Source organism: Heptranchias perlo, unplaced genomic scaffold (genome assembly GCF_035084215.1).
Source record: "Heptranchias perlo isolate sHepPer1 unplaced genomic scaffold, sHepPer1.hap1 HAP1_SCAFFOLD_94, whole genome shotgun sequence".
Lineage (NCBI taxonomy): Eukaryota > Metazoa > Chordata > Chondrichthyes > Hexanchiformes > Hexanchidae > Heptranchias > Heptranchias perlo.
In genome coordinates this window covers 113,897-178,924 of record NW_027139981.1, presented here as the reverse complement: position 1 = coordinate 178,924, position 65,028 = coordinate 113,897, and the positions used below count along the sequence as shown (strand labels likewise).

General features: G+C 58.5%; 2 protein-coding genes and 1 pseudogene across 2 annotated transcripts; all 3 read left to right on the top strand.

The window, feature by feature from the left end:
- Positions 1-9,742: 9,742 nt before the first annotated feature.
- On the top strand, positions 9,743-24,086 carry LOC137319939 (golgin subfamily A member 6-like protein 22). The gene is made up of 4 exons (XM_067981814.1): positions 9,743-10,213; positions 16,670-17,113; positions 22,087-22,530; positions 23,982-24,086. The coding sequence occupies exons 1-4, from the start codon at positions 9,743-9,745 to the stop codon at positions 24,084-24,086; spliced, it is 1,464 nt and encodes a 487-aa protein (XP_067837915.1).
- Positions 24,087-24,089: 3 nt separating this feature from the next.
- On the top strand, positions 24,090-37,828 carry LOC137319938 (golgin subfamily A member 6-like protein 7; the record flags this gene model as incomplete). Its single annotated transcript, XM_067981813.1, has 7 exons — positions 24,090-24,398; positions 31,660-31,698; positions 32,322-32,432; positions 35,020-35,235; positions 35,440-35,496; positions 36,639-36,734; positions 37,766-37,828. Coding segments are annotated over exons 1-7 (891 nt in total), but the record flags the coding sequence as incomplete, so codon positions are not given.
- A 4,865-nt stretch (positions 37,829-42,693) lies between these two features.
- LOC137319937 (golgin subfamily A member 6-like protein 6) lies at positions 42,694-47,564 on the top strand (annotated as a pseudogene).
- The last annotated feature ends 17,464 nt before the right edge of the window (positions 47,565-65,028 follow it).

The window sequence follows — 65,028 nt, the reverse complement described above, 5'->3', positions numbered from 1 at the left end:
AGCAGGTTGTGGAGAACGAGCTGGAGGAGGAGAAGGTGCTGGAGGAGGAGAAGGAGCAGGAGGAGGAGGAGCTGCAGGAGCAGAAGGAGCAGGACGAGGAGAAGGAGCAGAAGGTGGAGAAGGAGCAGGAGGAGGAGAAGGAGCCGGAGGTTGAGAAGGAGCAAGTGGTCGAGAAGCAGCTGGAGGAGGAGAAGGAGCAGGACGAGAAGGGGGAGCAGAAGGTGAAGGAGCAGGAGGTGTAGAAGGAGCAGGAGGAAGAGAAGGAGCAGGAGGAGGAGAAGGAGCAGTCGGAGTGGAAGGATCAGGAGGAGGAGAATGAGCCGGAGGTGGAGAAGGAGCAGGAGGAGGAGAAGGAGCAGGAGGAGGAGAAGGAGCAGGACGAGAAGGGGGAGCAGAAGGTGAAGGAGCAGGAGGTGTAGAAGGAGCAGCAGGTGTAGAAGGAGCAGGAACAGAAGGAGGAGGATGAGAAGGAGGATTAGGAGGAGCACGACGAGGAGAAGGAGCAGGAGGAGGGGGGAGCAGAAGGAGAAGGAGCAGGAGTTGTCGAAGGAGCAGGAGGAGAAGGAGCAGGAGGTGGAGAAGGAGCAGGAGCAGGAGGGGGAGCAGGAGATGGAGCGGAAGGGGGAGAAATAACAGGAGATGGAGAGGGAGCAGGATTTGGAAAAGGAGCAGGAGATGGAGAAGGATCAGGAGGTGGAGAAGGAGCAGGAGGTGGTGAAGGAGCAGGAGGAGGAGAAGTATCAGGAGGAGGAAAGTGAGCAGGAGGAGGAAAAGGATCCGGAGGTGGAGATTAGTAGTAGGTTGAGAAGGAGCAGGTAGTGGAGAACGAGATGGAGGAGGAGAAGAAGCAGGAGGAGGAGAAGGATTAAGAGGTGGAGCAGGAGCGGGAGGTGGAGAAGGAGCAGAAGGTGGAGAAGGAGTAGGAGGAGGAGGAGTAGGGGGAGCAGAAGAAGAAGGAGCAGGAGGTGGAGAAGGAGCAGAAGGAGGAAAGGGAGCAGTAGGAGGAAAAGGAGCGGGAGGAGGAGATGGAGCAGTAGTTGGGGATGGAGCAGTAGGTGGAGAAGGAGCTGGATGTGGAGACGGAGCAGGAGGAGGAAGATGCGTAGCAGGTTGTGGAGAACGAGCTGGAGGAGGAGAAGGTGCTGGAGGAGGAGAAGCACTAGGACGAGGAGAAGGAGCAGGAGGAGGAGAAGGAGCAGCAGGTGCAGAAGGAGCAGTACGAGGAGAAGGAGCAGAAGGTGGAGAGGGAGGTGGAGAAGGAGCAGGTGTAGGAGGGTGAGCAGGAGATTGAGCGGAAGGGGGAGAAGGAACAGGAGATGGAGAATGAGCAGGAGATGGAGAAGAAGCAGGAGGTGGAGAAGGAGCAGGAGGTGGAGAAGGAGCAGGAGGAGGAGAAGAATCAGCAGGAGGAGAAGGAGCAGGAGGAGGAAAAGGAGCAGGAGGACGAAAAGGAGCTGTAGTTGGAGAAGGAGAAGGAGATGGATAAGGAGCAGGAGGTGGAGATGGAGCAGGAGGAGGAGAAGGAGCATGATGCGGATATGGAGCAAAAGGAGGAAATGGAGCAGGAGGAGGAGAAGGAGGAGGAGGAGGAGAAGGAGCAGCAGGTGGAGAAGGAGCAGGAAGTGGAGAATGAGCAGGAGATGGAGAAGGAGCAGGATGAGGAGATGGAGCAGGAGGTGGAGAAGGAGCAGGAGGAGGAGAAGGAGAAGGAGCCGGAGGAGGAGAAGGAGCAGGAGGAGGAGAAGGAGCACGATGCGGATATGGAGCCAAAGGAGTAAATGGAGGAGGAGGAGGAGAAGGAGCAGGAGGAGGAGAAGGAGCAGCAGGTGGAGAAGGAGCAGGAAGTGGAGAATGAGCAGGAGATGGAGAAGGAGCAGGATGAAGAGACAGAGCAGGAGGAGGAGAAGGAGCAGGAGGAGGAGAAGGAGAAGGAGCCGGAAGAGGAGAAGGAACAGGGTGAGGAGAAGGAGCATAAGTAGGAGGGGGAGCAGGCGATGGAGCGGAAGGTGTAGTAGCAGCAGGAGGAGGATAAGGAGCCGGAGGCTGAGAAGGAGCAAGGCGTTGAGAAGCAGCACGAGGAGGAGGTTGAGCAGAAGGAGAAGGAGCAGGAGGTGGAGAATGAGCAGCAGGTGGAGAAGGAGCAGGAGCAGGAGGAGGAGGAGGAGTAGGAGGAGTAGAAGCAGCAGGAGGAGGAGAAGGAGCAGGAGGAGGAGAAGGAGGAGGAGGTGGAGAAGGAGCAGGATGAGGAGGGGGAGCAGAAGGAGAAGGAGCAGGAGGTGGAGAAGGAGCAGGAGAAGGAGAAGCAGCAGGGGGAGGAGAAGGAGCAGGAGGTGGAGCAGGAGCAGAAGGTGGAGATGGAGCAGGAGGAGTGGGGATCAGAAGAAGAAGGAGCAGGGGGTGGAGAAGGAGCAGAAGGAGAACAAGGAGCTGGAGGAGGAGAATGAGCAGGAGGAGGAGAAGGAGGAAGAGGAGGAAAAGGAGCAGGAGGTGGAGAAGGAGCAGTAGGTGGAGAAGGAGAAGGAGGAGGATAAGGAGAAGGAGCAGGAGGAGGAGAAGGAGCAGGAGGACGAGAAGGAGCAAGAGTAGGAGTGGGGTCAGGAGATGGTGCGGAAGGGGGATAAGGAGCAGGGGGTGGAGACCGAGGATGAGCAGGAGGAGGAGAAGGAGCAGGAGGAGGAGAATGAGCAGGAGGAGGATAAGGAGAAGGAGCAGGAGGAGGAGAAGGAGCAGGATGACGAAAAGGAGCAGGAGGAGGAGAAGGAGCAGGAGCAGGAGGAGGAGGAGGCGGAGGAGAAGGAGCAGTGGGACGAGAAGTAGCAGGAGGAGGAGGGTGAGCAGAAGGAGATGGAGCAGGAGGTTGAGAAGGAGCAGCAGGTGGAGAAGGAGCAGGAACAGGAGGAGGTGGATGAGAAGCAGGAGTAGAAGGAGCACGAAGAGGAGAAGGAGCAGGAGGTGGAGGGGGAGCAGAAGGAGAAGGAGCAGGAGGTATAGAAGCAGCAGGACGAGTAGAAGGAGCAGGAGGAGGAGAAGAAGCAGGAGGTGGAGAAGGAGCAGTAGTAGGCGTTTGAGCAGGAGATGGAGCGGAAGGGAGAGAAGGATCAGGAGATGCAGAGGGAGCAGGATTTGGAAAAGGAGCAGGTGATGGAGAAGGAGCAGGAGTTGGAGAAGGAGAAGGAGGTGGAGAAGGAGCAGGAGGTGGTGAAAGAGCAGCAGGAGGAGAAGGAGCAGGAGGAAGAAAACGAGCAGGAGGAGAAGGAGCCGGAATTGGAGAAGGAGTAGGAGGTTGAGAAGGAGCAAGTTGTGGATAGTGAGTTGGAGGAGGAGAAGGAGCAGGAGGAGGAGAAGGAGCAGGGGGAGGAGAAGGAGCAAGAGGTGGAGCAGGAGCAGAAGGTGGAGATGGAGCAGGAGGAGTGGGGAGCAGAAGAAGAAGGAGCAGGGGGTGGAGAAGGAGCAGAAGGAGAACAAGGAACTGGAGGAGGAGAATGAGCAGGAGGAGGAGAAGGAGGAAGAAGAGGAAAAGGAGCAGGAGGTGGAGAAGGAGCAGTAGGTGGAGAAGGAGAAGGTGGAGGATAAGGAGAAGGAGCAGGAGGAGGAGAGGGAGCAGGAGGACGAGAAGGAGCAAGAGTAGGAGGGGGAGCAGGAGATGGTGCAGAAGTGGGAGAAGGAGCAGGAGGAGGAGAATGAGCAGGAGGATGATAAGGAGAAGGAGCAGGAGGAGTAGAAGGAGCAGGAGGACGAAAAGGAGCAGGAGGACGAGAAGGAGCAGGAGTAGGAGGGGGAGCACGAGATGGAACGGAAGGGGTAGAAGGAGCAGGGGGTGGAGGCGGAGGATGAGCAGGAGGAGGAGAAGGAGCAGGAGGAGTTGGGGGAGCAGATGAAGAAGGAGCAGGAGGTTTAGAAGCAGCAGCAGGTGTAGACGGAGCAGGAGCAGGAGGAGGAGGAGGAGAAGGAGGTGGAGAAGGAGCAGGAGGTGGAGAGGGAGCAGAAGGAGATGGAGAAGGTGCAGGAGGAGGATAAGGAGCAGGAGTAGGAGAAGATGAAGGAGGTGGAGCAGGAGCAGAAGGTGGAGAAGGAGCAGAAGGTGGAGAAGGATCAGAAGTAGAAGGTTGAGCAGAAGAAGAAGGAGGAAGAGGTGGAAAAAGAGCAGGGGGTCGAGAAGTAGCAGGAGGAGGAGGGGGAGCAGATGGAGAAGGAGAAGGAGGTGGAGAAGGAGCAGGAGGAGGAAAGGGAGCAGAAGGAGATGGAGCAAGAGGTGGAGAAGGAGCAGGAGGAGGAGAGAGAGCAGGAGGAGATGGAGAAATTGCAGGAGGAGCAGAAGGAGCAGGAGGAGGAGAATGAGCAGGAGGAGGATGAGGAGAACGAACAGGAGGAGTAGAAGGAGCGGAGGACGAGAAGGAGCAGGAGTAGGAGGGGGAGCAGGAGATGGAGCGGAAGGGGGAGAAGGAGCAGGAGGAGGAGAAGGAGCAGAATGAGGAGAAGGAGCAGGAGGAGGAGAAGGAGCAGGAGGAGGAGAAGGAGCAGGAGGAGGTGGGGGAGCAGAAGGAGAAGGAGCAGGAGGAGTAGAAGGAGCAGCAGGTGTAGAAGGAGCTAGAACAGGAGGAGGAGGATGAGAAGGAGGAGTTGGAGGAGCACGACGAGGAGAAGGAGCAGGAGGGGGGAGCAGAAGGAGAAGGAGCAGGAGGGGGGAGCAGAAGGAGAAGGAGCAGGAGTAGCAGGAGGAGGAGAAGGAGCAGGAGGTGTAGAAGGAGCCGGAGTAGGAGGGGGAGCAGGAGATGGAGCGGAAGGGGGAGAAGTAACAGGAGATGGAGGGGGAGCAGGATTTGGAGAAGGATCAGGAGCTTGAAAAGGATCAGGAGGTGGAGAAGGGGCAGGAGGTGGTGAAGTAGCAGGAGGAGGAGAAGGATCAGAAGGAGGAAAGTGAGCAGGAGGAGGAGAAGGATCCGGAGGTGGAGATTAGTAGTAGGTTGAGAAGGAGCAGGTTGTGAAGAACGAGATGGAGGAGGAGAAGGAGCAGGATGAGGAGAGGGATCAAGAGGTGGAGCAGGATCAGGAGGTGGTGAAGGAGCAGAAGGTGGAGAAGGAGTAGGAGGAGGAGGAGGAGGGGGAGCAGAAGAAGAAGGAGCAGGAGGTGGAGAAGGAGCAGTAGGAGGAAAAGGAGCTGGAGGAGGAAATGGAGCGGGTGGAGGAGAAGGAGCAGTAGTTGGAGATGGAGCAGTAGGTGGGGAAGGAGCAGCAGGTGGAGAAGGAGCAGGAGGTGGAGACCGAGCAGGAGGAGGAGAAGGAGAAGGAGCAGGAGAAGGAGAAGGAACAGGATGAGGAGAAGGAGCATGAGTAGGAGGGGGAGCAGGCGATGGAGCGGAAGGTGGAGAAGGAGCAGGAGGAGGAGAAGGAGCCATAGGTTAAGACGGAGCAGGAGCAGAAGGAGGAGGAGGAGAAGGAGGAGTAGAAGCAGCAGGAGGAGGAGAAGGAGCAGGAGGAGGAGGGGAAGCAGAAGGAGAAGGAGCAGGATGTGGAGAAGGAGCAGCAGGTGGAGACGGAGCAGCAGGTGGAGAAGGACAAGGAGCAAGAGGTGGAGAAGGAGCAGGAGGAGGAGAAGGAGCAGGAGGAGGAGAAGGAGCAGGAGCAGGAGGAGGCGCAGGCGGAGGAGAAGGAGCAGTGGGACGAGAAGTAGCAGGAGGAGGAGGGGGATCAGAAGGAGATGGAGCAGGAGGTGGAGCAGGAGCAGCAGGTGGAGAAGGAGCAGGAACAGGAGGAGGTGGATGAGAAGGAGGAGTAGAAGGAGCACGAAGAGGAGAAGGAGCAGGAGGTGGAAGGGGAGCAGAAGGAGAAGGAGCAGGATATATAGAAGGAGCAGGACGAGTCGAAGGAGCAGGAGGAGGAGAAGAAGCAGGAGGTGGAGAAGAAGCAGTAGTAGGAGTGGGGGCAGGAGATGTAGCGGAAGGGAGAGAAGGAACAGGAGATGGAGAGGGAGCAGGAGTTGGAGAAGGAGTAGGAGGTTGAGAAGGAGCAGGTTGTGGAGAGCGAGATGGAGGAGGAGAAGGAGCAGGAGGTGGAGCAGGAGCAGGAGGTGGAGAAGGAGTAGGAGGTTGAGAAGGAGCAGGTTGTGGAGGGCGAGATGGAGGAGGAGAAGGAGCAGTAGGTGGAGCAGGAGCAGGAGGTGGAGAAGGAGCAGTAGGTGGAGATGGAGCAGGAGGAGGATAAGGAGAAGGAGCAGGAGGAGGAGAAGGAGCAGGAGGTGGAGATGGAGCTGGAGCATGAGAAGGAGCAGCTGGAGGAAAATGAGCAAGAGGAGGAGAAGGAGCAGGAGGTGGAGAAGGAGCAGGAGGAGGAGAAGGAGAAGGAGCAGGAGGTGGGGAAGGAGGCGGAGGTGGAGAAGGATCAGGAGGTGTGAAAGGAGCAGATTGTAGTGATCGAGCTGGAAGAGGAGAACGAGCTGGAGGAGGGGAAGGAGCAGGAGGAGGATAAGGAGCAGGAGGAGGAAAAGGAGCAGGAGGAGGAGAAAGAGCAGGAGGAGGAGAAGGAGCAGGAGTTGGAGAGGGAGCAGGAGGTGCAGAAGGAGCAGGAGCAGGAGAAGGAGCAGGAGGAGGAGAAGGAGCCGGAGGAGGAGAAGGAGCCCGAGGAGGAGAAGGGGCAGAACGAGCAGGAGGTGGAGGTGGAGCAGGACGTGGGGAAGTAGCAGGAGGAGGAGAAGGCGAAGGATCCTGAGTTGGAGAAGGAGCCGGAGGTGGAGAAGGAGCAGGATGTGGAGAACGAGCTGGAGGAGGACAAGGAGCAGCAGGAGGAGAATGAGCAGGAGTTGGATAAGGAGCAGGAGGTGGAAGTGGAGCACGAGGTGGAGAAGGAGCAGGAAGTGGAGAAGGAGCAGGAGGAGCAGACGGAGCAGAAGGAGAAGGAGCAGGCGCTGGAGAAGGACTAGGAGGAGGAAAACGAGCAGGAGGAGGGGATGGAGCAGGAGGTGGAGAAGGAGCAGGAGGTGGAGAAGGAGCAGGAGCAGGAGAAGAAGCAGGAGGAGGAGAACGAGCAGGAGGATGAGAAGAAGCTGGAGGAGGAGAAGGAGTCGGAGGAGGAGATGGAGCCGGAGGAGGAGAAGGGGCAGAAGGAGCAGGAGGTGGAGATGGAGCAGGACGTGGGGAAGTAGCAGGAGGAGGAGAAGGCGAAGGATCCTGAGTTGGAGAAGGAGACGGAGATGGAGAAGGAGCAGGATGTGGAGAACGAGCTGGAGGAGGAGAACGAGCTGGAGGAGGAGAAGGAGCAGCAGGAGGAGAAGGAGCAGGAGGTGGAGAAGGAGCAGGAGGTAGAGAAGGAGCACGAGGTGGAGAAGGAGCAGGAAGTGGAGAAGGAGCAGGAGGAGCAGACGGAGCAGAAGGAGAAGGAGCAGGCACTGGAGGACTAGGAGGAGGAAAACGAGCAGGAGGAGGGGATGGAGCATTAGGTGGAGAAGGAGCAGGAGGTGGAGAAGGAGCTGGAGCAGGAGAAGAAGCAGGAGGAGGAGAACGAGCAGCAGGAGCAGAAGGAGCAGGAGGTGGAGATGGAGCAGGACGTGGAGAAGGAGCAGGAGGAGGTGATGGAGTAGGACTTGGAGAAGGTGCAGGAGGAGGAGAGGAGCAGGAGGATGAGAAGGAGCAGGAGGAGGTGATGGATCAGGAGGAGGTGAAGGAGCAGGAGGAGGAGAAGGTGCAGGAGTAGGTGGCCGAGCAGGGGATGGAGAGGGAGCAGGAGGAGGAGAAGGTGGAGAGGGAGCAGGAGGTGGAGAAGGAGCAGGAGGAGGAAAAGGAGCAGGAGGAGGAGAAGGATCAGGAGGTGGAGAAGCAGCAGGAGCAGGAGCAGGAGGAGGAGACGGAGTCGGAGGTGGAGAAGGAGCAGGAGGAGGTGAAGGAGCATGAGGAGGAGAAGGTGCAGGAGAAGAAGGGGGTGCAGGAGATAGAGCGGGCGGGGGAGCAGGAGATGGAGAGGGAACAGATGGAGTAGGGTGAGCCGGTGGTGGATAACTAGCACGTGGTGGAGAAGGAGCAGGATGAGGTGAAGGAGCAGGACGAGGAGAAGGAGCAGGAGGAGGAGGAGGAGCAGAAACAGAAGGAGCAGGAGGTTCAGAACGAGCAGGTGGAGGAGAAGAAACAGGGAGTGGAGAAAGAGAAGGAGATGGAGAAGCAACAGGGGGAGGAGAAGGAGCAGGAGTACGAGGGTAGTAGGAGATGGAGAAGGGGCAGGAAGAGTAGTTGCAGAAGGGACAGGAGGAGGAGAAGGAGCAGCAGGAAGTAAATTGAGCGAGGAGGAGGAGAAGGAGCCGGAGGTGGAGAAGCAGCCGGAGGTGGGGAAGAAGTAGGAGGTGGAGAAGGAGCAGGAGCAGGAGGAGGAGAAGGAGCAGGAGGAGGAGATGGAGCAGGAGGAGGAGAAGGAGCCGGAAGTGGAGAAGGAACAGGAGCAGCAGAAGGAGCAGTAGGAGGAGAAGGAGTAGGGGTTCGAGAAGTAGCAGGAGGAGGAGGGGGAGCAGAAGGAGGAGGAGCAGGAGGTGGAGAAGGAGCAGGAGGTGGAGCAGGAGAAGGAGCAGGAGGAGCAGATGGAGCAAAAGATGGAGAAGGAGCAGGAGGAGGAGAAGGAGCAGGATGTGGAGAAGGAGCAGGATGTGGAGACGGAGAAGGAGCAGGAGGAGGAGAAGGAGCAGGAGGAGGAGAAGGAGCAGGAGCATGAGATGGAGCAGGAGGTGGAGAAGGTGAAGGAGGAGGTGAAGGAGCAGGAGGAGCAGAATGAGACGGAGGTGGAGAAGGATCCGGAGGTGGAGAAGGAGCAGGAGGATCAGAAGGAGCAGGAGGTGGAGAGCGAGCAGGAGGAGGAGAGTGAGCCGGGTGGATTGGAGCACGAGGTGAAGAAGGAGCAGTATGTGGAGAAGGAGCAGGAGGAGGAAAAGGAGCAGGAGGAGGAGAAGGACCAGGAGGAGGAGAAGGATCGGGAGGAGGTGAAGGAGCAGGAGGAGGAGAACGAGCAGGAGGGGGAGAAGGAGCAGGAGCCGAAGGGGGAGCAGAAGGAGAAGGAGCACGCGGTTGAGAAGAAGCAGGGGGAGGAGATGGAGCAGGAGGAGGTGACGGAGCAGGAGGAGGAGAAGGTGCAGGAGAAGAAGGGGGAGCAGGAGATGGAGCGGGAGGGGGAGCAGGAGATGGAAAGGGAGCAGGAGGAGAAGAGTGAGCCGGAGGTGGATAAGGAGCACGAGGTGGAGAAGGAGCAGGAGGTGGAGAAGGAGCAGGAGGAGGAGAAGGAGAAGGAGGAGGAGAAGGAAAAGGAGGAGGAGAACGAACAGGACGGGGAGGAGGAGCAGGAGGAGGAGGGGGAGCAGATGGAGAAGGAGCAGGAGTTTGAGAAGGAGCAGGAGGAGGAGAAGAAACAGAAGGTGGAGAAGGAACAGGAGGTGGAGAAGGAGCAGGGGGAGGAGAAGGAGCAGGAGTACGAGGGGGAGCAGGAGATGGAGAAGGAGCAGGAGTAGGAGGAGCAGAAGGAGCAGGAGGAGGAGAAGGAGCAGGAGGAGGAAAATGAGCAGGAGGAGAAGGAGCCGGAGGTGGGGATGGAGCAGGAGGAGGAGAAGGAGCAGGAGGAGGAGGAGATGGAGCAGGAGATGGAGAAGGAGGCGGAGGTGGAGAAGGAGTTGGAGGTGGGAATGGAGCAGGAGGAGGAGAAGAAGCAGGAGATGGAGAAGAAGCAGGATTCGGAGGGGGAGCAGGAGATGGAGCAGAAGGGGGAGAAGGAATAGTAGATGGAGAGGGAACAGGATTTGGAGAAGGAGCAGGAGATGGAGAAGGAGCAGGAGATGGAGAAGGAGACGGAGGTGGAGAAGGAGTTGAAGGTTCAGATGCAGCAAGTTGTGGAGAACGAGATGGAGGAGGAGAAGGAGCAGCAGGAGGTGAAGCAACAGGAGGTGGAGCAGGAGCAGGAGGTGGAGAAGGAGCAGGAGGTGGAGAAGGAGCAGGAGTTGGAGAAGGAGACGGAGGTGGAGAAGGAGTTGGAGGTTCAGATGGAGCAAGTTGTGGAGAACGAGATGGAGGAGGAGAAGGAGCAGCAGGAGGTGAAGCAACAGGAGGTGGAGCAGGAGCAGGAGGTGGAGAAGGAGCAGGAGATGGAGAAGGAGCAGGAGATGGAGAAGGAGACGGAGGTGGAGAAGGAGTTGGAGGTTCAGATGGAGCAAGTTGTGGAGAACGAGATGGAGGAGGAGAAGGAGCAGCAGGAGGTGAAGCAACAGGAGGTGGAGCAGGAGCAGGAGGTGGAGAAGGAGCAGGAGGTGGAGAAGGAGCAGAAGGTGGAGAAGGAGCAGGAGGAGGCGGGAGAGCAGATGAAGAAGGAGCAGGAGGTGGAGAAGGAGCGGGAGGATGAGGAGGGGCAGCAGGTTGTGGAGAACGAGCTGGAGGAGGAGAATGTGCTGGAGGAGGAGAAGGAGCCGGAGGAGGAGAAGGAGCAGTAGGAGGAGGAGGAGCAGGAGGAGGATAGGGACAAGGAGCAGCATAAGGAGATGGAGCAGGAGGAGGAGAAGGAGCAGGAGTAGGAGGGGATGCTGCAGATGGAGCGGAAGGGGGAGAAGGAGCAGGACGTGGAGCAGGAGGAGGAGCAAGACGAGGAGAAGGAGCAGGAACAGGAGTAGGAGCAGGAGCAGGAGGTCGAGAAGGAGCCGGAGGTGGAGAAGGAGCAGTAGGTTGAGAAGAGGCAGGATGTGGAGAAGGAGCAGGATGAGGCGGGGGAGCAGAAGAAGAAGTAGCAGGAGGTGGAGAAGGAGCAGGAGGCGGAAAAGGAGCAGGAGGAGGAGAAGGAACAGGAGGAGAAGGAGCAGGAGGAGGAAATGGAGCAGGAGGAGGAGAAGGAGCAGTTGGTGGAGAAGGAGCAGTAGTTGGCGAAGGAGCAGTAGGTGGAGAAGGAGCAGGATGTGGAGAAGGAGCAGGAGGAGGAAAAGTAGCAAGAGGTCGAGAAGTAGCAGGAGGAGGAGGGGGAGCAGAAGGAGAAGAAGCAGTAGGTGGAGAATGAGCTGGAGCAGTAGGAGGAGGTGGAGCAGGAGGAGGAGAATGAGCAGGAGGAGGAGGAGTAGGAGGAGGAGAAGGAGCAGGAGGAGGAGATGGAGCAGGAGGAGGAGAAGGAGCCGGAAGTGGAGAAGGAACAGGAGCAGCAGAAGGAGCAGTAGGAGGAGAAGGAGTAGGGGTTCGAGAAGTAGCAGGAGGAGGAGGGGGAGCAGAAGGAGGAGGAGCAGGAGGTGGAGAAGGAGCAGGAGGAGGAGAGAGAGCAGGAGGAGATGGAGAAATTGCAGGAGGAGCAGAAGGAGCAGGAGGAGGAGAATGAGCAGGAGGAGGATGAGGAGAACGAACAGGAGGAGTAGAAGGAGCGGAGGACGAGAAGGAGCAGGAGTAGGAGGGGGAGCAGGAGATGGAGCGGAAGGGGGAGAAGGAGCAGGAGGAGGAGAAGGAGCAGAATGAGGAGAAGGAGCAGGAGGAGGAGAAGGAGCAGGAGGAGGAGAAGGAGCAGGAGGAGGTGGGGGAGCAGAAGGAGAAGGAGCAGGAGGAGTAGAAGGAGCAGCAGGTGTAGAAGGAGCTAGAACAGGAGGAGGAGGATGAGAAGGAGGAGTTGGAGGATCACGACGAGGAGAAGGAGCAGGAGGGGGGAGCAGAAGGAGAAGGAGCAGGAGGGGGGAGCAGAAGGAGAAGGAGCAGGAGTAGCAGGAGGAGGAGAAGGAGCAGGAGGTGGAGAAGGAGCCGGAGTAGGAGGGGGAGCAGGAGATGGAGCGGAAGGGGGAGAAGTAACAGGAGATGGAGGGGGAGCAGGATTTGGAGAAGGATCAGGAGCTTGAGAAGGATCAGGAGGTGGAGAAGGGGCAGGAGGTGGTGAAGTAGCAGGAGGAGGAGAAGGATCAGGAGGAGGAAAGTGAGCAGGAGGAGGAGAAGGATCCGGAGGTGGAGATTAGTAGTAGGTTGAGAAGGAGCAGGTTGTGGAGAACGAGATGGAGGAGGAGAAGGAGCAGGAGGAGGAGAGGGATCAAGAGGTGGAGCAGGATCAGGAGGTGGTGAAGGAGCAGAAGTTGGAGAAGGAGTAGGAGGAGGAGGAGGAGGGGGAGCAGAAGAAGAAGGAGCAGGAGGTGGAGAAGGAGCAGTAGGAGGAAAAGGAGCTGGAGGAGGAAATGGAGCGGGTGGAGGAGAAGGAGCAGTAGTTGGAGATGGAGCAGTAGTTGGGGAAGGAGCAGCAGGTGGAGAAGGAGCAGGAGGTGGAGACCGAGCAGGAGGAGGAGAAGGAGAAGGAGCAGGAGAAGGAGAAGGAACAGGATGAGGAGAAGGAGCATGAGTAGGAGGGGGAGCAGGCGATGGAGCGGAAGGTGGAGAAGGAGCAGGAGGAGGAGAAGGAGCCATAGGTTAAGACGGAGCAGGAGCAGGAGGAGGAGGAGAAGGAGGAGTAGAAGCAGCAGGAGGAGGAGAAGGAGCAGGAGGAGGAGGGGAAGCAGAAGGACAAGGAGCAGGAGGTGGAGAAGGAGCAGGAGGAGGAGAAGGAGCAGGAGGAGGAGAAGGAGCAGGAGCAGGAGGAGGCGCAGGCGGAGGAGAAGGAGCAGTGGGACGAGAAGTAGCAGGAGGAGGAGGGGGATCAGAAGGAGATGAAGCAGGAGGTGGAGCAGGAGCAGCAGGTGGAGAAGGAGCAGGAACAGGAGGAGGTGGATGAGAAGGAGGAGTAGAAGGAGCACGAAGAGGAGAAGGAGCAGGAGGTGGAGGGGGAGCAGAAGGAGAAGGAGCAGGATATATAGAAGGAGCAGGACGAGTCGAAGGAGCAGGAGGAGGAGAAGAAGCAGGAGGTGGAGAAGAAGCAGTAGTAGGAGTGGGGGCAGGAGATGTAGCGGAAGGGAGAGAAGGAACAGGAGATGGAGAGGGAGCAGGAGTTGGAGAAGGAGTAGGAGGTTGAGAAGGAGCAGGTTGTGGAGAGCGAGATGGAGGAGGAGAAGGAGCAGGAGGTGGAGCAGGAGCAGGAGGTGGAGAAGGAGTAGGAGGTTGAGAAGGAGCAGGTTGTGGAGGGCGAGATGGAGGAGGAGAAGGAGCAGTAGGTGGAGCAGGAGCAGGAGGTGGAGAAGGAGCAGTAGGTGGAGATGGAGCAGGAGGAGGATAAGGAGAAGGAGCAGGAGGAGGAGAAGGAGCAGGAGGTGGAGATGGAGCTGGAGCATGAGAAGGAGCAGCTGGAGGAAAATGAGCAAGAGGAGGAGAAGGAGCAGGAGGTGGAGAAGGAGCAGGAGGAGGAGAAGGAGAAGGAGCAGGAGGTGGGGAAGGAGGCGGAGGTGGAGAAGGATCAGGAGGTGTGAAAGGAGCAGATTGTAGTGATCGAGCTGGAAGAGGAGAACGAGCTGGAGGAGGGGAAGGAGCAGGAGGAGGATAAGGAGCAGGAGGAGGAAAAGGAGCAGGAGGAGGAGAAAGAGCAGGAGGAGGAGAAGGAGCAGGAGTTGGAGAGGGAGCAGGAGGTGCAGAAGGAGCAGGAGAAGGAGCAGGAGGAGGAGAAGGAGCCGGAGGAGGAGAAGGAGCCCGAGGAGGAGAAGGGGCAGAACGAGCAGGAGGTGGAGATGGAGCAGGACGTGGGGAAGTAGCAGGAGGAGGAGAAGGCGAAGGATCCTGAGTTGGAGAAGGAGCCGGAGGTGGAGAAGGAGCAGGATGTGGAGAACGAGCTGGAGGAGGACAAGGAGCAGCAGGAGGAGAATGAGCAGGAGTTGGATAAGGAGCAGGAGGTGGAAGTGGAGCACGAGGTGGAGAAGGAGCAGGAAGTGGAGAAGGAGCAGGAGGAGCAGACGGAGCAGAAGGAGAAGGAGCAGGCGCTGGAGAAGGACTAGGAGGAGGAAAACGAGCAGGAGGAGGGGATGGAGCAGGAGGTGGAGAAGGAGCAGGAGGTGGAGAAGGAGCAGGAGCAGGAGAAGAAGCAGGAGGAGGAGAACGAGCAGGAGGATGAGAAGAAGCTGGAGGAGGAGAAGGAGTCGGAGGAGGAGATAGAGCCGGAGGAGGAGAAGGGGCAGAAGGAGCAGGAGGTGGAGATGGAGCAGGACGTGGGGAAGTAGCAGGAGGAGGAGAAGGCGAAGGATCCTGAGTTGGAGAAGGAGACGGAGATGGAGAAGGAGCAGGATGTGGAGAACGAGCTGGAGGAGGAGAACGAGCTGGAGGAGGAGAAGGAGCAGCAGGAGGAGAAGGAGCAGGAGGTGGAGAAGGAGCAGGAGGTAGAGAAGGAGCACGAGGTGGAGAAGGAGCAGGAAGTGGAGAAGGAGCAGGAGGAGCAGACGGAGCAGAAGGAGAAGGAGCAGGCACTGGAGGACTAGGAGGAGGAAAACGAGCAGGAGGAGGGGATGGAGCATTAGGTGGAGAAGGAGCAGGAGGTGGAGAAGGAGCTGGAGCAGGAGAAGAAGCAGGAGGAGGAGAACGAGCAGCAGGAGCAGAAGGAGCAGGAGGTGGAGATGGAGCAGGACGTGGAGAAGGAGCAGGAGGAGGTGATGGAGTAGGACTTGGAGAAGGTGCAGGAGGAGGAGAGGAGCAGGAGGATGAGAAGGAGCAGGAGGAGGTGATGGATCAGGAGGAGGTGAAGGAGCAGGAGGAGGAGAAGGTGCAGGAGTAGGTGGCCGAGCAGGGGATGGAGAGGGAGCAGGAGGAGGAGAAGGTGGAGAGGGAGCAGGAGGTGGAGAAGGAGCAGGAGGAGGAAAAGGAGCAGGAGGAGGAGAAGGATCAGGAGGTGGAGAAGCAGCAGGAGCAGGAGCAGGAGGAGGAGACGGAGTCGGAGGTGGAGAAGGAGCAGGAGGAGGTGAAGGAGCATGAGGAGGAGAAGGTGCAGGAGAAGAAGGGGGTGCAGGAGATGGAGCGGGCGGGGGAGCAGGAGATGGAGAGGGAACAGATGGAGTAGAGTGAACCGGTGGTGGATAAGTAGCACGTGGTGGAGAAGGAGCAGGATGAGGTGAAGGAGCAGGACGAGGAGAAGGAGCAGGAGGAGGAGGGGGAGCAGAAACAGAAGGAGCAGGAGGTTCAGAACGAGCAGGTGGAGGAGAAGAAACAGGGAGTGGAGAAAGAGAAGGAGATGGAGAAGCAACAGGGGGAGGAGAAGGAGCAGGAGTACGAGGGTAGTAGGAGATGGAGAAGGGGCAGGAAGAGTAGTTGCAGAAGGGACAGGAGGAGGAGAAGGAGCAGCAGGAAGTAAATTGAGCGAGGAGGAGGAGAAGGAGCCGGAGGTGGAGAAGCAGCCGGAGGTGGGGAAGAAGTAGGAGGTGGAGAAGGAGCAGGAGCAGGAGGAGGAGAAGGAGCAGGAGGAGGAGATGGAGCAGGAGGAGGAGAAGGAGCCGGAAGTGGAGAAGGAACAGGAGCAGCAGAAGGAGCAGTAGGAGGAGAAGGAGTAGGGGTTCGAGAAGTAGCAGGAGGAGGAGGGGGAGCAGAAGGAGGAGGAGCAGGAGGTGTAGAAGGAGCAGGAGGTGGAGCAGGAGAAGGAGCAGGAGGAGCAGATGGAGCAAAAGATGGAGAAGGAGCAGGAGGAGGAGAAGGAGCAGGATGTGGAGAAGGAGCAGGATGTGGAGACGGAGAAGGAGCAGGAGGAGGAGAAGGAGCAGGAGGAGGAGAAGGAGCAGGAGCATGAGATGGAGCAGGAGGTGGAGAAGGTGAAGGAGGAGGTGAAGGAGCAGGAGGAGCAGAATGAGCCGGAGGTGGAGAAGGATCCGGAGGTGGAGAAGGAGCAGGAGGATCAGAAGGAGCAGGAGGTGGAGAGCGAGCAGGAGGAGGAGAGTGAGCCGGGTGGATTGGAGCACGAGGTGAAGAAGGAGCAGTATGTGGAGAAGGAGCAGGAGGAGGAAAAGGAGCAGGAGGAGGAGAAGGACCAGGAGGAGGAGAAGGATCGGGAGGAGGTGAAGGAGCAGGAGGAGGAGAACGAGCAGGAGGGGGAGAAGGAGCAGGAGCCGAAGGGGGAGCAGAAGGAGAAGGAGCACGCGGTTGAGAAGAAGCAGGGGGAGGAGATGGAGCAGGAGGAGGTGACGGAGCAGGAGGAGGAGAAGGTGCAGGAGAAGAAGGGGGAGCAGGAGATGGAGCGGGAGGGGGAGCAGGAGATGGAAAGGGAGCAGGAGGAGAAGAGTGAGCCGGAGGTGGATAAGGAGCACGAGGTGGAGAAGGAGCAGGAGGTGGAGAAGGAGCAGGAGGAGGAGAAGGAGAAGGAGGAGGAGAAGGAAAAGGAGGAGGAGAACGAACAGGACGGGGAGGAGGAGCAGGAGGAGGAGGGGGAGCAGATGGAGAAGGAGCAGGAGTTTGAGAAGGAGCAGGAGGAGGAGAAGAAACAGAAGGTGGAGAAGGAACAGGAGGTGGAGAAGGAGCAGGGGGAGGAGAAGGAGCAGGAGTACGAGGGGGAGCAGGAGATGGAGAAGGAGCAGGAGTAGGAGGAGCAGAAGGAGCAGGAGGAGGAGAAGGAGCAGGAGGAGGAAAATGAGCAGGAGGAGAAGGAGCCGGTGGTGGGGATGGAGCAGGAGGAGGAGAAGGAGCAGGAGGAGGAGGAGATGGAGCAGGAGATGGAGAAGGAGGCGGAGGTGGAGAAGGAGTTGGAGGTGGGAATGGAGCAGGAGGAGGAGAAGAAGCAGGAGATGGAGAAGAAGCAGGATTCGGAGGGGGAGCAGGAGATGGAGCAGAAGGGGGAGAAGGAATAGTAGATGGAGAGGGAACAGGATTTGGAGAAGGAGCAGGAGATGGAGAAGGAGCAGGAGATGGAGAAGGAGACGGAGGTGGAGAAGGAGTTGAAGGTTCAGATGCAGCAAGTTGTGGAGAACGAGATGGAGGAGGAGAAGGAGCAGCAGGAGGTGAAGCAACAGGAGGTGGAGCAGGAGCAGGAGGTGGAGAAGGAGCAGGAGGTGGAGAAGGAGCAGGAGTTGGAGAAGGAGACGGAGGTGGAGAAGGAGTTGGAGGTTCAGATGGAGCAAGTTGTGGAGAACGAGATGGAGGAGGAGAAGGAGCAGCAGGAGGTGAAGCAACAGGAGGTGGAGCAGGAGCAGGAGGTGGAGAAGGAGCAGGAGATGGAGAAGGAGCAGGAGATGGAGAAGGAGACGGAGGTGGAGAAGGAGTTGGAGGTTCAGATGGAGCAAGTTGTGGAGAACGAGATGGAGGAGGAGAAGGAGCAGCAGGAGGTGAAGCAACAGGAGGTGGAGCAGGAGCAGGAGGTGGAGAAGGAGCAGGAGGTGGAGAAGGAGCAGAAGGTGGAGAAGGAGCAGGAGGAGGCGGGAGAGCAGATGAAGAAGGAGCAGGAGGTGGAGAAGGAGCGGGAGGATGAGGAGGGGCAGCAGGTTGTGGAGAACGAGCTGGAGGAGGAGAATGTGCTGGAGGAGGAGAAGGAGCCGGAGGAGGAGAAGGAGCAGTAGGAGGAGGAGGAGCAGGAGGAGGATAGGGACAAGGAGCAGCATAAGGAGATGGAGCAGGAGGAGGAGAAGGAGCAGGAGTAGGAGGGGATGCTGCAGATGGAGCGGAAGGGGGAGAAGGAGCAGGACGTGGAGCAGGAGGAGGAGCAAGACGAGGAGAAGGAGCAGGAACAGGAGTAGGAGCAGGAGCAGGAGGTCGAGAAGGAGCCGGAGGTGGAGAAGGAGCAGTAGGTTGAGAAGAGGCAGGATGTGGAGAAGGAGCAGGATGAGGCGGGGGAGCAGAAGAAGAAGTAGCAGGAGGTGGAGAAGGAGCAGGAGGCGGAAAAGGAGCAGGAGGAGGAGAAGGAACAGGAGGAGAAGGAGCAGGAGGAGGAAATTGAGCAGGAGGAGGAGAAGGAGCAGTTGGTGGAGAAGGAGCAGTAGTTGGCGAAGGAGCAGTAGGTGGAGAAGGAGCAGGATGTGGAGAAGGAGCAGGAGGAGGAAAAGTAGCAAGAGGTCGAGAAGTAGCAGGAGGAGGAGGGGGAGCAGAAGGAGAAGAAGCAGTAGGTGGAGAATGAGCTGGAGCAGTAGGAGGAGGTGGAGCAGGAGGAGGAGAATGAGCAGGAGGAGGAGGAGTAGGAGGTGGCGAAGCAGCAGGAGCAGGAGCAGGAGCAGATGGAGCCGGAGGTGGAGAAGGAGCAGGAGGGGGAGACTGAGCCGGAGGTGGTTAAGGAGCACGAGGTGAAGACACAGCAGGAGGTTCAGAACGTGCTGGAGGAGGAGAAGGAGCAGGAGGAAGAGAAGGAGCAGGTGGAAGAGAACGAGCAGGAGGGGGAGAAGGAGCAGGAGGAGGAGGGGGAGCAGAAGGCGAAGGAGCAGGAGGTTGAGAAGGAGCAGGAGGTCGAGAATGAGCAGGAGCAGGAGTTGGAGTAGGAGGAGGAAAATGAGCAGGAGGAGGAGAAGGAGCCAGAGGAGGAGATGGAGCAGGACGTGGGGAAGTAGCAGGAGGAGGAGAAGGCGAAGGATCCTGAGTTGGAGAAGGAGCCGGAGGTGGAGAAGGAGCAGGATGTGGAGAACGAGCTGGAGGAGGAGAACGAGCTCGAGGAGGAGAAGGAGCAGCAGGAGGAGAAGGAGCAGGAGGTGGAGAATGAGCACGAGGTGGAGAAGGAGCAGGAAGTGGAGAAGGAGCATGAGGAGCAGACGGAGCAGAAGGAGAAGGAGCAGGCGCAGGAGAAGGACTAGGAGGAGGAAAACGAGCAGGAGGAGGGGATGGAGCAGGAGGTGGAGAAGGAGCAGGAGGTGGAGAAGGAGCAGGAGCAGGAGAAGAAGCAGGAGGAGGAGAACGAGCAGCAGGAGCAGAAGGAGCAGGAGGTGGAGATGGAGCAGGACGTGGAGAAGTAGCAGGAGGAGAAGGAGAAGGAGCAGGAGGTGGGGAAGGAGGCGGAGGTGGAGAAGGAGCAGGAGGTGTAGAAGGAGCAGATTGTGGTGATCGAGCTGGAAGAGGAGAACGAGCTGGAGGAGGAGAAGGAGGAGGAGGAGGATAAGGAGCAGGAGGAGCAGAAGGAAAAGAGGAGGAGAGGGAGCAGAAGGAGAAGGAGCAGGCGGTGGGGAAGGAGCAGTCGGAGGAGAAGAAGCAGGAGGAGGAGAAGGTGCAGGAGGAGGAGAAGGAGCAGGAGGTGGAGATGGAGCTGGAGCATGAGAAGGAGCAGCTGGAGGAAAATGAGCAAGAGGAGGAGAAGGAGCAGGAGGTGGAGAAGGAGCAGGAGGAGGAGAAGGAGAAGGAGCAGGAGGTGGGGAAGGAGGCGGAGGTGGAGAAGGATCAGGAGGTGTGAAAGGAGCAGATTGTAGTGATCGAGCTGGAAGAGGAGAACGAGCTGGAGGAGGGGAAGGAGCAGGAGGAGGATAAGGAGCAGGAGGAGGAAAAGGAGCAGGAGGAGGAGAAAGAGCAGGAGGAGGAGAAGGAGCAGGAGTTGGAGAGGGAGCAGGAGGTGCAGAAGGAGCAGGAGCAGGAGAAGGAGCAGGAGGAGGAGAAGGAGCCGGAGGAGGAGAAGGAGCCCGAGGAGGAGAAGGGGCAGAACGAGCAGGAGGTGGAGATGGAGCAGGACGTGGGGAAGTAGCAGGAGGAGGAGAAGGCGAAGGATCCTGAGTTGGAGAAGGAGCCGGAGGTGGAGAAGGAGCAGGATGTGGAGAACGAGCTGGAGGAGGACAAGGAGCAGCAGGAGGAGAATGAGCAGGAGTTGGATAAGGAGCAGGAGGTGGAAGTGGAGCACGAGGTGGAGAAGGAGCAGGAAGTGGAGAAGGAGCAGGAGGAGCAGACGGAGCAGAAGGAGAAGGAGCAGGCACTGGAGGACTAGGAGGAGGAAAACGAGCAGGAGGAGGGGATGGAGCAGGAGGTGGAGAAGGAGCAGGAGGTGGAGAAGGAGCAGGAGCAGGAGAAGAAGCAGGAGGAGGAGAACGAGCAGGAGGATGAGAAGAAGCTGGAGGAGGAGAAGGAGTCGGAGGAGGAGATGGAGCCGGAGGAGGAGAAGGGGCAGAAGGAGCAGGAGGTGGAGATGGAGCAGGACGTGGGGAAGTAGCAGGAGGAGGAGAAGGCGAAGGATCCTGAGTTGGAGAAGGAGACGGAGGTGGAGAAGGAGCAGGATGTGGAGAACGAGCTGGAGGAGGAGAACGAGCTGGAGGAGGAGAACGAGCTGGAGGAGGAGAAGGAGCAGCAGGAGGAGAAGGAGCAGCAGGAGGAGAAGGAGCAGGAGGTGGAGAAGGAGCACGAGGTGGAGAAGGAGCAGGAAGTGAAGAAGGAGCAGGAGGAGCAGACGGAGCAGAAGGAGAAGGAGCAGGCACTGGAGGACTAGGAGGAGGAAAACGAGCAGGAGGAGGGGATGGAGCATTAGGTGGAGAAGGAGCAGGAGGTGGAGAAGGAGCTGGAGCAGGAGAAGAAACAGGAGGAGGAGAACGAGCAGCAGGAGCAGAAGGAGCAGGAGGTGGAGATGGAGCAGGACGTGGAGAAGGAGCAGGAGGAGGTGATGGAGTAGGACTTGGAGAAGGTGCAGGAGGAGGAGAGGAGCAGGAGGATGAGAAGGAGCAGGAGGAGGTGATGGATCAGGAGGAGGTGAAGGAGCAGGAGGAGGAGAAGGTGCAGGAGTAGGTGGCCGAGCAGGGGATGGAGAGGGAGCAGGAGGAGGAGAAGGTGGAGTGGGAGCAGGAGGTGGAGAAGGAGCAGGAGGAGGAAAAGGAGCAGGAGGAGGAGAAGGATCAGGAGGTGGAGAAGCAGCAGGAGCAGGAGCAGGAGGAGGAGACGGAGTCGGAGGTGGAGAAGGAGCAGGAGGAGGTGAAGGAGCATGAGGAGGAGAAGGTGCAGGAGAAGAAGGGGGTGCAGGAGATGGAGCGGGCGGGGGAGCAGGAGATGGAGAGGGAACAGATGGAGTAGAGTGAGCCGGTGGTGGATAAGTAGCACGTGGTGGAGAAGGAGCAGGATGAGGTGAAGGAGCAGGAGGAGGAGAAGGAGCAGGAGGAGGAGAACGAGCAGGACGAGGAGAAGGAGCAGGAGGAGGAGGGGGAGCAGAAACAGAAGGAGCAGGAGGAGCAGATGGAGCAAGAGATGGAGAAGGAGCAGGAGGTGGAGAAGGAGGACGAGCAGGAGGAGGAGAAGGAGCAGGAGGAGGAGAAGGAGCAGGAGCAGGATAAGGAGCAGGAGGAGGAGAACGAGCAGGAGGTGGAGAAGCAGCAGGAGCAGTAGCAGGAGGAGGAGAAGGTGCAGGAGGAGGAGGAGGAGAAGGTGCAGTAGAAGGAGGGGGAGCAGGAGATGGAGCGTGCGGGGGAGCAGGAGATGGAGAGCGAGCAGGAGGAGGAGAGTGAGCCAGAGGTGGATTGGAGCACGAGGTGAAGAAGGAGCAGTATGTGGAGAAGGAGCAGGAGGAGAAAAAGGAGCAGGAGGATGAGAAGGACCAGGAGGAGGAGAAGGATCGGGAGGAGGTGAAGGAGCAGGAGGAGGAGAACGAGCAGGAGGGGGAGAAGGAGCAGGAGCCGAAGGGGGAGCAGAAGGAGAAGGAGCACGCGGTTGAGAAGAAGCAGGGGGAGGAGATGGAGCAGGAGGAGGTGACGGAGCAGGAGGAGGAGAAGGTGCAGGAGAAGAAGGGGGAGCAGGAGATGGAGCGGGAGGGGGAGCAGGAGATGGAAAGGGAGCAGGAGGAGAAGAGTGAGCCGGAGGTGGATAAGGAGCACGAGGTGGAGAAGGAGCAGGAGGTGGAGAAGGAGCAGGAGGAGGAGAAGGAGAAGGAGGAGGAGAAGGAAAAGGAGGAGGAGAACGAACAGGACGGGGAGGAGGAGCAGGAGGAGGAGGGGGAGCAGATGGAGAAGGAGCAGGAGTTTGAGAAGGAGCAGGAGGAGGAGAAGAAACAGAAGGTGGAGAAGGAACAGGAGGTGGAGAAGGAGCAGGGGGAGGAGAAGGAGCAGGAGTACGAGGGGGAGCAGGAGATGGAGAAGGAGCAGGAGTAGGAGGAGCAGAAGAGCAGGAGGAGGAGAAGGAGCAGGAGGAGGAAAATGAGCAGGAGGAGAAGGAGCCGGAGGTGGGGATGGAGCAGGAGGAGGAGGAGATGGAGCAGGAGATGGAGAAGGAGTTGGAGGTGGGAATGGAGCAGCAGGTGGAGAAGGATCAGGAGGAGGAGAAGAAGCAGGAGATGGAGAAGAAGCAGGATTCGGAGGGGGAGCAGGAGATGGAGCAGAAGGGGGAGAAGGAATAGTAGATGGAGAGGGAACAGGATTTGGAGAAGGAGCAAGAGATGGAGAAGGAGCAGGAGATGGAGAAGGAGACGGAGGTGGAGAAGGAGTTGAAGGTTCAGATGGTTCAAGTTGTGGAGAACGAGATGGAGGAGGAGAAGGAGCAGCAGGAGGTGAAGCAACAGGAGGTGGATCAGGAGCAGGAGGTGAAGAAGGAGCAGGAGTTGGAGAAGGAGCAGGAGATGGAGAAGGAGACGGAGGTGGAGAAGGAGTTGGAGGTTCAGATGGAGCAAGTTGTGGAGAACGAGATGGAGGAGGAGAAGGAGCAGCAGGAGGTGAAGCAACAGGAGGTGGAGCAGGAGCAGGAGGAGGAGAAGGAGCAGAAGATGGAGAAGGAGCAGGAGATGGAGAAGGAGAAGGAGGTGGAGAAGGAGTTGGAGGTTCAGATGGAGCAAGTTGTGGAGAACGAGATGGAGGAGGAGAAGGAGCAGCAGGAGGTGAAGCAACAGGAGGTGGAGCAGGAGCAGGAGGTGGAGAAGGAGCAGGAGGTGGAGAAGGAGCAGAAGGTGGAGAAGGAGCAGGAGGAGGCGGGAGAGCAGATGAAGAAGGAGCAGGAGGTGGAGAAGGAGCGGGAGGATGAGGAGGGGCAGCAGGTTGTGGAGAACGAGCTGGAGGAGGAGAACGTGCTGGAGGAGGAGAAGGAGCCGGAGGAGGAGAAGGAGCAGTAGGAGGAGGAGGAGCAGGAGGAGGATAGGGACAAGGAGCAGCATAAGGAGATGGAGCAGGAGGAGGAGAAGGAGCAGGAGTAGGAGGGGGAGCAGGAGGTGGAGAAGGAGCAGGAGGTGGAGAAGGAGCAGGAGGTGGAGAAGGATGACGAGCAGGAGGAGGAGAAGTAGCAGGAGGAGGAGAAGGAGCAGGAGCAGTAGCAGGAGGAGGAGAAGGTGCAGGAGGAGGAGGAGGAGAAGGTGCAGTAGAAGGAGGGGGAGCAGGAGATGGAGCGGGCGGGGGAGCAGGAGATGGAGAGCGAGCAGGAGGAGGAGAGTGAGCCAGAGGTGGATTGGAGCACGAGGTGAAGAAGGAGCAGTATGTGGAGAAGGAGCAGGAGGAGAAAAAGGAGCAGGAGGAGGAGAAGGACCAGGAGGAGGAGAAGGATCGGGAGGAGGTGAAGGAGCAGGAGGAGGAGAACGAGCAGGAGGGGGAGAAGGAGCAGGAGCCGAAGGGGGAGCAGAAGGAGAAGGAGCACGCGGTTGAGAAGAAGCAGGGGGAGGAGATGGAGCAGGAGGAGGTGACGGAGCAGGAGGAGGAGAAGGTGCAGGAGAAGAAGGGGGAGCAGGAGATGGAGCGGGAGGGGGAGCAGGAGATGGAGAGGGAGCAGCAGGAGAAGAGTGAGCCGGAGGTGGATAAGGAGCACGAGGTGGAGAAGGAGCAGGAGGTGGAGAAGGAGCAGGAGGAGGAGAAGGAGAAGGAGGAGGAGAAGGAAAAGGAGGAGGAGAACGAACAGGACGGGGAGGAGGAGCAGGAGGAGGAGGGGGAGCAGATGGAGAAGGAGCAGGAGTTTGAGAAGGAGCAGGAGGAGGAGAAGAAACAGAAGGTGGAGAAGGAGCAGGGGGAGGAGAAGGAGCAGGAGTACGAGGGGGAGCAGGAGATGGAGAAGGAGCAGGAGTAGGAGGAGCAGAAGGAGCTGGAGGAGGAGAAGGAGCAGGAGGAGGAAAATGAGCAGGAGGAGAAGGAGCCGGAGGTGGGGATGGAGCAGGAGGAGGAGAAGGAGCAGGAGGAGGAGGAGATGGAGCAGGAGATGGAGAAGGAGGCGGAGGTGGAGAAGGAGTTGGAGGTGGGAATGGAGCAGGAGGAGGAGAAGGAGCACGAGGAGGAGAAGGAGCAGGGTGTCGAGAAGTAGCATGCGGAGGAGGGAGAGCAGAAGGAGACGGAGCAGGAGTTGATGAAGTAGCAGCAGGTGGAGAAGGATCAGGAGGAGGAGAAGAAGCAGGAGATGGAGAAGAAGCAGGATTCGGAGGGGGAGCAGGAGATGGAGCAGAAGGGGGAGAAGGAATAGTAGATGGAGAGGGAACAGGATTTGGAGAAGGAGCAGGAGATGGAGAAGGAGCAGGAGATGGAGAAGGAGACGGAGGTGGAGAAGGAGTTGAAGGTTCAGATGGAGCAAGTTGTGGAGAACGAGATGGAGGAGGAGAAGGAGCAGCAGGAGGTGAAGCAACAGGAGGTGGAGCAGGAGCAGGAGGTGGAGAAGGAGCAGGAGGTGGAGAAGGAGCAGGAGTTGGAGAAGGAGACGGAGGTGGAGAAGGAGTTGGAGGTTCAGATGGAGCAAGTTGTGGAGAACGAGATGGAGGAGGAGAAGGAGCAGCAGGAGGTGAAGCAACAGGAGGTGGAGCAGGAGCAGGAGGTGGAGAAGGAGCAGGAGATGGAGAAGGAGCAGGAGATGGAGAAGGAGCAGGAGATGGAGAAGGAGCGGGAGGATGAGGAGGGGCAGCAGGTTGTGGAGAACGAGCTGGAGGAGGAGAACGTGCTGGAGGAGTAGAAGGAGCCGGAGGAGGAGAAGGAGCAGTAGGAGGAGGAGGAGCAGGAGGAGGATAGGGACAAGGAGCAGCATAAGGAGATGGAGCAGGAGGAGGAGAAGGAGCAGGAGTAGGAGGGGATGCTGCAGATGGAGCGGAAGGGGGAGAAGGAGCAGGACGTGGAGCAGGAGGAGGAGCAAGACGAGGAGAAGGAGCAGGAACAGGAGTAGGAGCAGGAGCAGGAGGTCGAGAAGGAGCCGGAGGTGGAGAAGGAGCAGTAGGTTGAGAAGAGGCAGGATGTGGAGAAGGAGCAGGATGAGGCGGGGGAGCAGAAGAAGAAGTAGCAGGAGGTGGAGAAGGAGCAGGAGGCGGAAAAGGAGCAGGAGGAGGAGAAGGAACAGGAGGAGAAGGAGCAGGAGGAGGAAATGGAGCAGGAGGAGGAGAAGGAGCAGTTGGTGGAGAAGGAGCAGGAGGAGGAAAAGTAGCAAGAGGTCGAGAAGTAGCAGGAGGAGGAGGGGGAGCAGAAGGAGAAGAAGCAGTAGGTGGAGAATGAGCTGGAGCAGTAGGAGGAGGTGGAGCAGGAGGAGGAGAATGAGCAGGAGGAGGAGGAGTAGGAGGTGGCGAAGCAGCAGGAGCAGGAGCAGGAGCAGATGGAGCCGGAGGTGGAGAAGGAGCAGGAGGGGGAGACTGAGCCGGAGGTGGTTAAGGAGCACGAGGTGAAGACACAGCAGGAGGTTCAGAACGTGCTGGAGGAGGAGAAGGAGCAGGAGGAAGAGAAGGAGCAGGTGGAAGAGAACGAGCAGGAGGGGGAGAAGGAGCAGGAGGAGGAGGGGGAGCAGAAGGCGAAGGAGCAGGAGGTTGAGAAGGAGCAGGAGGTCGAGAATGAGCAGGAGCAGGAGTTGGAGTAGGAGGAGGAAAATGAGCAGGAGGAGGAGAAGGAGCCAGAGGAGGAGATGGAGCAGGACGTGGGGAAGTAGCAGGAGGAGGAGAAGGCGAAGGATCCTGAGTTGGAGAAGGAGCCGGAGGTGGAGAAGGAGCAGGATGTGGAGAACGAGCTGGAGGAGGAGAACGAGCTCGAGGAGGAGAAGGAGCAGCAGGAGGAGAAGGAGCAGGAGGTGGAGAAGGAGCACGAGGTGGAGAAGGAGCAGGAAGTGGAGAAGGAGCATGAGGAGCAGACGGTGCAGAAGGAGAAGGAGCAGGCGCAGGAGAAGGACTAGGAGGAGGAAAACGAGCAGGAGGAGGGGATGGAGCAGGAGGTGGAGAAGGAGCAGGAGGTGGAGAAGGAGCAGGAGCAGGAGAAGAAGCAGGAGGAGGAGAACGAGCAGCAGGAGCAGAAGGAGCAGGAGGTGGAGATGGAGCAGGACGTGGAGAAGGAGCAGGAGGAGAAGGAGAAGGAGCAGGAGGTGGGGAAGGAGGCGGAGGTGGAGAAGGAGCAGGAGGTGTAGAAGGAGCAGATTGTGGTGATCGAGCTGGAAGAGGAGAACGAGCTGGAGGAGGAGAAGGAGGAGGAGGAGGATAAGGAGCAGGAGGAGCAGAAGGAAAAGAGGAGGAGAGGGAGCAGAAGGAGAAGGAGCAGGCGGTGGGGAAGGAGCAGTCGGAGGAGAAGAAGCAGGAGGAGGAGAAGGTGCAGGAGGAGGAGAAGGAGCAGGAGGTGGAGATGGAGCTGGAGCATGAGAAGGAGCAGCTGGAGGAAAATGAGCAAGAGGAGTAGAAGGAGCAGGAGGTGGAGAAGGAGCAGGAGGAGGAGAAGGAGAAGGAGCAGGAGGTGGGGAAGGAGGCGGAGGTGGAGAAGGATCAGGAGGTGTGAAAGGAGCAGATTGTAGTGATCGAGCTGGAAGAGGAGAACGAGCTGGAAGAGGGGAAGGAGCAGGAGGAGGATAAGGAGCAGGAGGAGGAAAAGGAGCAGGAGGAGGAGAAAGAGCAGGAGGAGGAGAAGGAGCAGGAGTTGGAGAGGGAGCAGGAGGTGCAGAAGTAGCAGGAGCAGGAGAAGGAGCAGGAGGAGGAGAAGGAGCCGGAGGAGGAGAAGGAGCCCGAGGAGGAGAAGGGGCAGAACGAGCAGGCGGTGGAGATGGAGCAGGACGTGGGGAAGTAGCAGGAGGAGGAGAAGGCGAAGGATCCTGAGTTGGAGAAGGAGCCGGAGGTGGAGAAGGAGCAGGATGTGGAGAACGAGCTGGAGGAGGACAAGGAGCAGCAGGAGGAGAATGAGCAGGAGTTGGATAAGGAGCAGGAGGTGGAAGTGGAGCACGAGGTGGAGAAGGAGCAGGAAGTGGAGAAGGAGCAGGAGGAGCAGACGGAGCAGAAGGAGAAGGAGCAGGCGCTGGAGAAGGACTAGGAGGAGGAAAACGAGCAGGAGGAGGGGATGGAGCAGGAGGTGGAGAAGGAGCAGGAGGTGGAGAAGGAGCAGGAGCAGGAGAAGAAGCAGGAGGAGGAGAACGAGCAGGAGGATGAGAAGAAGCTGGAGGAGGAGAAGGAGTCGGAGGAGGAGATGGAGCCGGAGGAGGAGAAGGGGCAGAAGGAGCAGGAGGTGGAGATGGAGCAGGACGTGGGGAAGTAGCAGGAGGAGGAGAAGGCGAAGGATCCTGAGTTGGAGAAGGAGACGGAGGTGGAGAAGGAGCAGGATGTGGAGAACGAGCTGGAGGAGGAGAACGAGCTGGAGGAGGAGAAGGAGCAGCAGGAGGAGAAGGAGCAGGAGGTGGAGAAGGAGCAGGAGGTAGAGAAGGAGCACGAGGTGGAGAAGGAGCAGGAAGTGGAGAAGGAGCAGGAGGAGCAGACGGAGCAGAAGGAGAAGGAGCAGGCACTGGAGGACTAGGAGGAGGAAAACGAGCAGGAGGAGGGGATGGAGCATTAGGTGGAGAAGGAGCAGAAGGTGGAGAAGGAGCTGGAGCAGGAGAAGAAACAGGAGGAGGAGAACGAGCAGCAGGAGCAGAAGGAGCAGGAGGTGGAGATGAAGCAGGACGTGGAGAAGGAGCAGGAGGAGGTGATGGAGTAGGACTTGGAGAAGGTGCAGGAGGAGGAGAGGAGCAGGAGGATGAGAAGGAGCAGGAGGAGGTGATGGATCAGGAGGAGGTGAAGGAGCAGGAGGAGGAGAAGGTGCAGGAGTAGGTGGCCGAGCAGGGGATAGAGAGGGAGCAGGAGGAGGAGAAGATGGAGAGGGAGCAGGAGGTGGAGAAGGAGCAGGAGGAGGAAAAGGAGCAGGAGGAGGAGAAGGATCAGGAGGTGGAGAAGCAGCAGGAGCAGGAGCAGGAGGAGGAGACGGAGTCGGAGGTGGAGAAGGAGCAGGAGGAGGTGAAGGAGCATGAGGAGGAGAAGGTGCAGGAGAAGAAGGGGGTGCAGGAGATGGAGCGGGCGGGGGAGCAGGAGATGGAGAGGGAACAGATGGAGTAGAGTGAGCCGGTGGTGGATAAGTAGCACGTGGTGGAGAAGGAGCAGGATGAGGTGAAGGAGCAGGAGGAGGAGAAGGAGCAGGAGGAGGAGAACGAGCAGGACGAGGAGAAGGAGCAGGAGGAGGAGGGGGAGCAGAAACAGAAGGAGCAGGAGGTTCAGAAGGAGCAGGTGGAGGAGAAGAAACAGGGAGTGGAGAAAGAGAAGGAGATGGAGAAGCAACAGGGGGAGGAGAAGGAGCAGGAGTACGAGGGTAGTAGGAGATGGAGAAGGGGCAGGAAGAGTAGTTGCAGAAGGGACAGGAGGAGGAGAAGGAGCAGCAGGAAGTAAATTGAGCGAGGAGGAGGAGAAGGAGCCGGAGGTGGAGAAGCAGCTGGAGGTGGGGAAGAAGTAGGAGGTGGAGAAGGAGCAGGAGCAGGAGGAGGAGAAGGAGCAGGAGGAGGAGATGGAGCAGGAGGAGGAGAAGGAGCCGGAAGTGGAGAAGGAACAGGAGCAGCAGAAGGAGCAGTAGGAGGAGAAGGAGTAGGGGTTCGAGAAGTAGCAGGAGGAGGAGGGGGAGCAGAAGGAGGAGGAGCAGGAGGTGTAGAAGGAGCAGGAGGTGGAGCAGGAGAAGGAGCAGGAGGAGCAGAAGGAGCAAGAGATGGAGAAGGAGCAGGAGGAGGAGAAGGAGCAGGATGTGGAGAAGGAGCAGGATGTGGAGACGGAGAAGGAGCAGGAGGAGGAGAAGGAGCAGGAGGAGGAAAAGGAGCAGGAGCATGAAATGGAGCAGGAGGTGGAGAAGGTGAAGGAGGAGGTGAAGGAGCAGGAGGAGCAGAATGAGCCGGAGGTGCAGAAGGATCCGGAGGTGGAGAAGGAGCAGGAGGAACAGAAGGAGCAGGAGGTCGTGAAGTAGCAGGAGGAGGAGGGGGAGCAGAAGTAGATGGAGCAGGAGAAGGAGCATGTTGTGGAGAACGAGCTGGACGAGGAGAACGAGGTGGAGGAGGAGGAGGAGCAGGAGGAGTCGACGCAGGAGGAGGACGAGAAGGAGCCGGAGGGGGAGATGGAGCAGGAGGAGGAGAAGGAGCTGTAGGAGGAGAACCTGATAGAGAAGGAGTACGAGCAGGAGGAGGAGAAGGAGCAGGAGTAGCTGAAGGAGCAGGAGGAGGAGAAGGAGCAGGAGGAGGAGAAGGAGCAGGAGGTTGAGAAGCAGCAGGAGGAGGAGAAGGAGCAGGATGAGGAGGGGGAGCAGAAGGAGAAGGAGCAGGAGGTTGAAAAGCAGCAGGAGGTGGAGAAGGAGGAGGAGCAGGAGCAGGAGGAAGAGATGGAGCAGGAGGAGGAGAAGGTGCAGGAGGAGGAGAAGGTGCAGGAGGAGTAGAAGGAGCATCAGGAGGAGAATGAGCAGGAGGAGGAGCAGGAGGAGGAGAAGGAGCAAGTTGTGGAGAACGAGCTTGAGGAGGAGAACGAGATGGAGGAGGAGAACGAGCTGGAGGAGGGGAACGAGCTGGAGGAGGAGAAGGAGCAGGAGGAGGTGAAGGAGCAGGAGGAGGAGAAGGAGCAGGAGGAGGAGAAGGAGCAGGTTGTGGAGAAGGAGCTGGAGGAGGAGATATAGCCGGAGGAGGAGAACGAGCAGGCGAAGGAGAAGGTGCAGGAGGAAGAGAAGGAGCAGGAGGAGGAGAAGGAGCTTGAGGAGGAGAACGAGCTGGAGGAGGAGAACGAGCTGGAGGATGAGAACGAGCACGAGGAGGAGAAGGAGCAGGAGGAGGAGAAGGAGCAGGAGGAGGAGAAGGAGCAGGTTGTGGAGAAGGAGCTGGAGGAGGAGATAGAGCAGGAGGAGGTGAAGGAGGAGGAGGAGGAGAAGGTGCAGGAGGAAGAGAAGGAGCAGGAGGAGGAGAAGGAGCTTGAGGAGGAGAACGAGCTGGAGGAGGAGAACGAGCTGGAGGATGAGAACGAGCACGAGGAGGAGAAGGAGCAGGAGGAGGTGATGGATTAGGACTAGGAGAAGGTGCAGGAGTAGGAGAAGGAGCAGCAGGATGAGAAGGAGCAGGAGGAGATGATGGAGCAGGAGGAGGAGAAGGTGCAGGAGTAGTTGGCCGAGCAGGGGATGGAGAGGGAGCAGGAGGAGGAGTAGGTGGAGAAGGAGCAGGAGGTGGAGAAGGAGATGGAGCTGGAGCAGAAGCAGGAGAAGCAGCAGGAGGACCAGGTTTTAGAGAACGAGCTGGTGGAGGAGAAGGAGCAGGAGGAGGAGAAGGAGCATGTGGAGATGGAGCAGGAAGAGTAGAAGAAACAGGAGGTGAAGACGGAGCAGGAGGTGGAGAAGTAGCAGGAGGAGGAGGGGGAGCAGAAGGACAAGGAGCAGGAGGTGGAGATTGAGCAGAATTTGGAGCAGGAGAAGGAGCAGGAGAAGGTGAAGGAGGGGAAGAAGGAGCAGGAGTAGGAGAAGGAGCACGTGTAGAAAAAGTAGCATGAGGAGGAGAAGGAGCAGACGAGGAAATGGAGCAGGAAACGGAGAAGGAGGTGGAGAAGGGGCATGACGTGGAGAAGGAGCATGTGTTGGAGAAGGAGCAGGAGGTGGAGAAGGAGCAGGAGGTGGAGAAGGAGCAGGAGGAGGAGGTGGAGCAGGAGGAGGAGAAGGAGCAGGTGGAGGAGAAGGAGCAGGACGAGGAGAAGGAGCAGGACGAGGAGAAGCAGCAGGACGAGGAGGAGGAGCCGGAGGTGGAGAAGGAGCAGGAGGAGGAGAAGGAGCAGGAGGTCGACAAGTAGCAGGATGAGGAGGGGGAGCAGAAGGAGAAGGAGCAGGAGGGCGAAAATGAGTAGGTGGTGGAGAACGAGGAGGAGTAGGGGCAGGAGGAGCAGATGGAGCAGGAGGATGAGGGGGAGCAGAAGGAGAAGGAGCAGGAGGTGGAAATGCAGCAGGAGGTGGAGAAGGAGGAGGAGCAGGAGCAGAAGGAGGAGAAGGAGCTTGAGGAGGAGAACGAGCTGGAGGATGAGAACGAGCACGAGGAGGAGAAGGAGCAGGAGGAAGTGATGGAGTAGGACTTGGAGAAGGTGCAGGAGGAGAAGGAGCAGGAGGATGAGAAGGAGCAGGAGGAGGTGAAGGAGCAGGAGGAGGAGAAGGTACAGGAGTAGGTGGCCGAGCAGGGGATGGAGAGGGAGCAGGAGGAGGAGAAGGTGGAGAAGGAGCAGGAGGTGGAGAAGGAGCAGGAGGAGGAAAAGGAGCAGGAGGAGGAGAAGGATCAGGAGGTGGAGAAGCAGCAGGAGCAGGAGCAGGAGGAGGAGACGGATTCGGAGGTGGAGAAGGAGCAGGAGGAGGAGAAGGAGCAGGTTGTGGAGAAGGAGCTGGAGGAGGAGATGGAGCCGGAGGAGGAGAACGAGCAGGCGAAGGAGAATTAGCAGGAGGAGGTGAAGGAGCAGGGGGAGGTGAAGGAGCTGGAGGAGGAGAAGGTGCAGGAGGAAGAGAATGATCAGGAGGAGGAGAAGGAGCAGGAGGAGTAGAACGAGCAGGCGAAGGAGAAGGAGCAGGAGGAGGAGAAGGAGCAGGTTGTGGAGAAGGAGCTGGAGGAGGAGATGGAGCCGGAGGAGGAGAACGAGCAGGCGAAGGAGAATTAGCAGGAGGAGGTGAAGGAGCAGGGGGAGGTGAAGGAGCTGGAGGAGGTGAAGGAGCAGGAGGAGGAGAAGGTGCAGGAGGAAGAGAAGGAGCAGGAGGAGTAGAAGGAGCTTGAGGAGGAGAACGAGCTGGAGGAGGAGAACGAGCTGGAGGATGAGAACGAGCACGAGGAGGAGAAGGAGCAGGAGGAGGTGATGGATTAGGACTAGGAGAAGGTGCAGGAGGAGGAGAAGGAGCAGGAGGATGAGAAGGAGCAGGAGGAGTTGATGGAGCAGGAGGAGGTGAAAGAGCAGGAGGAGGAGAAGGTGCAGGAGTAGTTGGCCGAGCAGGGGATGGAGAGGGAGCAGGAGGAGGAGAAGGTGGAGAAGGAGCAAGAGGTGGAGAAGGAGATGGAGCTGGAGCAGAAGCAGGAGAAGCAGCAGGGCGACCAGGTTGTAGAGAACGAGCTGGTGGAGGAGAAGGAGCAGGAGGAGGAGAAGGAGCATGTGGAGATGGAGCAGGAAGAGTAGAAGAAACAGGAGGTGAAGACGGAGCAGGAGGTGGAGAAGTAGCAGGAGGAGGAGGGGGAGCTGAAGGAGAAGGAGCAGGAGGTGGAGATTGAGCAGAAGTTGGAGCAGGAGAAGGAGCAGGAGAAGGTGAAGGAGGGGAAGAAGGAGCAGGAGTAGGAGAAGGAGCACGTGTAGAAAAAGTAGCATGAGGAGGAGAAGGAGCAGACGAGGAAATGGAGCAGGAAACGGAGAAGGAGGTGGAGAAGGGGCATGACGTGGAGAAGGAGCATGTGTTGGAGAAGGAGCAGGAGGTGGAGAAGGAGCAGGAGGAGGAGATGGAGCAGGAGGAGGAGAAGGAGCAGGTGGAGGAGAAGGAGCAGGACGAGGAGAAGGAGCAGGACGAGGAGAAGGAGCAGGACGAGGAGGAGGAGCCGGAGGTGGAGAAGGAGCAGGAGGAGGAGAAGGAGCAGGAGGTCGACAAGTAGCAGGATGAGGAGGGGGAGCAGAAGGAGAAGGAGCAGGAGGGCGAAAATGAGTAGGTGGTGTAGAAGGAGGAGGAGTAGGGGCAGGAGGAGCAGATGGAGCAGGAGGAGGAGGGGGAGCAGAAGGAGAAGGAGCAGGAGGTGGAAAACCAGCAGGAGGTGGAGAAGGAGGAGGAGCAGGAGCAGAAGGAGGAGAAGGAGCTTGAGGAGGAGAACGAGCTGGAGGATGAGAACGAGCACGAGGAGCAGAAGGAGCAGGAGGAAGTGATGGAGTAGGACTTGGAGAAGGTGCAGGAGGTGAAGGAGCAGGAGGATGAGAAGGAGCAGGAGGAGGTGAAGGAGCAGGAGGAGGAAAAGGAGCAGGAGGAGGTGAAGGAGCATGAGGAGGAGAAGGTGCAGGAGAAGAAGGGGGTGCAGGAGATGGAGTGGGCGGGGGAGCAGGAGATGGAGAGGGAACAGGTGGAGTCGAGTGAGCCGGTGGTGAATAAGTAGTACGAGGTGGAGAAGGAGCAGGATGAGGTGAAGGAGCAGGAGGAGGAGAAGGAGCAGGAGGAGGAGAACGAGCAGGACGAGGAGAAGGAGCACGAGGAGGAGGGGGAGCAGAAACAGAAGGAGCAGGAGGTTCAGAAGGAGCAGGTGGAGGAGCAGAAACAGGGAGTGAAGAAAGAGAAGTAGATGGAGAAGCAACAGGGGGAGGAGAAGGAGCAGGAGTACGAGGGTAGTAGGAGATGGAGAAGGGGCAGGAAGAGGAGGAGCAGAAGGGACAGGAGGAGGAGAAGGAGCAGCAGGAGGAAAATGAGCAGGAGGAGGAGAAGGAGACGGAGGTGGAGAAGCAGCCGGAGGTGGAGAAGGAGTAGGAGGTGGAGAAGGAGCAGGAGTAGGAGGAGGAGAAGGAGCAGGAGGAGGAGATGGAGCAGGAGGAGGAGAAGGAGCCGGAAGTGCAGAAGGAGCAGGAGCAGCAGAAGGAGCAGTAGGTGGAGAAGGAGTAGGGGGTCGAGAAGTAGCAGGAGGAGGAGGGGGAGCAGAAGGAGGAGGAGCAGGAGGTGTAGAAGGAGCAGGAGGTGGAGCAGGAGAAGGAGCAGGAGGAGCAGAAGGAGCAAGAGATGGAGAAGGAGCAGGAGGAGGAGAAGGAGCAGGATGTGGAGAAGGAGCAGGATGTGGAGACGGAGAAGGAGCAGGAGGAGGAGAAGGAGCAGGAGCATGAGATGGAGCAGGAGTTGGAGAAGGTGAAGGAGGAGGTGAAGGAGCAGGAGGAGGAGAATGAGCCGGAGGTGGAGAAGGAGCAGGAGGATCAGAAGGAGCAGGAGGTCGTGAAGTAGCAGGAGGAGGAGGGGGAGCAGATGTAGATGGAGCAGGAGAAGGAGCATGTTGTGGAGAACGAGCTGGACAAGGAGAACGAGGTGGAGGTGGAGAAGCAGCAGGAGGAGAAGAAGGAGCAGGAGCAGGAGACAGAGCATGTTGTGGAGAACGAGCTGGACGAGGAGAACGAGGTGGAGGAGGAGAAGGAGCAGGAGAAGTCGACGCAGGAGGAGGACGAGAAGGAGCCGGAGGGGGAGATGGAGCAGGAGGAGGAGAAGGAGCTGTAGGAGGAGAACCTGCTGGAGAAGGAGAACGAGCAGGAGGAGGAGAAGGAGCAGGAGTAGCTGAAGGAGCAGGAGGAGGAGAAGGTGCAGTCGGAGGAGAAGGAGCAGGAGGAGGAGAAGGAGCAGGAGGTTGAGAAGGAGCAGGAGGAGGAGAAGGAGCAGGATGAGGAGGGGGAGCAGAAGGAGAAGGAGCAGGAGGTGTAAAAGCAGCAGGAGGTGGAGAAGGAGGGGGAGCAGGAGCAGGAGGAGGAGATGTAGCAGGAGGAGGAGAAGGTGCAGGAGGAGGAGAAGGTGCAGGAGGAGGAGAAGGAGCATCAGGAGGATAATGAGCATGAGGAGGAGCAGAAGGAGAAGGAGCAAGTTGTGGAGAACGAGCTTGAGGAGGAGAAACAGATGCAGGAGGAGAACGAGCTTGAGGAGGGGAACGAGCTGGAGGAGGAGAAGGAGCATGAGGAGGAGAAGGAGCAGGAGGAGGTGATGGATTAGGACTAGGAGAAGGTGCACGAGGAGGAGAAGGAGCAGGAGGATGAGAAGGAGCAGGAGGAGGTGATGGAGCAGGAGGAGGTGAAAGAGCAGGAGGAGGAGAAGGTGCAGGAGTACTTGGCCGAGCAGGGGTTGGAGAGGGAGCAGGAGGAGGAGAAGGTGTAGAAGGAGCCGGAGGTGGAGAAGGAAATGGAGCTGGAGCAGGAGCAGGAGAAGCAGCAGGAGGACCAGGTTGTGGAGAACGAGCTGGTGGAGGAGAAGGAGCAGGAGGAGGAGAAGGAGCCGGAGGTGGAGATGGAGCAGGAAGAGTAGAAGAAACAGAAGGTGAAGAAGGAGCAGGAGTTGGAGAAGTAGCACGTGTAGAAAAAGTAGCATGAGGAGAAGGAGCAGACGAGGAAATGGAGCAGGAAACGGAGAAGGAGGTGGAGAAGGTGCATGACGTGGAGAAGGACCATGTGGTGGAGAAGGAGCAGGAGGTGGAGAAGGAGCAGGAGGAGGAGATGGAGCAGGAGGAGGAGAAGGAGCAGGAGGAGGAGAAGGAGCAGGAGGAGGAGAAGGAGCAGGAGGAGGAGATGGAGCAGGAGGTGGAGAAGGAGCAGGAGGAGGAGATGGAGCAGGAGGAGGAGATGGAGCAGGAGGAGGAGATGGAGCAGGAGGAGGAGAAGGAGCAGGAGGAGGAGAAGGAGCAGGAGGTCGACAAGTAGCAGGATGAGGAGGGGGAGCAGAAGGAGAAGGAGCAGGAGGGCGAAAATGAGTAGATGGTGGAGAAGGAGGAGGAGTAGGGGCAGGAGGAGCAGATGGAGCAGGAGGGGGAGCAGCAGGTTGAGAAGGAGCATGAGGTGGAGAAGGAGCAGGAGGCGGAGAATGACTAGGAGGCGGAGAGTGTAAAAAAGGAGGAGGAGGAGGAGGTGAAGGCGCAGGAGGAGGCGGAGGAGGAGGAGAAGGAGCAGGATGTCGAGAAGTTGCAGCAGGAGGAGGTGGAGCAGAAGAAGAAGGAGCAGGAGGTGGAGAAGGACCGGGAGTTGTAAAAAGGAGCAGCAGGTGGAGATGGAGCGGGAGGTGGAGCAGGAGAAGGAGCAGGAGGTGCAGATGAAGCAGGAGATGGAGAGGGAGCAGGAGGTGGAGAAGGAGCAGGAGGTGGATAAGCAGCAGGAGGGTGAGAAGGAGCAGGAGGGTGAGCAGGAGGGGGAGGGGGAGCAGGAGGGGTAGAAGGAGTCGAAGCTGGAGGAGGAGCACGAGGAGGAGGAGAAGAAAGAGCAGGAATTGGAGACGGAGCAGTTGGAGGAGAAGGACCGGGGGCGGGGGGGGGGGGGGAGCAGGACCTGGAGGGGGAGAAGGAGCAGGAGGAGTAGAAGGAGCAGGAAGTGGGGAAGGAGCAGGAGGAGGAGAAGGAGCAGGAGGTGGAGAAGGAGCAGTAGGTGGAGAAGCAGCAGGAGGGTGAGAAGGAGCAGGAGGTGGGGAAGGAGCAGGAGGTCGAGAAGCAGCAGGAGGGTGAGAAGGAGCAGGAGGGGGAGGGGGAGCAGGAGGGGTAGAAGGAGTAGGAGCTGGCGGAGGAGGAGAAGAAAGAGCAGGAATTGGAGACGGAGCAGTTGGAGGAGAAGGACCGGGGGCGGGGGGGGCGGGGGGGGGAACAGGACCTGGAGGGGGAGAAGGAGCAGGAGGAGTAGAAGGAGCAGGAAGTGGGGAAGGAGCAGGAGGTGGACGGTGAGCAGAAGGCAAAGGAGCAGGAGGAGGAGAAGGAGCAAGAGGTGGAGAAGGAGCAGGAGGTGGAGAAGGTGAAGGATGGGTAGAAGGAGCAGGAGTAGGAGAAGGAGCAGGTGTAGGAAAAGTAGCATGAGGAGGAGAAGGAGCAGACGAGGAAAAGGAGCAGGAAAAGGAGAAGGAGGTGGAGAACGAGCTGAAGAAGCGGGACAAGCTGGAGGAGGAGAAGGAGCAGGAGGAGGTGAAGGAGCAGGAGGAGGAGAAGGAGCCGGAGGAGGAGAAGGAGCCGGAGGAGGAGAAGGTGCAGGAGGAGGTGATCGAGCAGGAGGAGGAGAAGGAGCAGGACGAGGAGGAGGAGCCGGAGGTGGAGAAGGAGCAGGAGGCGGAGATGGAGCAGGAGGAGGAGAAGGGGCAGGAGGAGGAGAAGGAGCAAGACGAGGAGGAGGAGCCGGAGGTGGAGAAGGAGCAGGAGGAGGAGAAGGAGCAGGAGGTCGACAAGTAGCAGGATGAGGAGGGGGAGCAGAAGGAGAAGGAGCAGGAGGGCGAAAATGAGTCGGTGGTGGAGAAGGAGGAGGAGTAGGAGCAGGAGGAGGAGAAGGAGCAGGAGGAGGAGAAGGAGCAGGAACAGGAGATGGAGCAGGAGATGGAGCAGGAGGGGGAGCAGCAGGTTGAGAAGGAGCATGAGGTGGAGAAGGAGCAGGAGGTTCAGAAGGAACAGGAGGTGGAGAAGGAGCAGGATGTGGAGTAGGAGCAGGAGCAGGAGAAGTAGAAGGAGGAGGAGAAGAAACTGGAGGTGAAGAAGGAGCAGGAGGTGGAGAATGACCAGGAGGCGGAGTGGGTACAGAAGGAGGAGGAGGAGGTGAAGGCGCAGGAGGAGGAGGAGAAGGAGCATGATGTCGAGAAGTTGCAGCAGGAGGAGGTGGAGCAGAAGAAGAAGGAGCATTAGGTGGAGAAGGACCGGGAGTTGGAGAAGGAGCGGCAGGTGGAGATGGAGAATGAGCAGGAGGAGGAGAAGGAGCAGGATGTGGAGAAGTAGCAGGAGTAGGAGGGGTAGCAGGAGATGGAGCGGAATGGGTAGAAGGAGCAGGAGATGGAGAGGGAGCTGGAGGTGGAGAAGGAGCAGGAGGTGGAGAAGGTGAAGGAGGGGAAGAAGGAGCATGAGGAGGAGAAGGAGCAGACGAGGAAAAGGAGCAGGAAAAGGAGAAGGAGGTGGAGAACGAGCTGGAGGAGGAGAACGAGCTGGAGGAGGAGAAGGAGCAGGAGGAGGTGAAGGAGCAAGAGGAGGAGATGGAGCCGGAGGAGGAGAAGGTGCAGGAGGAGGAGAAGGAGCAGGAGGAGGAGAAGGTGCAGGGCGATGAGGAGGAGCCGGAAGTGGAGAAGGAGCAGGAGGAGGAGAAGGAGCAGGAGGTCGACAAGTAGCAGGATGAGGAGGGGGAGCAGAAGGAGAAGGAGCAGGAGGGCGAAAATGAGTAGGTGGTGGAGAAGGAGGAGGAGTAGGAGCAGGAGGAGGAGAAGTAGCAGGAAGAGGAGAAGGAGCAGGAGGAGGAGAAGGAGCAGGAGGAGGAGAAGGAGCGGGCACAGGAGATGGAGCAGGAGGGGGAGCAGGAGGTTGAGAAGGAGCAGGAGGTGGAGAAGGAGCAGGATGTGGAGAAGGAGCAGGAGCAGAGAATGAGCAGGAGGAGAAGAAACTGGAGGTGAAGAAGGAGCAGGACGTGGAGAATGACCAGGAGGCGGAGAGGGCAACGAAGTAGGAGGAGGAGGTGAAGGCGCAGCAGGAGGAGGAGAAGGAGCAGGGTGTCCAGAAGTTGCAGCAGGAGGAGGTGGAGCAGAAGAAGAAGGAGCAGGAGGTGGAGAAGGACCGGGAGTTGGAGAAGGAGAGGCAGGTGGAGGTGGAGAGGGAGCAGGAGGTGGAGAAGCAGCAGGAGTATGAGAAGGAGCAGCAGGGGGAGCTGGAGGGGGAGAGGGAAGAGCAGCTGGAGGAGGAGCATGAGGAGGAGGAGAAGAAAGAGAAGGAATTGGAGACGGAGCAGTTGGAGGAGAAGGAGCGCGGCGGGGGGGGGGGGGGGGTGGGTGGGAGAACGAGCTGGAGGAGGAGAACGAGCTTGAGGAGGAGAAGGAGCAGGAGGAGGTGAAGGAGCAGGAGGAGGAGAAGGAGCCGGAGGAGGAGAAGGTGCAGGAGGAGGAGAAGGAGCAGGAGGAGGAGAAGTAGCAGGCGGAGTAGAAGGAGCAGGAGGTGGAGAAGTAGCAGGTTGTGGAGAAGGAACAGGAGGAGGAGATGGAGCCGGAGGATGAGAACGAGCAGGAGGAGGAGAAGGAGCAGGAGGAGGAGCTGGAGCAGGAGGAGGAGAAGGAGCCGGAGGTGGAGAAGGAGCAGGAGCAGCAGAAGGAGCAGTAGGAGGAGAAGGAGCAGGGGGTCGAGAAGTAGCAGGAGGAGGAGGGGGAGCAGAAGGAGGAGGAGCAGGAGGAGGTGAAGGAGCAAGAGATGGAGAATGAGCAGGAGGAGGAGAAGGAGCAGGAGGTGGAGAAGGAGCAGGAGCAGGAGGAGGAGCAGGAGCAGGAGCATGAGATGGAGCAGGAGGTTGAGAGGGTGAAGGAGGACGTGAAGGAGCAGGAAGAGGAGAATGAGCCGGAGGTGGAGAAGGATGCGGAGGTGGAGCAGGAGCAGGAGGATCAGAAGGAGCAGGAGGTCGAGAAGTAGAAGGGGGAGGAGGGGGAGCAGAAGTAGATGGAGCAGGAGAAGGAGCATGTTGTGGAGAACGAGCTGGACGAGGAGAACGAGGTGGAGGAGGAGAAGGAGCAGGAGGAGTAGACGCAGCAGGAGGACGAGAAGGAGCCCGAGGGGGAGAAGGAGCAGGAGCAGGGGAAGGAGCGGGAGTAGCTGAAGGAGCAGGAGGAGGAGAAGGTGCAGGAGGAGGAAAAGAAGCGGGAGGTTGAGAATGAGCATGAGGAGGAGAAGGAGCGGGATGAGGAAGGGCAGCAGAAGGAGAAGGAGCAGGAGGTGGAAAAGCAGGAGGAGGTGGAGAAGGAGGAGGAGTAGGAGCAGGAGGAGGAGATGGAGCAGGAGGAGGAGAAGGTGCAGGAGGAGGACAAGGAGCTGGAGGAGGAGAAGGAGCAGGAAGAGGAGAAGGAGCAGTAGGAGGAGAAGGAGCAAGTTGTGAAGAACGAGCTTGAGGAGGAGAACGAGATGGAGGAGGAGAACGAGCTGGAGGAGCAGGAGGAGGTGACGGAGCAGGAGGTGGAGAAGGAGCCGGAGGAGGAGAAGGTGCAGGAGGAGGAGAAGGAGCAGGAGGAGGTGAAGGAGAAGGAGGAGGAGAAGGAGCAGGTTGTGGAGAAGGAGCTGGAGGAGGAGATGGAGCCGGAGGAGGAGAACGAGCAGGAGGAGGAGAAGGAGCAGGAGGAGGTGAAGGAGCAGGAGGAGTTGAAGGAGCAGGAGTAGGAGAAGGCGCAGGAGGAGGTGAAGGAGCAGGAGGAGGAGAAGTTGCAGGAGTAGGAGGCCGAGCAGGGGATGGGGAGGGAGCAGGAGGAGGAGAAGGTGGTGAAGGAGCAGGAAGTGGAGAAGGAGCAGGAGGAGGAGATGGAGCTGGAGCAGCAGCAGGAGAACCAGCAGGAAGACCAGGTTGTGGAGAACGAGCTGGTGGAGGAGAAGGAACAGGAGGAGGAGAAGGAGCAGGAGCAGGAGCATGAGATGGAGCAGGTGGTGGAGAAGGTGAAGGAGGAGGTGAAGGAGCAGGAGGAGGAGAATGAGCCGGAGGTGGAGAAGGATCCGGAGGTGGAGAAGGAGCAGGTGGATCAGAAGGAGCAGGAGGTCGAGCAGTAGCAGGAGGAGGAGGGGGAGCAGAAGTAGATGGAGCAGGAGAAGGAGCATGTTGTGGAGAACGAGCTGGACGAGGATAACGAGGTGGAGGAGGAGAAGGAGCAGGAGGAGTAGACGCAGGAGGAGGACGAGAAGGAGCCGGAGGGGGAGAACCTGCTGGAGAAGGAGAACGAGCAGGAGGAGGAGAAGGAGCAGGAGTAGCTGAAGGAGCAGGAGGAGGAGAAGGTGCAGGAGGAGGAGAAGGAGCGGGAGGTTGAGAATGAGCATGAGGAGGAGAAGGTGCAGGAGGTGGAGAAGGAGCAGCAGGAGGAGAAGGAGCTGGAGGAGGAAAAGGAGCAGGAAGAGGAGAAGGAGCAGTAGGAGGAGAAGGAGCAAGTTGTGAAGAACGAGCTTGAGGAGGAGAACGAGATGGAGGAGGAGAACGAGCTGGAGGAGCAGGAGGAGGTGACGGAGCAGGAGGTGGAGAAGGAGCCGGAGGATGAGAAGGAGCTGGAGGAGGAGAAGGACCAGGAGGAGGTGAAGGAGCAGGAGGAGGAGAAGGAGCAGTAGGAGGAGAAGGAGCAAGTTGTGAAGAACGAGCTTGAGGAGGAAAACGAGATGGAGGAGGAGAACGAGCTGGAGGAGCAGGAGGAGGTGACGGAGCAGGAGGTGGAGAAGGAGCCGGAGGATGAGAAGGAGCTGGAGGAGGAGAAGGACCAGGAGGAGGTGAAGGAGCAGGAGGAGGAGAAGGCGCTTGAGGAGGAGAACGAACTGGAGGAGGAGAACGAGCTGGACAATGAGAACGCACGAGGAGGAGAAGGAGCAGGAGGAGGTGATGGAGTAGGACTAGGAGAAGGTGCAGGAGGAGGAGAAGAAGCAGGAGGAGGTGAAGGAGCAGGAGGAGTTGAAGGAGCAGGAGTAGGAGAAGGTGCAGGAGGAAGAGAAGGAGCAGGAGGATGAGAAGGAGCAGGAGGAGGAGAAGGACCAGGAGGATTTGACGGAGCAGGAGGAGGAGAATTTGCAGGAGGAGGAGAAGGAGCAGGAGGAGGAGAAGGCGCTTGAGGAGGAGAACGAGCTGGAGGAGGAGAACGAGCTGGACAATGAGAACGAGCACGAGGAGGAGAAGGAGCAGGAGGAGGTGATGGAGTAGGACTAGGAGAAGGTGCAGGAGGAGGAGAAGGAGCAGGAGGATGAGAAGGAGCAGGAGGAGGTGATGGAGCAGGAGGAGGTGAAGGAGCAGGAGGAGGAGAGGTTGCAGGAGAAGGAGGCCGAGCCGGGGATGGGGAGGGAGCAGGAGGAGGAGAAGGTGGTGAAGGAGCAGGAAGTGGAGAAGGAGCAGGAGGAGGAGATGGAGCTGGAGCAGCAGCAGGAGAACCAGCAGGAAGACCAGGTTGTGGAGAACGAGCTGGTGGAGGAGAAGGAACAGGAGGAGGAGAAGGAGCAGGAGCAGGAGCATGAGATGGAGCAGGAGGTGGAGAAGGTGAAGGAGGAGGTGAAGGAGCAGGAGGAGGAGAATGAGCCGGAGGTGGAGAAGGATCCAGAGGTGGAGAAGGAGCAGGTGGATCAGAAGGAGCAGGAGGTCGAGAAGTAGCAGGAGGAGGAGGGGGAGCAGAAGTAGATGGAGCAGGAGAAGGAGCATGTTGTGGAGAACGAGCTGGACGAGGAGAACGAGGTGGAGGAGGAGAAGGAGCAGGAGGAGTAGACGCAGGAGGAGGACGAGAAGGAGCCGGAGGGGGAGAAGGAGCAGGAGGAGGAGAAGGAGCTGGAGGAGGAGAACCTGCTGGAGAAGGAGAACGAGCAGGAGGAGGAGAAGGAGCAGGAGTAGCTGAAGGAGCAGGAGGAGGAAAAGGTGCAGGAGGAGGAGAAGGAGCGGGAGGTTGAGAATGAGCATGAGGAGGAGAAGGAGCGGGATGAGGAAGGGGAGCAGAAGGAGAAGGAGCAGGAGGAGGAGAAGGTGCAGGAGGTGGAGAAGGATCAGCAGGAGGAGAAGGAGCTGGAGGAGGAGAAGAAGCAGGAAGAGGAGAAGGAGCAGTAGGAGGAGAAGGAGCAAGTTGTGAAGAACGAGCTTGAGGAGGAGAACGAAATGGAGGAGGAGAACGAGCTGGAGGAGCAGGAGGAGGTGACGGAGCCGGAGGTGGAGAAGAAGCCGGAGGAGGAGAAGGTGCAGGAGGAGGAGAAGGAGCAGGAGGAGGTGAAGGAGAAGGAGGAGGAGAAGGAGCAGGTTGTGGAGAAGGAGCTGGAGGAGGAGATGGAGCCGGAGGAGGAGAACGAGCAGGAGGAGGAGAAGGACCAGGAGGAGTTGAAGGAGCAGGAGGAGTTGAAGGAGCAGGAGTAGGAGAATGTGCAGGAGGAAGAGAAGGAGCAGGAGGATGAGAAGGAGCTGGAGGAGGAGAAGGACCAATAGAAGGTGAAGGAGCAGGAGGAGCAGAAGTTGCAGGAGGAGGAGAAGGAGCAGGAGGAGGAGAACGAGCTGGACAATGAGAACGAGCACGAGGAGGAGAAGGAGCAGGAGGAGGTGATGGAGTAGGACTAGGAGAAGGTGCAGGAGGAGGAGAAGGAGCAGGAGGATGAGAAGGAGCAGGAGGAGGTGATGGAGCAGGAGGAGGTGAAGGAGCAGGAGGAAGAGAAGTTGCAGGAGTAGGAGGCCGAGCAGGGGATGGAGAGGGAGCAGGAGGAGGAGAAGGTGGAGAAGGAGCAGGAAGTGGAGAAGGAGCAGGAGGAGGAGATGGAGCTGGAGCAGCAGCAGGAGAACCAGCAGGAAGACCAGGTTGTGGAGGACGAGGTGGTGGAGGAGAACGAGCAGGAGGAGGAGAAGGAGCTGCTGCAAGAGAAGGAGCATGTGGATATGGAGCAGGGTGAGTAGAAGAAACAGGAGGTGAAGAAGGAGCAGGAGGTGGAGAAGTAGCAGGAGGAGGAGGGGGAGCAGAAGGAGAAGGAGCAGGAGGTGGAGAAGGAGCAGAAGGTGGAGCAGGAGGAGCAGGAGAAGGAGAAGGAGCAGGAGGACGTGAAGGAGCAGGATGTGGAGAAGTAGCAGGAGTGGGAGGCGTAGCAGGAGATGGAGCGGAATGGGTAGAAGGAGCAGAAGATGGAGAGGGAGCTGGAGGTGGAGAAGGAGCAGGAGGTGGAGAAGGTGATGGATGGGAAGAAGGAGCAGGAGTAGGAGAAGGAGCAGGTGTAGGAAAAGTAGCATGAGGAGGAGAAGCAGCAGACGAGGAAAAGGAGCAGGAAAAGGAGAAGGAGGTGGAGAACGAGCTGGAGTAGGAGAACGAGCTGGAGGAGGAGAAGGAGCAGGAGTAGCTGAAGGAGCAGGAGGAGGAGAAGGTGCAGGAGGAGGAGAAGGAGCGGGAGGTTGAGAATGAGCATGAGGAGCAGAAGGAGCGGGATGAGGAAGGGGAGCGGAAGGAGAAGGAGCAGGAGGAGGAGAAGGTGCAGGAGGTGGAGAAGGAGCAGCAGGAGGAGAAGGAGCTGGAGGAGGAGAAGGAGCAAGTTGTGAAGAACGAGCTTGAGGAGGAGAACGAGATGGAGGAGGAGAACGAGCTGGAGGAGCAGGAGGAGGTGACGGAGCAGGAAGTGGAGGAGGAGCCGAAGGAGGAGAAGGTGCAGGAGGAGGAGAAGGAGCAGGAGGAGGTGAAGGAGCAGGAGGAGGAGAAGGAGCAGGTTGTGGAGAAGGAGCTGGAGGAGGAGATGGAGCCGGAGGAGGAGAACGAGCAGGAGGAGGAGAAGGAGCAGGAGGAGGTGAAGGAGCAGGAGGAGTTGAAGGAGCAGGAGTAGGAGAAGGTGCAGGAGGAAGAGAAGGAGCAGGAGGATGAGAAGGAGCTGGAGGAGGAGAAGGACCAGGAGGAGGTGAAGGAGCAGGAGGAGGAGAAGTTGCAGGAGGAGGAGAAGGAGCAGGAGGAGGAGAAGGCGCTTGAGGAGGAGAACGAGCTGGAGGAGGAGAACGTGCTGGACAATGAGAACGAGCACGAGGAGGAGAAGGAGCAGGAGGAGGTGATGGAGTAGGACTAGGAGAAGGTGCAGGAGGAGGAGAAGGAGCAGGAGGATGAGAAGGAGAAGGAGGAGGAGAAGGAGCAGGTTGTGGAGAAGGAGCTGGAGGAGGAGATGGAGCCGGAGGAGGAGAACGAGCAGGAGGAGGTGAAGGACCAGGAGGAGTTGACGGAGCAGGAGGAGTTGAAGGAGCAGGAGTAGGAGAATGTGCAGGAGGAAGAGAAGGAGCAGGAGGATGAGAAGGAGCTGGAGGAGGAGAAGGACCAAGAGAAGGTGAAGGAGCAGGAGGAGGAGAAGTTGCAGGAGGAGGAGAAGGAGCAGGAGGAGGAGAACGAGCTGGACAATGAGAACGAGCACGAGGAGGAGAAGGAGCAGGAGGAGGTGATGGAGTAGGACTAGGAGAAGGTGCAGGAGGAGGAGAAGGAGCAGGAGGATGAGAAGGAGCAGGAGGAGGTGATGGAGCAGGAGGAGGTGAAGGAGCAGGAGGAGGAGAAGTTGCAGGAGTAGGAGGCCGAGCAGGGGATGGAGAGGGAGCAGGAGGAGGAGAAGGTGGAGAAGGAGCAGGAAGTGGAGAAGGAGCAGGAGGAGGAGATGGAGCTGGAGCAGCAGCAGGAGAACCAGCAGGAAGACCAGGTTGTGGAGAACGAGGTGGTGGAGGAGAAGGAGCAGGAGGAGGAGAAGGAGCTGCTGCAAGAGAAGGAGCATGTGGATATGGAGCAGGGTGAGTAGAAGAAACAGGAGGTGAAGAAGGAGCAGGAGGTGGAGAAGTAGCAGGAGGAGGAGGGGGAGCAGAAGGAGAAGGAGCAGGAGGTGGAGAAGGAGCAGAAGGTGGAGCAGGAGGAGCAGGAGAAGGAGAAGGAGCAGGAGGACGTGAAGGAGCAGGATGTGGAGAAGTAGCAGGAGTGGGAGGCGTAGCAGGAGATGGAGCGGAATGGGTAGAAGGAGCAGAAGATGGAGAGGGAGCTGGAGGTGGAGAAGGAGCAGGAGGTGGAGAAGGTGATGGATGGGAAGAAGGAGCAGGAGTAGGAGAAGGAGCAGGTGTAGGAAAAGTAGCATGAGGAGGAGAAGGAGCAGACGAGGAAAAGGAGCAGGAAAAGGAGAAAGAGGTGGAGAACGAGCTGGAGTAGGAGAACGAGCTGGAGGAGGAGAAGGAGCAGGAGTAGCTGAAGGAGCAGGAGGAGGAGAAGGTGCAGGAGGAGGAGAAGGAGCGGGAGGTTGAGAATGAGCATGAGGAGCAGAAGGAGCGGGATGAGGAAGGGGAGCGGAAGGAGAAGGAGCAGGAGGAGGAGAAGGTGCAGGAGGTGGAGAAGGAGCAGCAGGAGGAGAAGGAGCTGGAGGAGGAGAAGGAGCAAGTTGTGAAGAACGAGCTTGAGGAGGAGAACGAGATGGAGGAGGAGAACGAGCTGGAGGAGCAGGAGGAGGTGACGGAGCAGGAAGTGGAGGAGGAGTCGAAGGAGGAGAAGGTGCAGGAGGAGGAGAAGGAGCAGGAGGAGGTGAAGGAGCAGGAGGAGGAGAAGGAGCAGGTTGTGGAGAAGGAGCTGGAGGAGGAGATGGAGCCGGAGGAGGAGAACGAGCAGGAGGAGGAGAAGGAGCAGGAGGAGGTGAAGGAGCAGGAGGAGTTGAAGGAGCAGGAGTAGGAGAAGGTGCAGGAGGAAGAGAAGGAGCAGGAGGATGAGAAGGAGCTGGAGGAGGAGAAGGACCAGGAGGAGGTGAAGGAGCAGGAGGAGGAGAAGTTGCAGGAGGAGGAGAAAGAGCAGGAGGAGGAGAAGGCGCTTGAGGAGGAGAACGAGCTGGAGGAGGAGAACGTGCTGGACAATGAGAACGAGCACGAGGAGGAGAAGGAGCAGGAGGAGGTGATGGAGTAGGACTAGGAGAAGGTGCAGGAGGAGGAGAAGGAGCAGGAGTAGAAGGCCGAGCAGGGGATGGAGAGGGAGCAGGAGGAGGAGAAGGTGGAGAAGGAGCAGGAAGTGGAGAAGGAGCAGGAGGAGGAGATGGAGCTGGAGCAGCAGCAGGAGAACCAGCAGGAAGACCAGGTAGTGGAGAACGAGCTGGTGGAGGAGAAGGAGCAGGAGAAGGAGCAGGAGAAGGAGAAAGAGCAGAAGGAGTTGAAGGAGCAGGATGTGGAGAAGTAGCAGGAGTGGGAGGCGTAGCAGGAGATGGAGCGGAATGGGTAGAAGGAGCAGGAGATGGAGAGGGAGCTGGAGGTGGAAAAGGAGCAGGAGGTGGAGAAGGTGATGGATGGGAAGAAGGAGCAGGAGTAGGAGAAGGAGCAGGTGTAGGAAAAGTAGCATGAGGAGGAGAAGGAGCAGACGAGGAAAAGGAGCAGGAAAAGGAGAAGGAGGTGGAGAACGAGCTGGAGGAGGAGAACGAGCTGGAGGAGGAGAAGGAGCAGGAGGAGGTGAAGGAGCAGGAGGAGGAGAAGGAGCCGGAGGAGGAGAAGGAACCGGAGGAGGAGAAGGAGCAGGAGGCGGAGATGGAGCAGGAGGAGGAGAAGGAGCAGTAGGATGAGAAGGAGCAGGACGAGGATGAGGAGCCGGATGTGGAGAAGGAGCAGGGAGAGGAGAAGGAGCAGGATGTCGACAAGTAGCAGGATGAGGAGGGGGAGCAGAAGGAGAAGGAGCACGAGGGCGAAAATGAGTAGGTGGTGGTGAAAGAGGAGGAGTAGGAGCAGGAGGAGGAGAAGCAGCAGGAAGAGGAGAAGTAGCAGGAGGAGGAGACGGAGCAGGAGGAGGAGAAGGAGCCGGAACAGGAGATAGAGCAGGAGGGGGAGCAGCAGGTTGAGAAGGAGCATGAGGTGGAGAAGGAGCAGGAGGTTGAGAAGGAACAGGAGGTGGAGAAGGAGCAGGATGTGGAGTAGGAGCAGGAGCAGGAGAATCAGCAGGAGGAGGAGAAGAAACTGGAGGTGGAGGTGGAGAATGACCAGGAGGCGGAGTGGGTAAAGAAGGAGGAGGAGGAGGTGAAGGCGCAGGAGGAGGAGGAGAAGGAGCAGGATGTCGAGAAGTTGCAGCAGGAGGAGAAGGAGCAGGAACAGGAGATGGAGCAGGAGGGGGAGCAGTAGGTTGAGAAGGAGCATGAGGTGGAGAAGGAGCAGGATGTGGAGAAGTAGCTGGAGTAGGAGGGGTAGCAGGAGATGGAGCGGAATGGGTAGAAGGAGCAGGAGATGGAGAGGGAGCTGGAGGTGGAGAAGGAGCAGGAGGTGGAGAAGGTGAAGGAGGGGAAGAAGGAGCAGGAGTAGGTGAAGGAGCAGGTGTAGGAAAGGTAGCATGAGGAGGAGAAGGAGCAGACGAGGAAAAGGAGCAGGAAAAGGAGAAGGAGGTGGAGAACGAGCTGGAGGAGGAGAACGAGCTGGAGGAGGAGAAGGAGCAGGAGGAGGTGAAGGAGCAGGAGGAGGAGAAGGAGCCGGAGGAGGAGAAGGTGCAGGAGGAGGAGAAGGTGCAGGAGAAGGTGATCGAGCAGGAGGAGGAGAAGGAGCAGGACGAGGAGGAGGAGCCGGAGGTGGAGAAGGAGCAGGAGGAGGAGATGGAGCAGGAGGAGAAGGAGCAGGAGGAGGAGAAGGAGCAGGAGGTCGACAAGTAGCAGGATGAGGAGGGGGAGCAGAACGAGAAGGAGCAGGAGGGCGAAAATGAGTAGGTGGTGGAGAAGGAGGAGGAGTAGGAGCAGGAGGAGGAGAAGGAGGAGGATGAGAAGGAACAGGAGGTGGAGAAGGACCAGGAGGAGGTGAAGGAGCAGGAGGAGGAGAAGGAGCAGGAGGAGGAGAAGGAGCAGGACGAGGAGAAGGAGCAGGAGGAGGAGAAGGAGCAGGAGGAGGAGAAGGAGCAGATTGTGGAGAACGAGCTTGAGGAGGAGAACGAGCTGGAGGAGGAGAAGGAGGAGGATGAGAAGGAACAGGAGGTGGAGAAGGACCAGGAGGAGGTGAAGGAGCAGGAGGAGGAGAAGGAGCAGGAGGAGGAGAAGGAGCAGGACGAGGAGAAGGAGCAGGAGGAGGAGAAGGAGCAGGAGGAGGAGAAGGAGCAGGAACAGGAGATGGAGCAGGAGGGGGAGCAGCAGGTTGAGAAGGAGCATGAGGTGGAGAAGGAGCAGGAGGTTGATAAGGAGCAGGAGGTGGAGAAGGAGCAGGATGTGGAGTAGGAGCAGGAGCAGGAGAAGGAGCAGGAGGAGGAGAAGAAACTGGAGGTGAAGAAGGAGCAGGAGGTGGAGAATGACCAGGAGGCGGAGAGGGTAAAGAAGTCGGAGGAGGAGGTGAAGGCGCAGCAGGAGGAGGAGAAGGAGCAGGATGTCGAGAAGTTGTAGCAGGAGGAGGTGCAGCAGAAGAAGAAGGAGCAGGAGGTGGAGAAGGACCGGGAGTTGGAGAAGGAGCGTCAGGTGGAGATGGAGAGGGAGCAGGAGGAGGAGAAGCAGCAGGAGCATGAGAAGGAGCAGGAGGGGGAGCAGGAGGGGGAGAAGGATGAGGAGCTGGAGAAGGAGCATGAGGAGGAGGAGAAGAAAGAGAAGGAATTGGAGACGGAGCAGTTGGAGGAGAAGGAGCGCGGCGTGGGCGGGAGAACAAGCTGGAGGAGGAGAAGGAGCAGGAGGAGGTGAAGGAGCAGGAGGAGGTGAAGGAGCAGGAGGAGGAGAAGGAGCCGGAGGGGGAGAAGGTGCAGGAGGAGGAGAAGGAGCAGGCGGAGGAGAAGGAGCAGGAGGTGGAGAAGTTGCAGGTTGTGGAGAAGGAGCTGGAGGAGGAGATGGAGCCGGAGGTGGAGATGGAGACGGAGGTGCAGAAGGATCAGGTTGTGGAGAACGAGCTGGAGGAGTAGAACGAGCTGGAGGAGTAGATGGAGCAGGAGGAGGAGAAGGACCAGAAGGTGGAGAAGTAGCAGGAGGAGGGGAAGGAGCCGGAGGTCGAGAAGTAGCAGGAGGAGGAGGGGGATCAGAAGAAAATGGAGCAGGAGGTGGATAAGGAGATGGAGGTGGAGACGGAGCAGGAGGAGAAGAAGGAGCAGGAGGAGGAGAAGGAGCAGGATGTGGAGAAGTAGCAGGAGGTGGAGATGGAGCAGGAGGCGAAGGATCAGGAGAAGGAGCAGGAGGAGGAGAATGAGCAGGAGGTGGAGAAGGAGCAGGATGTGGAGATGGAGCAGGAAGTGGAGAAGGAGCAGGAGGTGAAGAAGGAGCAGAAGGAAGATAGGAGCAGGAACAGGAGAAGGAGCAGTTTGTGGAGAACGAGCAGAAGGAGGAAAACGAGCTGGAGGAGGAGAAGGAGCAGGAACAGAAGAAGGAGCAGGTTGTGGATTACGAGCAGAATGAGGATAACCAGCTGGAGGAGGAGAAGGAGCAGGGGGAGGAGAATGAGCAGGAGTTGGAGAAGGAGCAGGAGCAGGAGCAGGGGAAGGAGCAGTAGAAGGAGGAGCAGATTGTTGAGAACGAGCTGGAGGAGAAGAAGGAGCAGGCGGAGGAGAAGCAGCAGGAGGTGTAGAATGAGCAGGAGGTGAATAATGAGTTGGAGGTGAAGAATGAGCAGGAGGAGGAGGTGGAGCAGAAGGAGAAGGAGCAGGAGGAGGAGAAGCAGCAGGAGGAGGAGAAGCAGCAGGAGATGAAGAATGAGCAGGAGGTGAAGAATGAGTAGGAGAAGGATGGGGAGCAATACAAGGAGCAGTTGGAGGAGAAGGAGCCTGAGGTGAAGAAGGAGCAGGAGGAGGAGAAGGAGCAGGATGTCGACAAGTAAGCAGGAGGAGAAGATGGAGCAGGAGGTGGAGAAGGAGCAGGATGAGGAGAAGGGAGAAGGAGCAAGAGCAGGAGGTGGAGCAGAATCAGAAGGAGCAGGAGGTGGAGACGGAGCAGGAGGATGAGAAGGAGCAGGAGGTGGAGAAGGAGCAGGAGGTGGAGAAGGAGCAGGAGGAGGAGAAGGAGCTGAAGGAGTAGAAGGAGCAGGAGGAGGAAAAGGAGCAGGAGGAGGAAAAGGAGCAGGAGGTGGAGAAGGAGCAGGAGCTGGAGACGTAGCAGGTGGTGGACAAGAAGCAGGTGGTGGACAAGAAGCAGGAGGTGGAGAAGGAGCAGGAGGTGGAGAAGGAGCAGGAGGTGGAGAAGGAGCAGGCAGTGGAGAAGGAGCAGAAATTGGTGAAGGAGCAGAAATTGGTGAAGGAGCACGAGGGGGAGAAGGGGCAGGACATGTAGAAGGAGCAGGACGTGGAGAAGGACCAGGAGGAGGAAAAGGAGCCGCAGGTGGAGTAGGAGCCTGAGGTGGAGAAGTAGCAGGAGTTGGAGAATGAGCAGGAGGTGGAGAAGGAGCAGGAGGAGGAGAAGGAGCAGGAGGAGGAGACGGAGCTGGAGGTGGAGAAGGAGCAGAAGGTGGAGAAGGAGCAGGAGGTGGAGAAGGAGCAGGAGGAGGAGAAGGAGCAGGAGGAGGAAAAGGAGCAGGAACATGAAGAGGAGCAGGAGCAGGAGGAGGAGAAGGAGCAGGTTGTGGAGAAGGAGCTGGAGGAGGAGATGGAGCCGGAGGAGGAGAACGAGCAGGAGGAGGAGAAGGAGCAGGAGGAGGTGAAGGAGCAGGAGGAGTTGAAGGAGCAGGAGTAGGAGAAGGTGCAGCAGGAAGAGAAGGAGCAGGAGGATGAGAAGGAGCTGGAGGAGGAGAAGGACCAGGAGGAGGTGAAGGAGCAGGAGGAGGAGAAGTTGCAGGAGGAGGAGAAGGAGCAGGAGGAGGAGAAGGCGCTTGAGGAGGAGAACGAGCTGGAGGAGGAGAACGTGCTGGACAATGAGAACGAGCACGAGGAGAAGGAGCAGGAGGAGGTGATGGAGTAGGACTAGGAGAAGGTGCAGGAGGAGGAGAAGGAGCAGGAGGATGAGAAGGAGCAGGAGGAGGTGATGGAGCAGGAGGTGGTGAAGGAGCAGGAGGAGGAGAAGTTGCAGGAGTAGAAGGCCGAGCATGGGATGGAGAGGGAGCAGGAGGAGCAGAAGGTGGAGAAGGAGCAGGAAGTGGAGAAGGAGCAGGAGGAGGAGATGGAGCTGGAGCAGCAGCAGGAGAACCAGCAGGAAGACCAGGTAGTGGAGAACGAGCTGGTGGAGGAAAAGGAGCAGGAGAAGGAGCAGGAGAAGGAGAAAGAGCAGAAGGAGGTGAAGGAGCAGGATGTGGAGAAGTAGCAGGAGTGGGAGGCGTAGCAGGAGATGGAGCGGAATGGGTAGAAGGAGCAGGAGATGGAGAGGGAGCTGGAGGTGGAGAAGGAGCAGGAGGTGGAGAAGGTGATGGATGGGAAGAAGGAGCAGGAGTAGGAGAAGGAGCAGGTGTAGGAAAAGTAGCATGAGGAGGAGAAGGAGCAGACGAGGAAAAGGAGCAGGAAAAGGAGAAGGAGGTGGAGAACGAGCTGGAGGAGGAGATCGAGCTGGAGGAGGAGAAGGAGCAGGAGGAGGTGAAGGAGCAGGAGGAGGAGAAGGAGCCGGAGGAGGAGAAGGAACCGGAGGAGGAGAAGGAGCAGGAGGCGGAGATGGAGCAGGAGGAGGAGAAGGAGCAGTAGGAGGAGAAGGAGCAGGACGAGGATGAGGAGCCGGAGGTGGAGAAGGAGCAGGAGGAGGAGAAGGAGCAGGAGGTCGACAAGTAGCAGGATGAGGAGGGGGAGCAGAAGGAGAAGGAGCACGAGGGCGAAAATGAGTAGGTGGTGGAGAAAGAGGAGGAGTAGGAGCAGGAGGAGGAGAAGCAGCAGGAAGAGGAGAAGTAGTAGGAGGAGGAGTCGGAGCAGGAGGAGGAGAAGGAGCCGGAACAGGAGATAGAGCAGGAGGGGGAGCAGCAGGTTGAGAAGGAGCATGAGGTGGAGAAGGAGCAGGAGGTTGAGAAGGAACAGGAGGTGGAGAAGGAGCAGGATGTGGAGTAGGAGCAGGAGCAGGAGAATCAGCAGGAGGAGGAGAAGAAACTGGAGGTGGAGGTGGAGAATGACCAGGAGGCGGAGTGGGTAAAGAAGGAGGAGGAGGAGGTGAAGGCGCAGGAGGAGGAGGAGAAGGAGCAGGATGTCGAGAAGTTGCAGCAGGAGGAGAAGGAGCAGGAACAGGAGATGGAGCAGGAGGGGAAGCAGTAGGTTGAGAAGGAGCATGAGGTGGAGAAGGAGCAGGATGTGGAGAAGTAGCTGGAGTAGGAGGGGTAGCAGGAGATGGAGCGGAATGGGTAGAAGGAGCAGGAGATGGAGAGGGAGCTGGAGGTGGAGAAGGAGCAGGAGGTGGAGAAGGTGAAGGAGGGGAAGAAGGAGCAGGAGTAGGTGAAGGAGCAGGTGTAGGAAAGGTAGCATGAGGAGGAGAAGGAGCAGACGAGGAAAAGGAGCAGGAAAAGGAGGAGGAGGTGGAGAACGAGCTGGAGGAGGAGAACGAGCTGGAGGAGGAGAAGGAGCAGGAGGAGGTGAAGGAGCAGGAGGAGGAGAAGGAGCCGGAGGAGGAGAAGGTGCAGGAGGAGGAGAAGGTGCAGGAGAAGGTGATCGAGCAGGAGGAGGAGAAGGAGCAGGACGAGGAGGAGGAGCCGGAGGTGGAGAAGGAGCAGGAGGAGGAGATGGAGCAGGAGGAGAAGGAGCAGGAGGAGGAGAAGGAGCAGGAGGTCGACAAGTAGCAGGATGAGGAGGGGGAGCAGAACGAGAAGGAGCAGGAGGGCAAAAATGAGTAGGTGGTGGAGAAGGAGGAGGAGTAGGAGCAGGAGAAGGAGAAGGAGGAGGATGAGAAGGAACAGGAGGTGGAGAAGGACCAGGAGGAGGTGAAGGAGCAGGAGGAGGAGAAGGAGCAGGAGGAGGAGAAGGAGCAGGACGAGGAGAAGGAGCAGGAGGAGGAGAAGGAGCAGGAGGAGGAGAAGGAGCAGATTGTGGAGAACGAGCTTGAGGAGGAGAACGAGCTGGAGGAGGAGAAGGAGGAGGATGAGAAGGAACAGGAGGTGGAGAAGGACCAGGAGGAGGTGAAGGAGCAGGAGGAGGAGAAGGAGCAGGAGGAGGAGAAGGAGCAGGACGAGGAGAAGGAGCAGGAGGAGGAGAAGGAGCAGGAGGAGGAGAAGGAGCAGGAACAGGAGATGGAGCAGGAGGGGGAGCAGCAGGTTGAGAAGGAGCATGAGGTGGAGAAGGAGCAGGAGGTTGATAAGGAGCAGGAGGTGGAGAAGGAGCAGGATGTGGAGTAGGAGCAGGAGCAGGAGAAGGAGCAGGAGGAGGAGAAGAAACTGGAGGTGAAGAAGGAGCAGGAGGTGGAGAATGACCAGGAGGCGGAGAGGGTAAAGAAGTCGGAGGAGGAGGTGAAGGCGCAGCAGGAGGAGGAGAAGGAGCAGGATGTCGAGAAGTTGTAGCAGGAGGAGGTGCAGCAGAAGAAGAAGGAGCAGGAGGTGGAGAAGGACCGGGAGTTGGAGAAGGAGCGTCAGGTGGAGATGGAGAGGGAGCAGGAGGAGGAGAAGCAGCAGGAGCATGAGAAGGAGCAGGAGGGGGAGCAGGAGGGGGAGAAGGATGAGGAGCTGGAGAAGGAGCATGAGGAGGAGGAGAAGAAAGAGAAGGAATTGGAGACGGAGCAGTTGGAGGAGAAGGAGCGCGGCGTGGGCGGGAGAACAAGCTGGAGGAGGAGAAGGAGCAGGAGGAGGTGAAGGAGCAGGAGGAGGTGAAGGAGCAGGAGGAGGAGAAGGAGCCGGAGGGGGAGAAGGTGCAGGAGGAGGAGAAGGAGCAGGCGGAGGAGAAGGAGCAGGAGGTGGAGAAGTTGCAGGTTGTGGAGAAGGAGCTGGAGGAGGAGATGGAGCCGGAGGTGGAGATGGAGACGGAGGTGCAGAAGGATCAGGTTGTGGAGAACGAGCTGGAGGAGTAGAACGAGCTGGAGGAGTAGATGGAGCAGGAGGAGGAGAAGGACCAGAAGGTGGAGAAGTAGCAGGAGGAGGGGAAGGAGCCGGAGGTCGAGAAGTAGCAGGAGGAGGAGGGGGATCAGAAGAAAATGGAGCAGGAGGTGGATAAGGAGATGGAGGTGGAGACGGAGCAGGAGGAGAAGAAGGAGCAGGAGGAGGAGAAGGAGCAGGATGTGGAGAAGTAGCAGGAGGTGGAGATGGAGCAGGAGGCGAAGGATCAGGAGAAGGAGCAGGAGGAGGAGAATGAGCAGGAGGTGGAGAAGGAGCAGGATGTGGAGATGGAGCAGGAAGTGGAGAAGGAGCAGGAGGTGAAGAAGGAGCAGAAGGAAGATAGGAGCAGGAACAGGAGAAGGAGCAGTTTGTGGAGAACGAGCAGAAGGAGGAAAACGAGCTGGAGGAGGAGAAGGAGCAGGAACAGAAGAAGGAGCAGGTTGTGGATTACGAGCAGAATGAGGATAACCAGCTGGAGGAGGAGAAGGAGCAGGGGGAGGAGAATGAGCAGGAGTTGGAGAAGGAGCAGGAGCAGGAGCAGGGGAAGGAGCAGTAGAAGGAGGAGCAGATTGTTGAGAACGAGCTGGAGGAGAAGAAGGAGCAGGCGGAGGAGAAGCAGCAGGAGGTGTAGAATGAGCAGGAGGTGAATAATGAGTTGGAGGTGAAGAATGAGCAGGAGGAGGAGGTGGAGCAGAAGGAGAAGGAGCAGGAGGAGGAGAAGCAGCAGGAGGAGGAGAAGCAGCAGGAGATGAAGAATGAGCAGGAGGTGAAGAATGAGCAGGAGAAGGATGGGGAGCAATAGAAGGAGCAGTTGGAGGAGAAGGAGCCTGAGGTGAAGAAGGAGCAGGAGGAGGAGAAGGAGCAGGATGTCGACAAGTAAGCAGGAGGAGGAGATGGAGCAGGAGGTGGAGAAGGAGCAGGATGAGGAGAAGGGAGAAGGAGCAAGAGCAGGAGGTGGAGCAGAATCAGAAGGAGCAGGAGGTGGAGAAGGAGCAGGAGGATGAGAAGGAGCAGGAGGTGGAGAAGGAGCAGGAGGAGAAGGAGCTGAAGGAGTAGAAGGAGCAGGAGGAGGAAAAGGAGCAGGAGGAGGAAAAGGAGCAGGAGGTGGAGAAGGAGCAGGAGCTGGAGACGTAGCAGGTGGTGGACAAGAAGCAGGTGGTGGACAAGAAGCAGGAGGTGGAGAAGGAGCAGGAGGTGGAGAAGGAGCAGGAGGTGGAGAAGGAGCAGGCAGTGGAGAAGGAGCAGAAATTGGTGAAGGAGCAGAAATTGGTGAAGGAGCACGAGGGGGAGAAGGGGCAGGACATGTAGAAGGAGCAGGACGTGGAGAAGGACCAGGAGGAGGAAAAGGAGCCGCAGGTGGAGTAGGAGCCTGAGGTGGAGAAGTAGCAGGAGTTGGAGAATGAGCAGGAGGTGGAGAAGGAGCAGGAGGAGGAGAAGGAGCAGGAGGAGGAGACGGAGCTGGAGGTGGAGAAGGAGCAGAAGGTGGAGAAGGAGCAGGAGGTGGAGAAGGAGCAGGAGGTGGAGAAGGAGCAGGAGGAGGAAAAGGAGCAGGAACATGAAGAGGAGCAGGAGCAGGAGGAGGAAAAGGAGCAGGAGGAGGAAACGGAGCAGGAGATGGAGCAGGACGGGGAGGAGGAGCAGGAGGAGGAGAGGTAGCAGGACGAGGAGAAGGAGCAGGACGAGGTGAAGGAGCAGGAGGAGGAGAAGGAGCAGTAGTTGGAGGAGGACCAGGAGCAGGAGAAGGCGCAGGAGCAGGAGGAGCAGATTGTTGAGAACGAGCTGGAGGAGGAGAAGGAGCAGGAGGAGGAGAAGCAGCAGGAGGTGATGATTGAGCAGGAGGTGAAGAATGAGTAGGAGGTGAAGAATGAGCAGGAGGAGGAGGGGGAGCAGAAGGAGAAATATCAGGAGGAGGAGAAGCAGCAGGAGGAGGAGAAGCAGCAGGAGCTGAAGAATGAGCAGGAGATGAAGAATGAGCAGGAGAAGGAGGGGGAGCAGGACGTGGAGAAGGAGCAGGAGAAGGAAATGGAGCCGGAGGTGGAGTTGGAGCCAGAGGTGGAGATGGAACAGGAGGTGGAGAATGAGCAGGAGCTGTAGAAGGAGCAGGAGGAGGAAAAGGAGCTGGAGGTGAAGAAGGTGCAGGAGGAGGAGTAGGTGCAGGAGGTTGACATGGAAGCAGGAGGAGGGGATGGAGCAGAAGGTGGCGAAGGAGCAGGAGGAGGAGAAGGGAGAAGGAGCAGGAGCAGGAGAAGGAGCAGGAGGAGTAGATGGAGCAGTAGGAGGAAAAGGAGCAGGAGGAGGAAATGGAGCAGGTGGTGGAGAAGGAGCAGGAGGTGGAGACGGAGCAGGTGGAGGAAAAGGAGCAGGAGGAGGAGGTGGAGCAGAATGAGAAGGAGCAGGAGGTGGAGAAGGAGCAGGAGAAGGAGAAGGAGCAGGAGATGGAGAAGGAGCAGGAGGAGGAGAAGGAGCAGTAGGAGGAAAAGGAGCAGGAGGAGGAAATGGAGCAGGTGGTGGAGAAGGAGCATGAAGTGGAGAAGGAGCAGGAGGAGGAGAAGGAGCAGGAGGAGGAAAAGGAGCAGGAGGAGGAGGTGGAGCAGAATGAGAAGGAGCAGGAGGTGGAGAAGGAGCAGGAGAAGGAGAAGGAGCAGGAGATGGAGAAGGAGCAGGAGGAGGAGAAGGAGCAGTAGGAGGAAAAGGAGCAGGAGGAGGAATTGGAGCAGGTGGTGGAGAAGGAGCAGGAGGTGGAGACGGAGCAGGTGGTGGACAAGAAGCAGGTGGTGGACAAGAAGCAGGAGGTGGAGAAGGAGCATGAGGTTGCGAAGGAGCAGGAACTGGAGAAGGAGCAGGATTTGGAGAAGGCGCATGACGTGGAGAAGGAGCAGGAGCAGGAAAAGGAGCCGGAGGTGGAGTAGGAGCCGGAGGTGGAGAAGGAGCAGGAGGTGGACAAGGAGCAGGTTGTGGAGAAGGGGCAGGAGGAGGAGAAGGAGCAGGAGATGGAGATGGAGCAGGAGGAGGTGAAGGAGCAGGATCATGAAGAGGAGAAGGAGCAGGAGGAGCAATAGGAGCAGGAGGAGGAGAAGTACACGAAGAGGAGAAGGAGCAGGAGGAGGAGAAGGAGCAGGAGGAGGAGAAGGAGCAGGATGTGGAGATGGAGCAGGAGAAGGAGCAGATTGTGGAGAACGAGCTTGAGGAGGAGAACGGGCTGGAGGAGGAGAAGGAGGATGATGAGAAGGAACCGGAGGTGGAGAAGGACCAGGAGGAGGTGAAGGAGCAGGAAGAGGAGAAGGAGCAGGAGGAGGAGAAGGAGCAGGACGAGAAGGAGCAGGAGGAGGAGAAGGAGCAGGAGGAGGAGAAGGAGCACGAAGAGGAGAAGGAGCAGGAGGAGGAGAAGGAGCAGGAGGAGGAGAAGGAGCAGGAGAAGGAGAAGGAGCAGGATGTGGAGATGGAGCAGGAGAAGGAGCAGATTGTGGAGAACGAGCTTGAGGAGGAGAACGAGCTGGAGGAGGAGAAGGAGGAGGATGAGAAGGAACCGGAAGTGGAGAAGGACCAGGAAGAGATGAAGGAGCAGGAGGAGGAGAAGGAGCAGGAGGAGGAGAAGGAGCAGGACGAGAAGGAGCAGGAGGAGGAGAAGGAGCAGGAGGAGGAGAAGGAGCAGGAACAGGAGATGGAGCAGGAGGGGGAGCAGCAGATTGAGAAGGAGCATGAGGTGGAGAAGGAGCAGGAGGTTGATAAGGAGCAGGAGGTGGAGAAGGAGCAGGATGTGGAGAAGGAGCAGGAGGTGGAGAAGGAGCAGGAGGAGGAAAAGGAGCAGGAGCATGAAGAGGAGAAGGAGCAGGAGGAGGAAAAGGAGCAGGAGGAGGAAACGGAGCAGGAGATGGAGCAGGGCGGGGAGGAGGAGCAGGTGGATGAGAGGTAGCCGAACGAGTAGAAGGAGCAGGACGAGGTGAAGGAGCAGGAGGAGGAGAAGGAGCAGGTGGGGGAGAAGGAGCCTGAGGTGGAGAAGGAGCAGGAGTTGGAGAATGAGCAGGAGGTGGAGAAGGAGCAGGAGGAGGAGAAGGAGCAGGAGGAGGAGAAGGAGCAGGAGGTGTAGAAGGAGCAGGAGGAGGAAAAGGAGCAGGAGCATGAAGAGGAGAAGGGTCAGGAGGAGGAAAAGGAGCAGGAGGAGGAAACGGAGCAGGAGATGGAGCAGGACGGGGAGGAGGAGCAGTAGGATGAGAGGTAGCAGGACGAGGAGAAGGAGCAGGACGAGGTGAAGGAGCAGGAGGAGGAGAAGGACCAGGAGTTGGAGAAGGACCAGGAGCACGAGAAGGAGCAGGAGCAGGAGGAGGAGAAGCAGCAGGAGGTGATGATTGAGCAGGAGGTGAAGAATGAGTAGGAGGTGAAGAATGAGCAGGAGGAGGAGGGGGAGCAGAAGGAGAAATATCAGGAGGAGGAGAAGCAGCAGGAGGAGGAGAAGCAGCAGGAGCTGAAGAATGAGCAGGAGAAGGGGGGAGCAGGACGTGGAGAAGGAGCAGGAGGAGGAGAAGGAGCAGGAGGAGGAGAAGGAGCAGCAGGTGGAGAAGGAGCAGGAGGTGGGGAAGGAGGAGGACGAGGAGAAGGTGCAGGAGGAGGAGAAGGAGCAGGAGGAGGAGAAGGAGCAGGAGTGGGTGCAGGAGATGGAGCGGAAGGGGGAAAAGGAGCAGGAGATGGAGAGGGAGCAGGAGCTGGAGAAGGAGCAGGACGTGGAGACGGAACAGAAGCTGGAGAAGGAGCAGGAGGAGGAGAAGGGAGAAGGAGCAGGAGCAGGAGAAGGAGCAGGAGGTGTAGATGGAGCAGGAGGAGGAGAAGGGGCAGGAGGGAGAGGAGGTGCAGAACGTGGAAAAGGAGCAGTAGGTGGAGAAGGAGCATGTGGTGGAGAAGGAGCATGAAGTGGAGAAGGAGCAGGAAGTGGAGTAGAAGCAGGAGTTGCTCATGAAAGAGGAGGTGGAGAAGGAGCTGGAGGAGTTGGTGGAGCAGGAGGAAGAGAAGGAGCAGGGGGAGGAAATGGAGCAGGAGGAGGAAAAGGAGCAGGAGGAGGAAAAGGAGCAGGTGGTGGAGAAGGAGCAGGAGGTGGAGACGGAGCAGGTGGTGGACAAGAAGCAGGTGGTGGACAAGAAGCAGGAGGTGGAGAAGGAGCATGAGGTGGAGAAGGAGCAGGAACTGGAGAAGGAGCAGGAATTGGAGAAGGAGCAGGAATTGGAGAAGGCGCATGACGTGGAGAAGGAGCAGGAGGAGGAAAAGGAGCCGGAGGTGGAGTAGGAGCCGGAGGTGGAGAAGGAGCAGCAGGTGGACAATGAGTAGGAGGTGGAGAAGGGGCAGGAGGAGGAGAAGGAGCAGATGGAGATGGAGCAGGAGGAGGAGAAGGAGCAGGATCATGAAGAGGAGGAGGAGCAGGAGGAGGAATAGGAGCAGGCGGAGGAAAATGAGAAGGAGATGGAGCAGGAGGGGAGGAGGAGCAGGAGGATGAGAAGGAGCAGGATGAGGAGAAGGAGCAGGTGGTGGAGAAGGAGCATGATGTGGAGAAGCAGCAGGATGTGGATAAGGATCAGGAGGGGGAGAAGGGGCAGGAGATGGGGAGGGAGCAGGAGGAGGAAAAAGAGCCAGAGGTGGAGAAGGAACCAGCTGGAGGAGAAGGAGCACCAGGAGGTGAAGGCGGTGGAGGAGAAGGAGGTGGAGCAGGAGATGGAGCAGGATGAGGAGAAGGAGCCGGAGGAGTTGAAGGAGCAGGAGGTGGAGAAGGAGCAGGAGGGGGAGAAGAAGCAGGAGTAGGATGGTAAGCAGAAGATGGAGCGGAAGGGGGAGAAGGAGCAGGAGATGGAGAGGGAGCAGGAGGTGGAGAACGAGCAGGAGGAGGAGAATGAGCAGGAGGGGAAGAAGGAGCAGGAGGGGGAGAAGGAGCAGGAGGGGGAGAAGGAGCAGGATGGGGAGAAGGAGCAGGAGGGGGAGAAGGAGCAGGAGGAGGAGTAGCAGAAGGAGCAGAAATTAGAGAAGGAGCAGGAGTAGGATGGTAAGCAGAAGATGGAGCGGAAGGGGGAGAAGGAGCAGGAGAAGGAGGGGTAGCTGGAGATGGAGCGGAAGGGGAAGAAGGAGCAGGAGATCGAGAGCGAACAGGAGGTGGAGAAGGTACAGGAGGTGGAGAAGGAACAGGAGCTGGAGAAGGAGCAGTTGGAGGAGAAAGAGCAGGAAGCGGAGAATGAGCATGAGATGGAGAAGAAGCAAGAGGAGGTGATGGAGCAGGAGGAGCAGAAGATGCAGGAGTATGAGGGGGAAGCGGGTGGGGGAGCTGGAGATGGAGAGGGAGCAGGAGGAGGAAAAAGAGCCAGCGGTGGAGAAGGTGCCAGATGTGGAGAAGGAGCGGGAGGTGGAGAAGCAGCAGGGGCAGGAGAAGGTGGAGGAGCAGATTCTGTAGAACGAGCTGGAGGAGGAGAAGGAGCAGGAGGAGTTGAAGGAGCAGGAGGTGAAGAAGGAGCAGGAGGTGGAGAAGGAGCAGGAGGAGGAGAAGGAGCAGGAGGAGGAGAAGGAGCAGGTGGAGGAGAAGGAGCATGAGTAGGAGGGTTAGCAGGAGATGGAGCGGAAGGGGGAGAAGGAGCAGGAGATGGAGAGCGAGCAGGAGTTGTAGAAGGAGCAGGACGTGGAGAAGGAGCAGGTGGGGGAGAAGGAGCAGGAGTGGGAAAAGGAGCAGGAGAAGGAGAAGGATCAGCAGGAGGAGGAGCAGAAGGAGCACGAATTGGAGAAGGAGCAGTTGGAGGAGAAAGAGCAGGAAGTGGAGAATGAGCATGAGATGGAGAAGGAGCAGGAGGAGGTGATGGAGCAGGAGGTGGAGAAGGAGCAGGAAGTGGAGAAGGAGCAGGAGGAGAGGGAGCAGAAGGAGATGGAGCAGGAGGTGGAAATGGAGCAGGAGGAGAGGAGGGAGCAGGAGGTGGAGAAAGAGCCAGAGGTGGAGAAGGAGCCGGAGGAGGAGAAGCAGCAGGGGCAGTAGAAGGTGGAGGAGCAGATTCTGTAGAACGAGCTGGAGGAGGAGAAGGAGCAGGAGGAGTTGAAGGAGCAGGAGGTGGAGAAGGAGCAGGAGGTGGAGAAGGAGCAGGAGGAGGAGAAGGAGCAGGTGGAGGAGAAGGAGCATGAGTAGGAGGGTTAGCAGGAGATGGAGCGGAAGGGGGAGAAGGAGCAGGAGATGGAGAGCGAGCAGGAGGTGTAGAAGGAGCAGGACGTGGAGAAGGAGCAGGTGGGGGAGAAGGAGCAGGAGTGGGAAAAGGAGCAGGAGAAGGAGAAGGATCAGGAGGAGGTGGAGCAGAAGGAGCACGAATTGGAGAAGGAGCAGTTGGAGGAGAAAGAGCAGGAAGTGGAGAATGAGCATGAGATGGAGAAGGAGCAGGAGGAGTTGATGGAGCAGGAGGTGGAGAAGGAGCAGGAAGTGGAGAAGGAGCAGGAGGAGAGGGAGCAGAAGGAGATGGAGCAGGAGGTGGAAATGGAGCAGGAGGAGAGGAGGGAGCAGGAGGTGGAGAAAAATCAGGAGGAGGAGGAGCAGAATGAGCAGGACGTGGAGAAGGAGCAGTAGGAGGAAAATGAGCAGGTTGTTGAGAACGAGCTGGAGGAGGAGAAGGAGCAGGAGGAGGAGAAGGAGCAGGAGGAGGAGAAGGAGCAGGAGGTGGAGAAAGAGCAGGAAGTGGAGAATGAGCATGAGATGGAGAAGGAGCGGGAGTAGGTGGTGGAGCAGGAGGTGGAGAAGGAGCAGGAAGTGGAGAAGGAGCAGGAAGATAGGGAGCAGAAGGAGATGGAGCAGGCGGTGGAGAAGGAGCAGTAGGAGGAGAAGGAGCAGGAGGAGGAGAATGTGCAGGAGGAGGAGAAGGAGCAGGAGGTGGAGAAGGAGCTGGATCAGGAGAGGTAGCAGCAGGAGGAAAAGGAGCAGGAGTAGGAGAAGGAGCAGGAGGTGGAGAAGGAGCAGGAGGTGGAGAAGTAGCAGGAGCAGGAGAAGGAGCAGGAGGAGGAGAAGGAGCAGGAGTAGGAGAAGGAGCACGAGTGGATGCAGGAGATGGAGCGGAAGGGGGAAAAGGAGCAGGAGATGGAGAGGGAGCAGGAGGTGGATAAGGAGCATGACGTGGAGAAGGAACAGAAGCTGGAGAATGAGCAGGAGGAGGAGAAGAGAGAAGGAGCAGGAGCAGGAGAAGGAGCAGGAGGTGTAGATGGAGCAGGAGGAGGAGAAGGAGAGGAGGTGGAGGAGGTGCAGAAGGTGGAAAAGGAGCAGGAGGTGGAGAAAGAGCTGTGGTGGAGAAGGAGCATGAAGTGGATAAGGAGCAGGAAGTGGAGTAGAAGCAGGAGTTGCTCATGAAGGAGGAGGTGGAGAAGGAGCAGGAGGAGGAGAAGGAGCAGGAGGAGGAGAAGGAGCAGGTGGAGGAGAAGGAGCATGAGTAGGAGGGTTAGCAGGAGATGGTGCGGAAGGGGGAGAAGGAGCAGGAGATGGAGAGCGAGCAGGAGGTGTAGAAGGAGCAGGACGTGGAGAAGGAGCAGGTGGGGGAGAAGGAGCAGGAGTGGGAAAAGGAGCAGGAGAAGGAGAAGGATCAGGAGGAGGTGGAGCAGAAGGAGCACGAATTGGAGAAGGAGCAGTTGGAGGAGAAAGAGCAGGAAGTGGAGAATGAGCATGAGATGGAGAAGGAGCAGGAGGAGTTGATGGAGCAGGAGGTGGAGAAGGAGCAGGAAGTGGAGAAGGAGCAGGAGGAGAGGGAGCAGAAGGAGATGGAGCAGGAGGTGGAAATGGAGCAGGAGGAGAGGAGGGAGCAGGAGGTGGAGAAAAATCAGGAGGAGGAGGAGCAGAATGAGCAGGACGTGGAGAAGGAGCAGTAGGAGGAAAATGAGCAGGTTGTTGAGAACGAGCTGGAGGAGGAGAAGGAGCAGGAGGAGGAGAAGGAGCAGGAGGAGGAGAAGGAGCAGGAGGTGGAGAAAGAGCAGGAAGTGGAGAATGAGCATGAGATGGAGAAGGAGCGGGAGTAGGTGGTGGAGCAGGAGGTGGAGAAGGAGCAGGAAGTGGAGAAGGAGCAGGAAGATAGGGAGCAGAAGGAGATGGAGCAGGCGGTGGAGAAGGAGCAGTAGGAGGAGAAGGAGCAGGAGGAGGAGAATGTGCAGGAGGAGGAGAAGGAGCAGGAGGTGGAGAAGGAGCTGGATCAGGAGAGGTAGCAGCAGGAGGAAAAGGAGCAGGAGTAGGAGAAGGAGCAGGAGGTGGAGAAGGAGCAGGAGGTGGAGAAGTAGCAGGAGCAGGAGAAGGAGCAGGAGGAGGAGAAGGAGCAGGAGTAGGAGAAGGAGCACGAGTGGATGCAGGAGATGGAGCGGAAGGGGGAAAAGGAGCAGGAGATGGAGAGGGAGCAGGAGGTGGATAAGGAGCATGACGTGGAGAAGGAACAGAAGCTGGAGAATGAGCAGGAGGAGGAGAAGAGAGAAGGAGCAGGAGCAGGAGAAGGAGCAGGAGGTGTAGATGGAGCAGGAGGAGGAGAAGGAGAGGAGGTGGAGGAGGTGCAGAAGGTGGAAAAGGAGCAGGAGGTGGAGAAAGAGCTGTGGTGGAGAAGGAGCATGAAGTGGATAAGGAGCAGGAAGTGGAGTAGAAGCAGGAGTTGCTCATGAAGGAGGAGGTGGAGAAGGAGCAGGAGGAGGAGGTGGAGCAGAATGAGAAGGAGCAGGAGGTGGAGAAGGAGCAGGAGGAGGAGAAGGAGCAGGAGAAGGAAAAGGAGCAGGAGGAGGAAAAGGAGCAGGTGGTGGAGAAGGAGCAGGAGAAGGAGGGGTAGCTGGAGATGGAGTGGAAGGGGAAGAAGGAGCAGGAGATCGAGAGCGAACAGGAGGTGGAGAAGGTACAGGAGGTGGAGAAGGAACAAGAGCTGGAGAAGGAGCAGGAGGAGGTGATGGAGTAGGAGGTTGGGAAGGAGCAGGAAGTGGAGAAGGAGCAGGAGGAGAGGGAGCAGAAGGAGATGGAGCAGGAGGTGGAAATTGAGCAGGAGGAGAGGAGGGAGCAGGAGGTGGACCAAAAGCAGGAGGAGGAGAAGGAGCAGGAGGAGGAGAAGGAGCAGGAGGTGGAGAAAGAGCAGGAGGAGAACTAGGAGCAGGAGGATGAGAAGGAGCAGGAGGAGGAGAGGGAGCAGAAGGAGAAGGAGCAGGGAGTGGAGAAGGAGCAGTAGGAGGAGAAGGAGCAGGAGGAGGAGAAGGTGCAGGAGGAGGAGAAGGAGCAGGAGGTGGAGAAGGAGCTGGAGCAGGAGAAGTAGGAGCAGGAGGAAAAGGAGCAGGAGGAGGAGAAGGAGCAGGAGGTGGAGAAGGAGCAGGAGGTGGAGAAGTAGCAGGAGCAGGAGAAGGAGCAGGAGGAGGAGAAGGAGCAGGAGGAGGAGAAGGAGCAGGAGGTGGAGAAGGAGCAGGAGGTGCAGAAGGAGGAGGACGAGGAGAAGGTGCAGGCGGAGGAGAAGGAGCAGGAGGAGGAAAAGGAGCAGGAGTGGGTGCAGGAGATGGAGGGGAAGGGGGAAAAGTAGCAGGAGATGGAGAGGGAGCAGGAGATGGAGAAGGAGCAGGACGTGGAGACGGAACAGAAGCTGGAGAAGGAGCAGGAGGAGGAGAAGGGAGAAGGAGCAGGAGCAGGAGAAGGAGCAGGAGGTGTAGATGGAGCAGGAGGAGGAGAAGGAGAGGAGGTGGAGGAGGGGCAGAAGGTGGAAAAGGAGCAGGAGGTGGAGAAAGAGCTGTGGTGGAGAAGAAGCATGAAGTGGATAAGGAGCAGGAGGTGGAGTAGAAGCAGGAGTTGCTCATGAAGGAGGAGGTGGAGAAGGAGCAGGAGGAGGAGGTGGAGCAGAATGAGAAGGAGCAGGAGGTGGAGAAGGAGCAGGAGAAGGAGAAGGAGCAGGAGGTGGAGAAGGAGCAGGAGGAGGAGAAGGAGCAGGAGGAGGAAAAGGAGCAGGAGGAGGAAAAGGAGCAGGTGGTGGAGAAGGAGCAGGAGGTGGAGACGGAGCAGGTGGTGGACAAGAAGCAGGTGGTGGACAAGAAGCAGGAGGTGGAGAAGGAGCATGAGGTGGAGAAGGAGCAGGAACTGGAGAAGGAGCAGGAATTGGAGAAGGCGCATGACGTGGAGAAGGAGCAGGGAGCGGAAAATGAGCTGGAGGTGGAGTAGGAGCCGGAGGTGGAGAAGGAGCAGGAGGTGGACAATGAGCAGGAGGTGGAGAAGGGGCAGGAGGAGGA

Coding starts and splice junctions, on each gene's coding strand:
- LOC137319939 (XM_067981814.1), top strand. CDS start 9,743: ATGGAGAGGGAACAGGATTTGGAGAAGGAGCAGGAGATGGAGAAGGAG. Junction 10,214..16,669: donor AGGAGAAGGAGCAGCAGGAG/GTGAAGCAACAG, acceptor GATTTGGAGAAG/GAGCAGGAGATGGAGAAGGA. Junction 22,531..23,981: donor AGGAGAAGGAGCAGCAGGAG/GTGAAGCAACAG, acceptor TTGATGAAGTAG/CAGCAGGTGGAGAAGGATCA.